The 55,535-nt window shown below is 37.0% G+C and overlaps 1 protein-coding gene across 7 annotated transcripts; it reads left to right on the top strand.

Annotated features, from left to right (window-relative positions):
* Positions 1-3,265: 3,265 nt before the first annotated feature.
* Positions 3,266-49,316, top strand: prox1 (prospero homeobox 1). 7 transcript variants are annotated; one of them, XM_030998295.1, is made up of 5 exons: positions 3,266-3,830; positions 17,164-18,789; positions 24,267-24,483; positions 29,899-30,204; positions 42,068-49,316. In XM_030998295.1, the coding sequence occupies exons 2-5, from the start codon at positions 17,318-17,320 to the stop codon at positions 42,248-42,250; spliced, it is 2,178 nt and encodes a 725-aa protein (XP_030854155.1). In that variant the 5' UTR covers positions 3,266-3,830; positions 17,164-17,317; the 3' UTR covers positions 42,251-49,316.
* Positions 49,317-55,535: the final 6,219 nt, after the last annotated feature.

The raw sequence follows: 55,535 nt of genomic DNA, 5'->3' as shown, positions 1-55,535 counted from the left end.
TTTACCGGTATTTACCACTTTTTACCGGGAAATACTGGGAAATATATTTTTCCACACACTTGTTCATAGGAATTGTCCAATTTTGAACATAATAACAATGGTGGTGCTCTGGTGTGTATTATTTATGTGTGTGGGTGTGTGTATGTTTATGTGTTTGTCTATGTCTGTTATTATGAAATGCTGGAAAAATACAGGAAAAAGATCCCAAATATACACCTAATCTTGCTATGATGTTTTTCATTAAAGGTAACCAAACCTTCATACTATTAGTTACTTTTATTGTAAAGTTTAAGATACTGTATTTGAATAAAATCAGTGAAAATTTGAACAAAATCGGGCAAGGGATAAGGAAGTTAAAGCATTTTGAAATGACTAGTCACTAGAGGGCGATATTCAATTTGATGACATCATTTGTTGACAACTCTCCATGCCTTTTGTACATCAAATTTCACAATTCTTTTGTTTTCTTTGTATTTATTTGTGCTCTTGATCCGACTTCATAACATGTGAAGCAGAATATCATTTTGCATGCAATACCTTGCTTTCAGGGGAGTAGATGATCTCAATCACAAGAAGAAGGAAAAACATGAAATTTGATGTCCAAAAGGCATGGAGAGTTGTCCACAAATGATGTCATCAAATTGAATATCGCCTTTTAGTGACTAATCATTTCAAAAAGCTTTAACTTCCTTAGTCCTTGCCCGATTTTGTTCAAATTTTCACTGATTTTATTAAAATATCTTAAACTTTACTATGAAAGTAACTTAGTATGAAGGTTTTGGTTCCCAGTTGCTAATTACCATATTCATGAATACCCATTAATTAGCATATGAACATTTGGGTGTGTACATGTATGCAGTGAGGGTTTTATAAATCTGTTTGTGTGTTTCTACTATGAGTGTTGTGTTGCTAATTATTTCAGAACAATATTTTCAGTTGTGAGGCTAAAAACAAGTAAAATTATTAATAAATAGAGAATTAAAATCATATTTCCCGTTTTCTACATATTTACCGGACGCACATCTTATTTACCGGACGGTAATTACCGCCACCGGTATTTACCGCCCAACCCTGCTATCTAGGCCTATCCTCATCCGACCAAAGTCACAAAATAGCTCGCTATTTTAACTAGCTGATCTCAAATTAGCCAGCTTATTTGCGTCCTCATCAGCCTGCAGTTGCAATTAGCAGGTTATTTGGTCGAGAAAACATCCTGAGAAATCTTGATCTTGTTTTAAAAAAGCCTGCTATTTCCCAAATAGCGGGCTAATTTGCGCCTGTCTTCATCTAGCTTGTGATGAGTGTATCGCTCTAGTGAAGACGCAATTTCAGGCTTTGGTAAAATATCCAGAGTCTGAAAATAGTGGGTTATTTTGCAACTTCGGTCCGATGAAAACAGGCCTATGTCACTTAGCAATGGCTAACTTAGAAGCTGGTATGGTAAAAAAAAAAAAGAAGAGCAGTGGAAATTTGAAAAGATGATGAAAGATATTTGGAGGAAAATAAACAATTAAAATACATCAAAAATCACTGCAATCAGTGCAGTGTAGAAGATCCGTAGTTTGAACATGTCAAATTCTGAAAAAAATTATTGAGAACAAATATTTCTGTTTTCACAGCAATATAAATTCCACAGAACTCACATCATTCTAAGATCTGTTTTATGCAGAAGGAACAAAGATGCAAGGCAAACAATGTACACGTACCTGCATCTTTATGATATGCAAACATGCTTGTTATCAAGGTCATCTTTCTCAAGAAAACTTGGCATTGTTCCTTGTTTTATTTGCATGTAGATTTGACTACGTTTGGTTAAGAATCAGGAAATAGACACGTTGACTGTACCTCTATATACCTTCACAAATCTGATGACATATGTCTGCATTTGTACTTGGAATATGTTTACCTTGAGAAATATTCCAGGATTATTTGTCAGCTTGTAAACGACAAAGAGTGAAAATGTGCCTGTTTTGTTCAGTAAATTTTGTAATTTTAATTCAGTATTTGTTGATAATCTTTATCTTTGATGTTGTAACATTTTCTTTAATATTTGTGACCAAAATATGAGTTGATACTGATTGAATAGATTTTTTTTTTAAACATTAAATTCATCAATACTGCGTTTAGGTCTAGGCCCATAGACTGCAAATAGGAACTATATCATTTCTTGCTTCTTACAAAATCTTTTACCAATAGGATACAAAGAGAGAATGAATGATTGTTTTTCATTCAGCAATTTCAATATACGGTAAATAGAAGTCCAAGATGTTTTCAGTTATTTTAGATCACAAAGGATGATGTTCTTAAACAGTGCGCTCGTTGTTTTGGATGGGTGGCAATTAGACGTGAAGTAAAAATCATTAAGTATTGATTTTGGTAAAGAGTGTCTCTGTCAAGGCATGTTGAACCAATTCCTCTTCAAGGTGATTAAAATGCAAAAGAGGCTGGATGGAACATCTGTGCCTTCATTTCTATTTGCTCTCACAAATCACTTAAAGATTTATTTTAGAAGTATTTGATTCATCCGTCCATGTCGTAAGAGTTTCTACCGAATCTTTCTGCAGAGATATAATACTGTACGTTAATTAGTGGCCTGTAATTTTTTTCATGAGACTATTTAGAAGATTAGAAAAATGTAAAACTTGATTTGATATTGCCTCTTCAATTTTTTTTCTTCTTTTTAATTATTTTTTGAACAATCAGATTTTGATATCTACTATATTGGGTTAATATATTTTGGTGAAACTCCACCTTTGAATAAAACTAAATTTTAAACAAATGTATTTAGTGGATTGAGCATGTACAATATTTTCCTGATTCTTGAAAAGTGAAGATCTAAACCATGAAATAATACAATAACGTATTAGAAAGTATGAACAGGAATTTTCAATTTGTACCCCAAAATCAAAATGATATTGTCAGACCAGCATACATGCCCACAATGTACTTGAATGTTGAAAAAAGCACAAAGAAATTTCTCAGTATTATATTTCTATGGTCTACCACGTAAAGACAAAACAGCTTGCATGCTAGAGTTATTGATTGGAATGACGCTGTAAGATTGTGTATTATTATCCTCTTCAAACAAAAGAAGGGGAATTATCAATATGGCACAAGTGTAAGGTGTGTGTTGGAGTGTCCTTAAGACTGCGCGCTGTGAATTGGGCCATATGGCCCCAAGGATCAATATTTTCCTTCTCTCACTCTAAAGGCTATGGATCCATAAGGTGGGGGAGGAGACAATGCATTAGGCAGATTGTAAGACCTCCAACCCATGGATGAATGCAGAGTGCTGGTAGAGATTTAGTTGGGGTTATCGATAGAGGAAGGATATCGATGCTTATGTAACAATCTGTGCTCTGTCTCGGCCTGCACCGGTACAGCTAGCTAGTACGGCACAGTGTCTTTGCAGTACTTGCTGTACGTGCCTGCTCAGTCAGTCTGCTTGAAGCACCAAGTCATGCAGATTGTATTACAGTCGGAAGTGGAAGTGTGAATGTTTTCTGGATAGATATCCTCCCAAGCAAGCGCCAGCTCGAAAGTCTATACCCTTTGGCTTCACGCATGCTTTAAGACACGTTGGTTAAGAAATCAACTGTCGGAAACTGCCGTTTTTGTTTTCTTCTGCCAAACGTGTGAGCTCCCCGAGTGAGAAGAAGTCCCCCTTCGCATGCGAGTTGCCCGAGTAGCTCGTGATTCCATGCTGACTGAAGATAATGACACCCATCTGTGTTTTGTCGTGAGAGATTTCTTGTTACCACCAGGCAGGAAGTCCACCCATTTAAGATTGAAGTTTTGAACAAATCTACAACTTCCTTGAGTCATTTGGGGTAAGTGAAACATGATGGATCTATTATAATTTTTTTCCCACGGTCGTAAAGTTATTATCTTAATCACACCTAGGTAGAAATTAAGCTTCTTTTAATAACCTCAAGTAAGTGATTTACCTAGTAATAAAGAGCTACCGAGGTATCATTTTTCATTACTAAAATATTGTTATAAATCTTCTATAGTTTTCTTTACCTTATGGTGAAGCAGTATAACTTTACTTTTCAAAGTGAAATTTCATGAATTTAAAGGAAATGAGTTGGTAGCTATAATGATGAATATCTTGATGATTAATAAATAGATACACTGATATTACATGAAGCTGATGTCAGTTGAAACGTGTGAATGTCTGGAAGATGGTATCTTTGAAACGATAAACCTTAAATAAACCCAAATTGTATTGCGGATGTTCACATTTCATTCTCCCATCTATATCAGTACTCAGCATCACCATATTAAGATGACAGAAACATTACTCCCATCATTTCCCCATATTTTCATCAGATAAACCCCTTAATCAGTGACATTTGAGCTCTAATTGACATCCGTTATTTAAGTTCCAAGTGAATATGTATTGCAGTCAGTCAATTTTAATTGCTTGTTTGTCTTATGCCTAATCTACATCATCAAGGCACAACACTCGCGATGAAGAGATGATAACTATTTGCTCAATTCACTTTCTAACTTCTGGTTTTTAAAGGTTTTTTGTGTGCCATTTACACTCCATAATCATATGAGACAAATTATGCATTTTGCAAAATGAAGTCCAAGACAATGTTGTCTTTTGCTACCTTTAATTGCTTTAAAAATCTACAGTTGTATGTATCTTGATAGTTGCTTTTTTCTTTGTATGCAGCTCAATATGTCATTTTTCTTATAAGTGTTGAATTTTCATTTGTCAATATTCATTGAAATGAGCCTGAAACTGAATATCTATATTACATGTATATACTAAACATACATATATATCAAGTATTCAGATCTATCAGCTATATCAGCTAACAGTTTTTACAATTATTCAACAATGTTTTAATACCCTTATTTATACTACTTAGGGTCTATGAGTGACCAGTTGACCACTTTTTAGCACTTTGATTAAATTATTTGTTTATTCAGTGATTATTTTTTAACAAAGTGTTCGTGGATCTGTTCTTTTATATTTCTACTGAGCGAAGATGGTGCAATGAAAACTCAGCTATTTCATTAAAATGATATGGTACAGGGCAGACTGCTGTAGCCAGAGATGTTATCATGCAATTGTAAATGAACAAAAACATCTCTAGGTTTGATAAATTACTCCTTTATTTGTTAAAGAAGCCAACACACGTTGATATAGCATGCTAATGAAGCGAGCAATCTAGAATGATTTTGTTTTCAGAAGGAGTGGGCTTGCAAATGCTGATATGATCACAGGGTGAAAGAAACGAGGGAAGAATGCAACTGATAAAAAGCGTGATAAATGAGACATCAAGTATTAGGATCTTTTGTGTTCTCTGAGAGTCTGACTGAGAATTTGATTATTCTTTGTGCCTGTGACGGCGTGAAGTATATTCTCTCTCATTCTTAGGGGTAATCATAGAAAGGATATTTCAGTATGACAATCAACTTGTAATTTTGCCATGCTCTTATACAATTTTCATACTTTCTCTCTCCTTCTCTCTCTCTTATTCTTGGGAGTAACAATGGGAAGGATATTTCAGTTTGAAAATGAACTTTTAATTTTGCAATTGTATGATATCCCAAGGAGATGTCTGGTTCTAACTTCTTTGCTATAAATGCATGATATTTCAGGAAGTGTCGTAAACTACAACTTCTATTGTGCAAGGTTTTTACAGCAGACATTTTTCAATGAATCCATCTTGAATCTTATGACATTCATTCCTTTTTTTTTTAAATATTCAACTTTATCTCTCTGTAATTTTCTTTATCGCCTTGTACATGTAGTTTCTTAATGAAATGTACACCATTTTATTTATTTGCTGTCCCTTTTCTTACTTCTATTTATTATGACATACATGACCAATGTAAATCCTCTCCTTAGCTCATGATTTTTTTTTTTATTAGCGCTAGTTTAGGAAATTGTTCGACATGGAAGTGGTTACCCACATTTGCACAGTCGCACAGTCACTGCTTCCATGTGGTATAGGTTGAATTGTGATTTCTTGGGCTTTAAGCTATTTAAGAATCAGACCTGAAAGATAATTTCTTGACAATAAGAGATGGTCCTCTCTTGCCCCTTACCTGTACCCCTTTCTTTCTTAAAAGGGGGATGGATCTTGAACAGATGTGTGGTGCTATGAGTCAAGATATTGAATCAGCTAGGAGGCCCGTTTTCATTAGCCCAAGTTTAAAAAATAGCCTGCTTACATTCTTCCGATCTACGGTATAGGGGAAATTAGCCTGATCACAACTTGCTGGAGTTAAATTTGCAGAGTAGACGCAACTAGTGGGATATATTGCATCCTTGTGCTTGGAATTTTAGCTTTAAGAGCCGTCCTCTGCAAACCTTTACTACTTTCATGAAATATAGTCTGTTATTTCGTCGATTAGCAGGGCTAATTTATGGGTGAATACGCACTCAATCTATGATATTCTTAGAAGCTTGAGCCTAATCCTAGAGCTTTTCAGGAATTGCTCAACTCTGGCTTATCTTGAGAAGAACTGTTTCGGTCTTATATCTCAAGCACAAGATCGCTCAGTCTAATGGAAATGCACCTCGGAGGTCCGAACAGAAGTCGCCCTGCGTCGTCTTGACTTTGTAATGGCAGGCTTTGGAGGAAGGCTCATTTCCTGGCTTCAGGCTTGAAGAATCACCGCAAGAATGTTGTGTTCCCACGAATCTTGAGACAACTGGACAGGATGCCGTTTCCTTTTGAGGCTCATCCAACACAGAATTATGGATCATTTCCTTTCTTGCTTTTATCATCTTTCGCACTCCTGACTCGTATTCTTTTATTATGTTCACATTCAAAGTGACTGTTGAATTATGTTCCATGCTGAGAATCAGCTGAATTGAAATTAATGAAGTTGCTGGTGTCATGGATAGATTACAGGTATTAGTCAGTTGAAATGAGTCAAAGCTTTAAATTGAGTTTGTCCATTAGACATACCGGTAACTATAAAGTTTGCCTATAATTCTAAAGCTTGTCAAGAAACCCTTGCATATACATTAATGAAACAACATTAGGCCATTTCCTCCCCTAAGCATTAGTGCTTCTGACCAATCCAAAAGATGAAAAATAATTCTTACAAAATATGGGGGGGGGGGGGGCGATAGAGTTGAGTTGAATGCTACAGAAAATAAATGATATAAATTATGGAGGAGTTTTATGTTGAAAAGTAATCTACTTATAATTTTTTTATCTTTCAGACATATACTCCTTTCATAGCTTTTTATTTCTCCCTGTTCTAAGATCCCTATAGCTCTTGACTTTCTATACAACCATGACAGTTATGGAGAGATAAAGTGGCAGCACTTCCTGGCAGATTAGTTAATCCATCTAATTTATAACACTGTTGCTGCTGCTCTTTTCTCATTATGTTAGACAAGCCGCACTCCCCCAACAACGACGGCGCTGGAGGAAAAAAATGGCAGTATATTCTTCTTGCTTGACTTGCCATGCAGACACCCTATGCATAGCGTCAAGTAATTACAGAATCTAGAAATTGATCTCACGATTGTTTGAGTTGCTGTGTAGGCTCTCTTGCACTCTCCTTGCAAATAATACATGAAGTCACTGGCCGGGGTTATTAGCCTAAGTGAATTGCATTAAAATTGATAGCTGAAGTACAAGGAGGTTCATGGTGATGATGAAACGCCCTTGCTCGTAAAGGGGATTGACTGACGTGTGCAGTTTGGTTTCCCAGGCTGAGAAATTGGGCTTTCGTTTCTCAAAATGTGTTTGGATATAATATGCTTGGTGTTGTGTACTACATACCAAACACTTGTTGCGATGACATTGTCACCCATGAACTAATATCTCACATAATGTATTGGATTTACCACTGAAATGGCACCAAAGGGTGAAACTATACCCCCTAAAGTTTGAATTTTACTAAATTTTGCTCACAAGTTATCTGATAATGCTTCATCATTGGCTATTCATTTTGAACTAGCCCATTCTATCGTAGGTCTTTTTTTCAGGAATATTTTGTTATATATGCCTTTTTTTATTTGTTTCCCATTATGTTTTAAAATAAAGTAGACTGATTCACTTTTGGCAATCCCATTAAGAATACTAATGTTGGTTAAATAAAATACTTGGAAAACCTTTCAATGCATAGATACCATCTATTCAGGTTACACAAATGAGTTCATGATTTATACCAATCCCCATACTGTTTGGGTATCAACAACAGAGGGCAATATATACAATCTGTGCCTTTTAGGTTGACATGTTCTTGTTTTCCCTTGCATCTAACCACTGATGATCCGGCCACGTATGCTCATTGTGATGCTTAGATATATCTTTCTATTCAACTGTTATCTAGTCGCACATCTCTGCAGCACAATAGGATAAACCATGGGAAACTAGAAACATGATGCAGTAGAATTGATTGATCAAATGCTGTCGTCAGTTCTCTTCCATTGGTGCATTCACAAGAAATATACTTTAAAAGGCTAACAGCTTTTTTGATATGTTGCAATGTGTCGTATTCATTTTTATGATACTTATTCAGATTCAGATTCAGATTAATTTAATTGGTGCATCAACATTCTAAGAAGCAATTTTGATGATTTAGAATTAATTTGCAATAGGAATTGTATGTTTTAGTTACAAATGACTTGCCTACATCAGTACCTGATATTTTGTGGTAGATACAAGACACAAGAAATGACACAAGAAATTTACTAATTTTTCTTTGACTTCTTATATCTGTTAAACTTTTCATCTAATAGTGACTGTTCTTCTTTCTTTTTCTTTTATTGATTCCATTTTATTTTTAAGATTTAAGTTTAGTACCCATTTTCATTTCATTCTCTAAGTGAACTAGAAGTTGAGTTTGGTTGTGGAGTCGATAATCTGGTTGTCTCATGGATGTCTGTAAGATTAATGTGGCCAACTGCCTGCTTCTTTCTCTGCATTTGTCAAGAGTAAAGACAGATTTGATACATGTGCACTCCTTTTTATCCCTGTCTGCCTCTCCTTAGTCCAAACCAGCCCAATTTCACGTTGATTCATTGCTTTTTAAGTGCAACTAGATGAATAATATCCCAAAGAATGGCCAAATGATCAGAGGCGAAAGCCAGAGAATAGAAGAGGAGCAGAGAAGACGAGAGAGAAGACGAGAGAAGCTAGGTGGACAACTGGGATGATAATAGAAGGGTGACAGAGATTGAATTATGACAGTGATATATTCTGGGAGGGGAGAGTAGACTGGAGCCGGGCAAGCCCTCGGGAAGTGTGCACGTGTGAATGGCAGTGGCCTGTATCTTTGTTACCCTTGCTTTGTATCATTTTTATTGTTTAATCTCCTCCAGCTGTTATCGTCCCATCACATCTCTGCCACGTCTTGTCTCTCCCTTCTTTTCTTTTCCGAGGACAGTCCCTCTTTTCTCCCGTCTCCCCTTATCTATTTCTTTTGGGATCTCCAGACGGTGGAGGCGGGTTAGGATGAGTAGTTGGCCCTGAATTCTGTGTCATTGAGATATGTAACTGGTCATCCAGGTGGCGTACCAAGTGTGGAGATATGAAATAGATCTTCCGTCTTTTGACTCACCAGCTGCTTAACATTGATCAGTCTTCCATAGAAACAGATCATGCTTTCTCTCTCCATATTATCATCTTGTTATATATTCACAGGGGTATTGTTTGAAACCCAGGGCGCCAGATTATTTCTCTACTTTTCAGTTTCTCTATTCATATTTCTTTTCAAGGGGGTAAGCATGACAAAATGGGTGGATTGTGATGGGGGTAAAGAGTTAGAAGAACCAGGGAAACGTGAATGCAAGAATGCAACTAACAAGGCACCCTGACCCCATCGGGTCAAGACTGGTGTCTGGCGACTTCTCATTGTGGAAACCCCTTTTCTTTTATTGTTGCGATGCCATAAAAGTCTTGTCCTGAATAGCACCCTGAAGGCTACCTACATGTAAAAGGCTGCGCTATTGTGACACCTGCCCCGATCCTTCTTCTTGTTCATCATTCCTTGAAGGCGTCCATCCCCCGGTTTCCACCAACCAAAATACCCACTCCACCCATTCATACATACAATGCCATTTCCTTAGACAATTCTATCTGGGGGTTCGCTCATGCAGAGGCAAAGTCGATACCTCTTTTATTCATTCCAAACCCTGTTTTCTTATTATATTTAATGCCACGTCTATAGTAGGTTTGAATTATAAAGCAAATATCATAATCCCTCTCTTTGGAAGCGCGGTATCCATAACCCTTGGTGGCCATTTCCCAGGTAACAATCGTTTCTACAAACAAACGCCAGCTACTGTAAGAAACTAAAGGTGATCTTGAGATACGGGTCTGACTTGAATAGCTTCTTAGTTTAGAATCATGAAACAGTAATCAAAGCTGCCACAGTATCATTTCTTAGCTCAAAGTTCAAGTCTTCCTTGTTTGCCAAAGCAAAGGAGAATATCTATCATGGAGTGGAAGAAAATGGGCAACAAGGTCATGTGACCATGCATGCATCAGCCAGCCACTTGTTACAAGATGAGGGCAATGCTTGTATGGAGTAGTACTGGACAACTCCCGCCCCTTTCCCCCTCCGGGCTTATCAGTATCCACAGCTCCCATGCCTCCACTAGCTCCGCCCCTTCATGGTATCTATAACAATACCTCAGACGGCACGCTCGGTTTCTTCCCATTGTTGTGAGGGTATTGGTTTTCCAGCTACTCCGTCTGTACTTCACTGTATATACCCAGGCTGCTCAGCCCAGGTATTAGAATCAAATTTCTCACGCAATCACCTAATTCCTGTTTTGCACACAAACAAACTCTATAAAGCCCTGCATGGTGTGTAACATATCAAGTTACCCGAAATATCATCACTGAGATCAAGGCTGCTGCATATCTATCGCATTGTGACTGATTTGCTGCTTTAGTACATTTCACTTCTATTCAGAGGTGGTTATCACTCAAGTTCCTGTTTCTATGAATTGGATGACTTAGCCTCGTAGACTTCCTGTTGATAGAGATTTTAGCCAACGAGGGATAGACCATTGCAAGGAGCTTCAAGTCAGCCGGTGAGTCTCTTTTTTTCCCCCTCCTAGCTGCTCTATCTAGCAACCATAAAGCCCATCCATGCCCCTCCCACAGCCAGGCTCGGGTGCCACAGGTTACTGGCGATGACGGCGGCGGCGGCGGCAGTGTATCGATTGCTGGTGAATTGTAAGCTCACTCTCGCACTCTCTCTCTCAACAGTCTAGGCAGCTAGCTTTGTCAGCTCCCGGTAGCTTCCCCGAGGACAGAGCTCTGAAGTTTGCTCTCCAATTGTTGCTACTCAGAAAGTGACTTGTATTTTAGTCTGTCACTCTTTCATTGGATAATCTGCTTTCTCCTTTCTTCCAGTATCTATCAATATAACAATAATAGCTAGCATTCAAACTTCAAAGTCTCTTTTGGTGAAATTGTTTTCATCTTGTGGATCAAATATATTTTTTTCAATTGACTGGAGTTGATGGGGTATGTATGAATGTCTTTTCTTTTTTGTTTTGTGTTCGTATATCATCCTTCCATAAAAATGTAAGGACAATTGTTATGATTAGATAGTACTGATATTTCATTTGTAATCCCAATCTTAAAGGAAAATTACAGATGATATGTGGAGCAGTTACACTGCCTATTAAGCAAAGATGGTATGCTAAACTTTATTTTACTACCAGTACTTAAATAATATATTCATCAATAAATCAGCACGATTAATGATGTCATGTGACTTCGGCAATGCCAGAAGTACCTAAATCTGATTCCTTGTCTGCTTTAGAAGAGGTCTGCGCTTTCATGTCTTTCTTGAGAAAGAGAACACCAGTCAAAGAATATGCTGGTCATTTTACCCTGTAATGCAAGATTACAAGTGGAGGTTTTTAAGAACATGATTTATAGATGTCAGTCTTTATGCTGCTATCTCTAAGATACAACCTTGTGCAGTGTTTTAATAGGTAAGGGTTCTGTGTTTTGATGTTTCCTGTAAAGTGGTAAAAGATACACCATACTTCCTTGAAACTTACATCCGCACCACCCCGTGATAAAGCTACCAGAGCCTTGAAGTGGATGCTCCACAAATCTATTGTCTGGATGCAAAGAAAACTGAAAACCAATCTTGTGTGAGACATTGATTCTACCAGTAACAATAGCTTAATTTTTAATTTCTGCCATTCTTCTGCAACTAGAAAAAGAAAAGGGTAAACCATAAAAATGAAATTAGTTTCTACATAATTCTTTATTGAAATAAGCATATATCATAGTTTGTAGATAGATACCTGCATTTTTCCAAGGCATCTCTTTGATTTATAATGTAGATATAATTGTTAGAAATCAGTTTACACCATTTATATACCATTTTAATGAAGAAAAAAAACATTTACTTTGATTTATTGCTTTCACAAAAACTTATATTTTACTGAACATCTTACCTTTCATGGCTTTTTTCCCTTTTTTAAAGGGAAACATTAAGTTATTGATTTTGTTGTCTTGTGAAAATATGATTGAGATAAATGAATTAGGAACTGGTACATGTTGGATGTGAGCTAGTATGTTAAATAAAAATAAATGAAATGATATCAATTATATTAGTGGTAACTCGATCCAACTCCTTTGAATTTGCTATTTATATATTATATCAATCATTTGAATAATTGCCAATGGTGACTGTCTTTTCTTATTTGAATTAATTGTAGATGCAGAAATAGGGATTTAGAATTACTTCTGTTCTCATTTGTGTTATTATGGGATTCATTATTATTCAGACTAATTTACTTTTCAATTATTCATATGTTTTCTGTAAACCAGACTTAAAAGATTGTGTGTTCTACATGTATGTCTCGTGCAATAAAAAAAAACTAAAATCCATCGTCACTCAGACATCTATTTCTGTCTCATATTCCCACCCTCTATATCCATAAAATGTCAAGTGATGATGTAAATCTCTTCTTTATATCAATGTACATAGATGAATGATGGATATTAAATGCAGACTTTACCTCAAAAAGGTCAACGCTAAGGTCTAGCTGCATTCAGATTGTATACCCATTATTACTTCTCAACAACTTGTCGAATATCTTGAGATCAATTTAAGGAACATGTGTTTGAGCTTCTTAGCTTCAACCTTTACTATTTGTTCAAACTCCCCTTTCTGGACCGAAGATTGATAAAAGTATGTTTGCAGGGAGAATTTATATATTGACTGTTGACAGAGTCATGCCTTCATCTTAGAAGAAACAGCTCTTTTTGCTTGGTAAATAAAGCACTCGCTCTTTGCTTGCTTGAGGTGACTTCTTGGGGGTGGAGTTTATTGAAACTGAAAGGAGCCAGCTCCAATATTTCACATGTTCATTCCTGGTATAGGCTGTTTCATTTCCTTTCTCTCTTTCCTCATGGCACATCCATTATGTAACAAGGCACATCTTGGGTTATCTGATCAGATGTTTCTTTTCCTTATAAGTCCTTCTTCCGGCAGCAGCAGTCACAGCCTTGGTAGTTCCTTCTTTGAAAAATCCTCTTGAGTTTTGTAAAGCCTAATCTCCTTCCTTGTTAGAGTCTAGGTCAGGAACTGCTGACAGGAGATAAGATAAGAGAAGTTGCAAGATGTGCATTTGAAGATCCAACTTGTATTTCCTTGTCTTCCTCGTTAATTCAGTACCTGAAGATTTCTTTTAAAACCCTTGGTCTATCACCTCTCCCAGCCCCCAAAGTCTTGTTGGATAAGATAAGCCAGCCCTCCCTGCTCTCTGATCCTCTCCTTGTTTCTCAAGGCAAGGGCTGTGTCTTTGTTTTGCTGATAGACAAATCCTGTCAAGGTCTGGCGTGGCGGCGAGCATTGTCAAGAAACTATATGTCCAGTTTGCCCCTTGACAACTTTAAGATGTTAAGCTTGCCCCCTTGGAAGACCCTCCCGGTGGCTGGAAGGATCTGATCTATATTGGGAATGGAGACTCAGGTGATCACAAATCATTATCTCCAGATCTCCTCAGACATGTGTTACTTTCATATCCTTCCAAGGCGATTCCACGTTTATATGGATTTTACAATGTATTCAACTGACTTTATTAGTTGTTTTCTTTAACTAAGACAACGGCTTGTTTGTTTTTAAATAAAGAGAGAAGTATCAAATGTAATAATAGTGTAAAGAGAGATTTTTACAGTAGTTTTGCACCATTTCACATAATTAATTGACTGAGAAGACACTAATGCACTATTCAAAGTAACAATTGGTAGGCTTTGATGCCTAAATATTATTATATTATATTATATATTATGATGTGTTTGCACAGTAAAATCAGAGGTGCCGGTGAATGACTTGATTTTTGTAAGACTGACATTATGTGAAATAATGGATTCAGCATCCATTCATGCATTTATTATGAGACATCCTAAATGACTCTAAAAATTGATTTTTCTATTGTTTGAATGTTTGTGTAATGATGGATGTCTTATTTTCGTTATGCATTTATAATGTTTGCAAGCAGCATATGCTTTTCAAGGGTAAACCAACACAAATATGAGTGTAATTATTTTTAACAAATTGCAGTGAATACTGTTCAAAAAAGTTATGAAAAGATAAAAAAAAAAAAAAAAAAACTTTGAGTCAAGAAAGGTGAAAAATTCAAGCTTCATTTTAGTTATTGAAATGGGAGATTTGAATAAAGGATGAAATTTATTGTTTCACTATAGTAAGCCTACCATTGAATTTGTTTACATCTGCTATGTTTTTATTTCTTTTTAAACCATATCCAGACAGTAACATACTTGTAAATATAATGTTAAAAAAATAATGTGACTATCAGTGTCAGGCATTGTTTTTGCCCTAATAGAACAACATAATCACAATTTTAGGTTTTTGATAACACCATGTTAAAATTAGTTCACTTCAAATCAAATGTTTATTTTTGACATAATTCCAGGTCATTTTCATGTCAAACTTCAGTTTTTTGGCACACTGTGTCCAAATAAATTTCAAGGTAAAAGTAGATCTGTAGGGTTACTAAAATCATTGTATTCATTCATATTTTTGGCAAGGATATCAAATGAAAGAGGTTTGTAGATAATCAATTTTGTATTTAGAGTGTTGGAAAGCAAACCTAAAGCTATTTTGATTATGTTCTTGGAAGGTAATTTTAAGGATAATCTAATCACAAAGTGAATTCCTTAAGAAAATATTGTCTGTTTAGGGGATTTATAAATCTGTGCAGGAAATGTCTCTTATCTTTATGTAGAATAAAACACAAAGTAAAAGAGCACAGTACTTTTACTGTGTTATTTCTCCTACATTAAAACAAAGTTTAGAAACAGGGAAACCAAAGGAAGTGCATGCTTAAAAGTTTTAAAAGGAATGTAGCTTGAATTAAATATATGAAGTGTTTGTTGCTTCAGAGAAACAGCAAAAGACTGCAATTCAATTCACACAAAATCAGAGGGGGAGATTATAGTGATTGAATGAATTCAGCAAGAAGCTGTGCAACAAAGAATGCAGTAAATAAAAGAAAATAAAGATTTGTTAACATTTTTTTTTATAGATATTGCCTTGAAAGCAGACATAAAGTATTCCTTTACAATGTACATGCTTATATTCTTTGAGAATAGAAATAATTAGATAAATTATTCATTTTCTTGATACTACTTGAGAAAGAAGGATAAGAAGAAAACAAGTTTTGTAAACTCTTAGAATGAAGCTGGACAAACATAAATATCCCTTCTGTATAAATAAATGGCCACACTTCCATCTTTTATGTTGTAAGGGTTTAATCACCACACAGATGGTCGGTCGGTCATCTCGGGCCAGGGCTACTGGTCAATGGGAAAGCTTTGAGATCACTATTGTTTGACAAGGGCATAAGAATTAGCGCACAAAAGAACCAAGCCTTCTTCCAGACATCCACAGTGTAATATAGGGTCATTAGATTTGTCCACTGGTTTTATTGATACCCTTAATAAATAGCAATACTCTTTGATGGAATAGTTCCATGTAAATACTTTTTTGTTGTTGTAATTCATGAAGGCCAGAGTCTAAGCACATGTCTAGAAAATGGTATTTACAAAGAAGGCATTGAAAAAGAAAAAGTGAATTTTGAAAAATTGTTTACTCTTTGAGAACATAAATTCATTTCAAGTACTTTTGTAGAGAACTTGTATCCTTAAAATAATATTGTGATTATTGAAGCAGTTCAGTATTGATCCATTTACTTTATAAAAACTCATGAACTTGGTATGCACTTTTTAAATTTGAAGCTACAGGATGCAAAACGAAGTGTTATGAAACCATTATTCGTGGTAAAAGAAAAAGAAAAAGAAAAGAAAAGAAAGAAAGAAGAAAGGTAACTATTGGTCCTTGCCAGATTGATCAATGTTTATGTTTATCCATTCTGATAAGGATACAGCCCTTTTCCTTAGCTTGTACTTTTACTAGATATCTACAAAAGGCAATAGGCTGCTTTGGAAAATTCCCAGACACAAAGTCGCCTATGATAACCGTCTTTGTTTCTCTAACTAAAGTAGTGATCCCGTGAAAAGAATAAGAAAGGAAAAAAAAACCACAATATCAACTAGTGACATCATGCTGAAGAGGAAACGTAATCTGCAATTGTATTTAGGAAGTAGCAACTCTGTAGCAAAATGAGTACTAAGCAGGGTCTTAATGTGTCCTTGCTGCTATGCTAGAAAGTACTTTAACCCCCAATGAGTTGTGCAGAGAAATCTGAAATAGTTCATTCAGGAGGGTTAAATGAGTATTATGCTAGATATCTTTTTGGTTTTGGTTGCCAGTAGTGGATGGTTAGCGAAGTCGGATATAGTAAAGTAGGCCTTATCTTGGTCTTCAGCGCCTCATTTCCCACAATCCAATCTCCTTGGTTGTGTACGGGATACCAGGGAAAGAGGAAGTAAGTATCATGGTTATGGTGAAAACAATTGGCTGAAGATCGCGAGCCAACGATCTTTCTGCGAGACTTGCTGGTGGCAGGCATAAAGAAGTAAGAAGCCATCTGGGTAAGACGTGTGTTACCGGGCTCTCACTTCCTCCCTGCCTGCATGCCCCTGAAAAAAAGTGCATCTGGTACTTAAATCTGCTCGTTGATTATGAATGCGTATACTTGCCTATCAGGTAGAATGCGGTATTGTTAGCCTATTTATAACCGGTGTTTTCTCTCTCTCTCTCCTCACACAGTGAGTGATTTGCGGCCGAGTGAAGTTCTAGCTGTCAGCTGACGGAATTTACTCACACCTCCCTTTCCAACTGCAGAGACGTTGGACCAGTCAAGAGCTTCAGTGTAGCATAGTTGTGCACAGTCAAGGAGACATTGACGTTGTTTGGCAAGCCAATGTCTAAGGTCGAGGATGCATCCAGTCGCCAAGTAAAGCGACATCGAGCTGATCAGGGTCTACCCAGGGGCAATCCTCACACAAAAGTCAACAGCTTTGCCAGCATCAACGGTGTGTTCCAGGAAAATGTCGAACACAACTCTGAAGTTTTGAGAAACTTGTTAAATTTGAATCGGAGCAGTCCTGCCAAGTCCGTCGGTTTGTGCAGCGATACAGAATCACAAGATTCATTTGCGCAGGACAGAGTGGCGGAGGATCGCAGCAGTTTGCTTTATTCGGAAGAAGATATTGCGGAGAGCGCAGATATTGAACCTAGTGGATATTGGCAAGATAGAAAGTTGGAGTGCGCCAAGGTACCCAGTGAGAGTGGAGATTCCACAGCCATGCCCACTGCAGAAACCGCAATGTGGGAAGAGTGTAACGGATCAACCAGTCCAATTCAAGAAACCATCACAGACAGTCTCAAAGCCAAGCGTGCCCGAGTAGAAAACATCATCACCAGCATGAGGCATTCACCACCAGCAGTCGGAGCCCAGGACCCTGTGGGGTTGGAAGACAGTCTGCGCAAACCAAAGCGCAAGCAATACCAACCACAACCCCAGCGCTGGGACTCCGGAGATGAAGACTCCCCAAGCAAACCTTCCCGCAAACAAGAAAAAACTAAGCTCAAAGGGATCCTATCGCATCTTCAAACGCAGCTGGACACACTTCAGGAGAAATACCTCAACATGTATGATATAGAAGATGATGGAAATCTATCGGACAACTCTGATGACATGGATGATTTAAATGAACCGATTGACACAGGTAGTGCAATTCAGAAATATGAGGTGAATGGGGTCAGTGGAAACAGCTCACCAGTTCGCCATCGCAATGATAGGAAACGGAGAGCAGATGGAAGTAGCGTTCTAATTGATCGCACAACAAGTTATATTGTGAGACAAACACTGAAAGAAGAGCTGCCACCTCTCCTGCTCAATGCAGTAGACTCTGTGATGAATAAACTAACGAAAAGCGGCAGCAGCAAAAATGCAAGTAACAACAACTCAACCCATACTAAGTCTGAAATCAATAGTAACCAGGCCAGAAATCCAGTACTAGCCCAGAATGCTGCTAGCCCTCCTGCCCCAGCAGCCCAGGAGTGCAAGCCAACACCTCCCCCTCCAACCCTCATCCACCCAAGCTTCTTCATGAGGCATTTCCCTACACCGCTGGAGCAGCAGCAGACAGAGGCAATGTCATTGGTGGTCCCTAGCAGAAAGAGGGTGAGGAGTAACGACCACCGGCATTTCCATGCCAGCGGTGGCTTCCACCCCGGGGATTTCCCCATGAAACCAGAGCCTCTTCTACCGGTGAGCTTACCCACCTCGGTAGCCATCCCCAACCCCAGTCTTCACCCTACTCTGGCTGCTAGCTTCATGACCCCCAACATGACTGATCCAAGGGACCATTTTGAAAGCCTCAGGTATATGTAAGAATAAATTCTTCTTTTTTCCAACATTTCATTATCACTAATTATTTATATATCATGATTTAATATGCAGGACAATATCGTAGGGGGAAATCACAGGGGCCAAAAAATTGATAAACCATGAATAAAAAATAATGATTGAACATGTAAAAAAATTGGAAGAAAAGAACTTTGAATGAAATCATTTGTTGCATTTGGAAGTCCCAATTACTGCATGCACATACAGCAGATGTAAATTGATTGCGCTATTTGAAATTTTAAGCTGTAGGGAGTTATAAATGAACAATATTGAATTTCATACTAGTACCGGTACAAGCCTCCATGATATTGATATGCATATTTCTCATACTTCAAAAAAAGGTAGGAAAAAAAAAGACTCTGAATATCATGTGAGTGAGTAATTAATTAATCGATGACAGTGTAAAAACATGCATTATGTATCGTCTTCAATATCAGTTCTTAAAATTCCCCTGTTACATGTACATCTTCCAAAAGTGCACATACCGTCAAAAGATGTTTACGATACATGAAGCAGCTCATAAAAGTGTAATCTTGTTGAAATGAAAATGCCACATAATTCTTGAAAAATTATAACCAGTCAATGTGATTTTTGATTCATTCTTCTGAATATCCTTTATATTGTCAATACTTAAAAAATTCCATGCATTATTCATTATTAACAAGTTCTTCCGCACTTATCTTTGACTAAGTATGATGGATATCACTCCGCCTCACCACCTGTTTATTTGCAATCCGCTACCGTTTCACAAGAGAAAAACAAGTCCAACCCTAAACAAGAAAACTCTCTTATTCCAGCCCGTCATCTTGTTCGTTAACGCTCTCAATACCGCCATGATTTATAGACCTGTCTCTTCCATATGTTTACTAATAATGATACAGATAATGGCCCAAAGGGTGATTAACTCAAACGTAGGATTTCAAGTATAAGACATGTATGGTTTAAAAGTAACATTTTTCTTCCCCCAAAAAGTTTTAATACACCTTCATTTTTAGTAGGGCTATATTATTACTAAGACAATTGTATTAATAATTAGTGTGTGTGTGTGTATGTAAGAAGGGTGACATGATGTATTTCAAAATGCAAGTATATTCAGTGATATTTATTTGTGTGATAATTGTTCAGGGAATTATAATTTTGGTATCAATAGACATCAATAGTTTTTAGCAAAACTGTTGATTCCATAAAAAAAAATTAAGATTAATATTCTATTTCCTTTCCTATGGACTGTAGACAATGTGAATTCTCAATTTTCTCATATACTTTAACGGTTATCATCAGCATTTACTCTGCATGTTTTTACTTCTCTACCGAAAAAAAAAAATGTTTTTTACAAATTGATTTTTGACAAATGGGCCTGTAGTAAGCATTTCATGATATTATTTAAGTCGTGGGCTTACATAAAGCAGTACTTATCCTTTAATTCACAACGATGCCAGCTGTTAAGCTATCAAAAATTGTAAATAGAGGAGATGCAACTTCATTTTAAATATTCTTTTCTGGCTCAATAGAAATAGGATATCATTCCTCATTATCACTCACTGCATGGGAATTTGGGAAGTGTGTTTATTCATCTATCCTTATTCATACCAACCCAAGTGTTTAATGATGATTTCTAGTCATTTATTTGAGGTATTTATCCTCTTATTTTGTCATAGGAGTAATCGTTGGGCTTGTTTGCTCGTTCTTTTCTGTAGAATGAGGTCTAGTCTTAAATACTTCCACAGTGGGAGGCATCAAGTCAAAGACGGATGATTGTAGAGATTGTTTCAATTTCCGTTATGATTCTTGAATATACAGAGTTTACAAAAGGAAGCGGGTTTTCTTTTTTATTTACCAATATCTTTGAAATTATGATAGATACTAGACTTGATTAAGCAATTTACCATTCATTCTGTCAATGACTTCATTCATTTTAGTAACATTTCACTATCCATTCAAAGTGTGAAATGTTAGCCAGCTGAAAAACATGACACAAGCTCTCCTGATGTAAAAAAAAAAAAAAAAAAAGAGAAGCATTATTAAAACAAAGCCTGATCTTCTCTGGTCATAAAAGATTGTACAAATGTGGCATAAAGGGTTGATACAAAAATATTTGCAAACTTCAAGTTCAGTGGGCAGAGTGATGATTCACTGAATTACGTTCTTGTGATTCTGTTTATTTGGATGTGCAGTATGTGTGACCCATCTCCTGTTTGGGCAAGAATTAGAAACCATCAAAATATGTGGTGAGGGCTTTTTTTACCTTTTCTTTCCCCTTAATGTTCCGGTTGATTTATCATCATGTGGAACAAAGAAAAAAGAGATATTTGGCAAATTCTTCTCCTTTATTGACTGAAGTGGACAAATATTTATTATCCCTATTAGAAGGAAAATAGAATCAATCATTCATGCATTCAATTTGCAGAAGATTAAAATTTCCTTTTAGTGCTGGCAGCCCAAATTTCCATGTAGAGAATTTCATTTTGAGGTTAATTGGTGCGTTATGTCATTAGTAGGCCTTTAAAAACAGCTTTGGGTGTTGAAACATCAAAATAAGATGAATAGGTGAATAATATCTCAGTTGAAGTACTATAAATCTTGTTTCACCAGACAGTAATCCTTTAATAGACCATTTCCAGTTCTTTTATCAAATTCATTCTTGTATTTCAATTGAAATCTCAGTCTGTTTTGGCTCCTAGAGATGATCAGAAAAGCATTTATCCAAAAATCATTTAAGTTCACCACATCCTGCATGCAGAAGGCCAACAGAATAAAATTGAAAAGAGCATATTTTGAGGTTTACAAGACGCATTCATTTCTTAATTGTCACGATGTCTCCTAATCCGAGAATCTTGCCAAGACTTTTCCGTGGATCAGCCAATCTTAGTGCAGACAGCTCAACTTTCATCGGAGCTTCTCATTTTTTTTCTGCTCTATTTTGAGCCCGCCTCGCAAACAGCGTCAATCATTTTGCAGTTGAATCACCGACTTACGCAGGATTTATCTCCGCCTGTCAAATACAAAAGGAATTCCCTGTGCAGTATTTCATTAGTATAGGAAGTACTTCATTGTATTTGTCAGTTAAGTTTACTTGTTGAGCTACTTGCTCCTACAAAAATGAAGAAAAAAGGATAAAAGATGGGGAGGAAAGTGACATCAATTATTCCTATCCTCAAAAACAGAGTATCTGCATGTCGCTATGACCCTAAAAAGTGCATTCTTGTAAATGAATCCAAGTCCCAACTAGTTGGCTTCTTATTTTCATTTTTTATGTGACTTGCCTGAAATGAGTGAGCAATTAAGTCATCAGAAATTACAGACTACCCCATCAGGTTCTGATTTAGTCATGATTGCCTGCATTACCAAGCAAGCATGCACCAACAATCTTGCAGGATAAAAAGATGCTTTGAGTCTCTCTTTAAACAATCTCCAGATCTGAAAATTGTCCTCATTAGTGCGCACGTTTGGGTTTTTAAGCTTAACCACTTTACCGGTACCTTGCTTTCTAGATTGTGTGGAAATCTGAGTAATTCCAATGAAGATAAAATGGAATTAATGTTTGCATCTTTAATCCTAAGAATTGCCCATAATCACTACCTTTCAATCTCAAGTAATTCTAATATCATGACGGTTGTCAGGAATCCCCAAACAGGAACAAAAAATGCTCTGCCATGACTTGGCTACTCTAAGTGTGATTAAAACAAAATTCCTTCCAAAATGCGAAGTTTCATCGCAGGCATTAGGGGAGAGAGATTAGGAGAAAGTATTACAAGCTTTCCTATATATGTACAGCTTGAGCATGTGTACCGATGTCTCATATTATCTCATGTTCCCACGCACTCCAAGATTACTTTGGATTAGGTCAAAATCTTACGTCTTAGTTCTGTGCTTTTCTCAAGTAGCAAAGATGATTTACAGTTTTTCAGACATACTCTCCCATATCTTATGTCATATCTGTCATCTAAAGTGCTATCCTAGATGGAAGAGAGAGAAATTCAGTGAGTCATATGTAAATTTCATGTTTTAAATATTAATGTTAGCGTTGCAAATGTATAGCTTATCTAGAAAGTACTTTTTGCAGTGGTGGAATAGAAGGCCAGATAAACTACCAGTATAGATTTCCTGTATAATGTGCACACATACATGTATTGATTTTTATGGGGGAATAGAAATAACATGAAACTGAAGTCTTGAAAATAAAAAATGACCTGACATAGATAGGGTGCGATGAACGGCATATGTTTGCAAAACATAGATCCAGTAATGCCATGACTTGTATAATGACACCTGAATGGATGGCATAATCACACCCCAGCGTCCTCGCCTTTCTTCTTGTTCTCTTTCTCCTTCTGCTTTTGGCTTTCAGCTCCTGCCCTGATTCTCACTATGTACAATGGTCTCTTATGTGTAGGTTGCATCCTTCCTGGCTTTTTTAAAGAAGATTAAGACAATTTGTCCCCTTACCATAGTCTTTCACCTGGTCCGCAAGCAAGCAAACATATCTCTTAGGATGCTCATACAGGATATCACAAGTTGGCGTGCGAAGAACCGCCGTAGGGGCTTTTCAGTCTGACGTTGCGAAAACATCTTCTCAGGAAATCTGTACAGAGTCCTGCTTTTTCTTTCACTTTCCTTTCTTCCGTTTGGGTTCTTTTTTGATGGATTTGATGTGTTAGAAAGAGAAGGGATCTATTATTGTTGTCCATGATCCCATCTGCAGCCGGCATTGTTTGGAAGATCATTCATTTGCAGGCAGACTCCCCATTTTGTCTCTTTTATGCGATGACATATTTATAACCCATCTTCAGCAATATGCTCACCTGTGTTAGTAGTTTATGAGTGATGTTCCTTATTTCCTTTTGAATTCATCTGGAAGTATATGGTTATATGAATATTTCATATCGTCCATCGGTAATAGCATTTCATGAGTTGAAAAACACTTGGCAGCGATATTTATCTTTTCCTTTCCCATCGCAATAAATCATACACAACCTGGAGTCAAGTACCATGGTATATAGTTCAAGGTAACGCAAGTATCTGGATGCAAGAAAGTTCTTTTGAAAGGTGACACTTTATCGCATCAGAATTGATCATCATTTCCTTGTTCATTGAACTTAAGAACGTACTGTTGGGTTCCCCCTTAGGTTTTCTTTCTTCCTTTTTCAAGACACAAGACATGCCATATGATACATGAATATGTATTTTGTACTTTCTTGATATGATTTCATATACCTGTATGCTTCGAATGCTTTCCCATCTCTCTCTCTCTCTATCTCTCTGTCTCTGTCTCTGTCTCTCTCTCTCTCTCTCTCTTTCTCTCTTGCTCCTCTCTCTCTTCTCTCTCTCTCCTCTCTTAATTAACTCCCATTTTCTCCTCTCTGTTTTCTACCTAAAGACATCATTGAACATGTAGATTTTCTACCAATAATCCTACTCAATAATTCTTTTATCCACCCGTTTTATCACCCCCTAACAGGTACCCAGGAAGTCCTCTCATCGCCAACTCCCATCTCTCGCCCCTGAACTACCTGAGTGACCACCGGTCCTCTCCTGGTGACCTCTCCCACATCTCTTCTGGGGAGAGTCCTGCCTACTCCATGGTCAAGCCAGAGGGACGAGACACCTCACCGCTTCACATGCACGACAGGCCCAGCTCGGCCGATCTCTCTGACTACTCGCCGGTCAACGGAACAATATCCTTTCCATATATATTTCATTTAAACATATAATAATTTTTCATGTTTTGATATAAAAAAAATTATCCAACTTACTCTTGTATAATGTATCCGTAATTTTGTTATTTTTTCTTGTTTGGGTTTTTTTTCTTCAAGTTCTAGTTAATGAAATGATAGCAAAGCGAACACAATTCCTATTTGTTTGAATTTGTGAAATATAAAGTTATTTCTTAATAAATATTGCAAACTTGTATAATTTGCTGTAAGGATGACAAAGAACCGCTGAATACCCCTTTCAATGATGATATTAGGATAAAGCAAAGCCACAAAATACGATATGAGTTTTTGTGATAATGACACCCCTCCAAAGAAAATGTTTTCATTGTTACTTTTTCATTTTCCTTTTATTCTTATGGTTCATGTAGTTCGTCTTCAGTTGACATCAAAAGTACAAACAAAATGTAAAGTCATTGTAAGAATTCTTTTATCAGGTTAGCATGTGACACATTTTATCCGGAAAAAGAAAAGAAAGTCCTTATCAGCCAAAAATCCTATTCCTATTCGGTTAGAAGATAATAGAAATAATCACCTGATGGTAATTACTGCCCCAAATTATTTCAAGCAGCCGTGATGAAGCTTAATGTCAACAGTTTCTACAAGAAATAAACACAATGCCAGTAAATCGGCCCCATCTGGTAATCATATTTGTTGCTTTCTCTATCATTTTCCCTCTTTTCTTCTTCTCTCTTCAATGAAAAATTTAATGCGTGCGGTCATTTTCTTATTGTGATTGCTCCTCCTTCCTTTCCCACGACTTGCGGGCCGAACGTAACCACCAAAAATAGAGTTTCTAGACAAGATTCTTGACGGTCAGCCATGCAGAGGAAGTCACTTGAGATCAATGTTTTGGATCTATTCTCTGGTAATGCTATCACTCAGGAAGTTGCGTGCCAAGCAAGCCAGTCAGAGTTTCTCTCAAGACTCTCTCCAAGTAAGCACTCGGAAACCAAACAGCAATATCATGTGATCTTCCTCGGCGGCGACATTGTCTCACTTGGAAATGAAAACTGGTATAATAATAATATCATCGCTTCTCTAGCTCACTCTACTCGATCTTGGCATGACTCGATTGTTTTCGCTTTTGACATTGTTGTGTGTGAACTGTGTTGATCACTGAATTAGACAATGCACTTTGTCTCAAGGTTTATTTTCAGTTCATGCATATACTTCCAAGATAATAAATTGAAGTCTCAAGGTTCATAACTTTAAAATAATTCCTAGAGTTGATGAATTGATGATAAATGTCACAATCTCTTGTATTATAGACTGGGTGCTTGTGGTTACATAAATAAATCAAAATGTTATGATACTGTGAAATAACAAATTATTCAATTGATATATCAAGCGATCTGTTAGCTTTTGTCATTTTTTTTTAAATTTTAGCTCATGACACTTGGATATCGGTTCTTTTTTTGCATCTTATCATTTCCTTTCTTTGTCTTTTTATGCCTGTTAACGTTTTAATGTAGTATTTTTAAAGATTTGTTTGCCTAAAACTTGATGTGTTATCCCATAGACCATATTTTTATGTTCCAAATTTCTACTCTAACTCTCTCTCTCTCTCTCTCTCTCTCTCTCTCTCTTTCTTTGTGTCATTTCATTTCCATCCCAGACTGAGCAGACAGGTCTCATTTGATCTCTTATTCTTGTCTGTCTCTCTTTCCCCTCCCTCCCTCCCATCTACCCGTACTCTCAAGTGTATGTGTTGCTCATTGGGTCTCACCATACTGAGCTGAAATTGACGAAATAAAGTTTGAATTGATTCATAAATCTTGGCTGATATGATGATGACTGTCAGAGGGGGCATTGTACTTTCTTGTCGGCATCGCCTCATATACTCTCCTTCAATGCCAGTCTTTGAATCCATTGAACTTGTCGCCATACCTCAAAAAAAAAAGAAATGAGGAGTCCTTTCTTATCTGGCCGCTGAGGATTTTTAGGTCTTTTGTCTGATTTGGGGCCAAAGTATTTCTCAATTATTGTTCATATGCACATCAAAGATTCAAAAGGCATTTTTGTCCCCCCGATTTCCTTGAGAATTCTTCTTGTTTTACGAGGCATGAAGGGTAATGTAGAGGCTTCAGTATGCCTGATCTACTGCTTATGCTTTAAGACTGCCCCAAGAAATGGCGAATGAAATAGGCGGAATGGCCTTTTTTGGTGCACCTTTCACAAGGCCTCCACTTATTATTTCCTTTCCTATTTTCCTTTTTTGTGCAACCGATTGAAAATAATTCGCTTTCATTCTATTGAGATTTCAAAGACGTACATTTCACGGTTGAGATCAACTCATCGTACAGTGTTTTCTTGGAAATTTGGAGGAAAAAAACATAACTCATATATCATCTCAGACTTTGTAAGAAACATGAGTAAAGAACTGGGCAAATTTTGAATCATTGAAAAGCTGAGAAAGGAAATAAAGAAAAAAATGAGAAGAAAAAAATAAAGGATTAAATAAATATTTTCCGGTTTCCCATCATAGGGTTGATGGTTCTGTGGTGATTCCAAATTTGTCATTCTTTTTATCTTTAGTGCTGTGGTCATTTGACAAGGATTTCCTGAGTTTATGTATCAAATTTGTTGTATTTGACCAAAAACCTTAAGATTCATCATCTGTTATACTTCTTCTGACCACGATTTCCTTTTCTCTATTCTCTCAATCCTCTCTTCTATATCTCTCCCAAAAAGATTGATTTTTATCAATGTTGCAAGAATATCATCAATCAAAGCTTTCCTTTTTAAATAGGGCATTAATCTTATTCAGTCCATCCTTGGCTAAAGATTTTAATTGTACTCCATTCTGTAAAGGAATATTTTGCCAAGAAGAATCAAACCTTTAAACCCAAGTAACTTATTGTAGATTTAGGTCCATGAAGAAAGAAGATAATAGTTAACCTCAGCTTTATAAGCAATTATAAGTAGATAATTCTTTCTTCTCAATGAAATAGAGAGGAAGTGGATATAATTGATCGTTTTCTGCCGATTTCTCAAAAGACAAGGCCCCTGTCTCCATGGCGAGATGCGATTCTCAATCTCATGCTTTGTCAACGTGAGAAAGACCTATATAAACGACTCCAGGTTTTGTCCTATTCTCTTTCAATGGTTACAAAATTGATTTGTTTTTGTGGTAACAAGGCCGTATTTTTCCCGAGCTATTATGCCACTTTCCTACCTTTTGCTTAGTTTCTTTCTCATAGAATAGAATTGTTCTTTTAGATGCTGGTTTTGACTTCCCACCGAGACCCTTTGTGAGGTGGATCTCCATCATAACTCCAGATCGATTAAAGTCTATATATCTCTATCTCATCGTCCTATTTTGTTTTTATCATAGAACGATTAATCTTTATGACTGGGTGAAGAATGAGCCCTGTGTGGTCATTCCTATTCAGACGTCGCTGATCTTTGGGGGTATTGGGCTCTCACTCCCACTACGTCCTTCTTCCACTTGAGTGCCGACGCCCATTCAAGATCAGCCCTCTGCCTTCATTTAGCTTATCTCGTCCCAGGTTCTTGCACTTTTGCCAGGGGTCCCTTTCAAGAAGCCGCTTCATCCGTAACAGACTCAAACCCTTATTGTTGCCTCTACCTTGCAGCCGAAGCACAGCTTGAGGATCAGCTTGTGACTTTGCTTTTGTGCCGCATGTTTTTCTAGATGAGACTTCGACATCGGCCGGTTCTACATGGCTACCCAGGCCTGGGTGTCCTCATTCAACCCTCTGCCACTAGCCTCCTCCTCCTCCTCCTCCACCTCTCTCTCGCCCCCAATACTCCCAGAAAAGGAAAATTTCCAGGATTCCATATTGAATATCCAATCATCTTTTTATTGTTTGCTCGTAGATTAGAAAGCCCCAAGACTATAAGAGAGAACAATCGACAGGAAGACCTGCCTTGTTTGTGATGTGGTGGGGTCCCCTGAGCTTCTCTAAATGTTTCACTTCTGACTTCATCAAATTGATGTCGGGGAGGATGCTCTTTTCTTCATTAAATGATCAAAAATGCAGGATATGTGAGAGGCCATGCATGACCCCTCTGATTAGGCTAATTGATAGCAAGCGTCGAAAAGTAACGACAAGTCTGTTCGGCCTGTGTGCTGCAAATCACCTCTCCTCCAGCTCCCACCATATCATTCCCGCTAAATTTCCATCATTATCATTACACTCTGATTAATTTCCTCTCATTCTATTTTTTTTCTGCTCTCTCTCTCTCTCTCTTTCCTCTCTTTCTCCTTGTCTTTCTGTCTCTCTATATTTAGCACAAAGACCATCATCTACAAAAGATCATGTCAGCGTTGTGTGCTGTGTAATCTTCTACGTGTCGTGGGAATGTATCTGTTCTTTTATGTTGTTCTTTATCTCCCTTTCATCTCCATGACTCTGTAAATCTCAAAGAACAGTCAACATGAGGCTTAACATTGTTTTGTAGTTCCTTCCCAAGTCTACCTGCCGCTCTCCGCCAGCCAAGTGCCTTAACTTGGTCTTACATTTTAAAGAAACTTTCGTGAATTGAAACTCCTCCAAAAGCAGAGTAAACCATGCATTCTTCCACACAAAGGGAAGCATAAAGCAAACATAAGAATCTTATTCATTGCCTTTGAGTTGGTATATAGCGTGAGATATTCTCTTTTTGCCCGAAGGCTGCTCAGCAGTGCAAGAAAAGGTGTAAACAAGTAATGTGTGGAGGAAACCAAGGATGAAAATGGCCTTGAATTTCTCGCCACCCAAACTGGCACAAATAGAAAAGCCTTCTTTTCATACCAATCCACCATGTCTTTTTGTAAGGAATAGTTTCTGCTTGGTCATGTTTTACTACATCTGCTCTGTGTTTTATCTATTAGGATGGTGGGTGTTTTTCTTATCTTTCATATTTTTGTCGGATTTGCAAAATATTTGTCTGTCCTGAGCAGGATTTTAACAATTTTTTGAAGGTTGGAATGTATGATAAATGGTTTCTCTTTTGTTTGGAATTATTTGCTTAATTCATTTAGGGGCCCTGGGAAAGGAATAAGATGAATTGCATGTACCGAATGCAAAGGGTTTGCTGAGAGATCTTACTGCTTCATTTCTTTTCTGGGTTTTTTTCAAGGCCGTGTCCCCAATTATATTCTTGATTTCATTTCATTTATATATTTTTAGACACATCTTATCATATCTTTATCAGCACTTGTAATCAAATATGTTTTTAAAACTTGATGGAAATGTAAACAATATTTGTATTACACATATGTATTGTAGTTCATTCTATCAAATGATAGAGAAGGGGTTAATTATAGTCTAGCATCTTTAATCCCAAGAATTGGCCATAATCACTGCCTTTCAATCTCAAGTAATTCTAATATGTACATATTATCATAAATTTACCTTAACTCCTTTGCACTCGATCACTTGCACCCTGACGCCGACCCACCTGCGTAAGGCCAAGCTCATGTTCTTCTTCACCCGCTACCCGAGCTCCGCCCTCTTACGCCAGCATTTCCCCGACGTCAAGTTCAACCGTCACAACACCTCGCAGATCATCAAGTGGTTCAGCAACTTCCGCGAGTTCTACTACATCCAGATGGAGAAGTTTGCCCGCCAGTCGGTCAGCGACAATGTCGAGACCGCCGAAGATCTCAAGGTGACCAGGGATTCGGAGCTCTACCGGTCCCTCAATCTCCACTACAACAAGAGCAATGAATTCACGGTAAGTCCTTTTTGGTGTGTGTTTTTGTGCGATTAAAAACGTCTTCAAATTTGAGGATGTTTCTGTCATTTCCATATCAAAGTCTTTTGCTCTTCAATAGCTTATGACTTTCTATGTTTGTGACAATCCATTTGTTTACATATTGCTGCAATCTCAGGAAACCTTGAGCAAATTTGGGGAAAATTTACCTGAAATTGAATGCATACTAAAAATGGTATATTGTTTTGTGCCTCTTCTTGTGCATTTTTGTTTTGATTATGTGTTGTTTGTTTCCCTGTTTATCGCTTTTTTTGGACAAATTGCACCTCTACAAATGAAGACACAAGGGTACTAGATAAATATGCGGAAACTGATTATACTTTAATGTTAGATTTATTGACAAAGAATTATGAAGACTAAGGTTTCATTTCTTTGCTTGTTTATTTGTTGTTTTGCTGTATTGACTTGAGATAAGAGTGTGGGTGTTTGCGGAATTTATTTTCACAAAAAACCATGAAAGCATAACCACTTCCTAGCTTGGGATGTTTCTATTATTACCAAGGGTGGAGAAAATTGTAGAAAATGGTACGATTGCATATAAGCTGGTCATTTGCATGTGGACATAAATATCCTGATAACTTTTTTGGGCATAAAGTTGATGTGCCTGTGATCAATTAATTTGGGTTATTTTGTCAAATTTTGTGCTCTCGTGCTTTCATCAACAAAATCAGTATTGAAAAATATCAATTATTTCTCAATGAAAACAAATCATGAAAGAAATCTTAATCATTCTTTCAAATTTCAACAGTATCATTTATTTACCACAACTTAAAACAAAGCCTATTTGAGTCTAGAAAACTTCAGGGTCATTTCTCAATATTGTCCTGTCCTCATACTGTTTGAACTGCTATGTTTATGGAAGGACATTCCTTAACCAGCAGAAAAGGAAAAATAGATTTTAATCAATAAAAGAGAATAAATCTTCCATGACCATTGTCAGCCACTGAAACTGTATTTGAAAAGACTTGAATATTTACTCTAACTTGTTGACATGCCCATTCAACCAAAAACAAGGTTAAGATTGGAGAGAAAGGATGTTTCCGTAATATATATTCTTACGTTTTCTCTTGTTTTTGTGTGTACTTTGAGGTTGATTCATCTATTGTTGGCTGATGTTTGCTAATAATGATCACAGGGTGTATCTGTTTAGTGACTCAGTGTATCTTTGCCAATTTAAAGCTCATCTTAACCGCATTGGTAGATCTTTGGGTGTTATGCTAAAAAATACACTATTTTTCATTTTAGTGAGGGGTCTTGTGATTGTTGCATGTTGTGCAAAATGAACAGTCTTATTTTTTCTTGCACATAAATCTCTGAATAATAATGTACCATCCAACTATATTTTGTCATATCCAAGGTTTTATTTATGGAGATGACCATGGCCATGAATGTTGAATAATAAAACATTGAATTTTGTATCACATATTATGTCAGTATCCTGGAAATGTCCCAAATCATATAGTCATATAGAAAAGAATTTATAAAGGTTGTCCTGTCGTTGACAAAACTTTATTTGATCCCTGTCTTGTCACCTGGATATTGTTTCAACATATCATAAAATCACACTGTCCTTTCCTGTCAAAAAAAAAATATAAAAGTCCATGAATAGAGAAATGTAAACATGTACTTGGTTTATTATCGCAATACTGGACCTATTTCAAAGAAGATTAAGACATTTTTTTAAGGACACCATAAAACAATACCACAATTGAATCAGGGAGATCTCAGATTGAATATACATGTAGACTGTGTATTTGATAGACAGAAGACAATAATATAATTGAATGTGGTAACCTATCAATCAATCAATCACTAGAAATTAGTTTTGAAAAGTCATGTAGTGTTTTTGTCTCCTGAGAGCCAAAGGACATTAAACTCATAATTATTTCAAACAGAATTGAACCTTTCTGACTACAAGCAAATAATTGTCCTTTTGTTGATGTGGCATTAAGAATATACTTGGTCAGCAGTAGTTATTCAGACCTAAAGTTTCACTAGTCATCTGGATCAATGTTGTAAGATTTAAAATCAGTCTTTCCATCTTCTTCAAAATTTAGACATTTGAATAGAATCTTTACATGTTTTTAAAGTCTGTAAAAGACAGAGCTTAAACAAGCCCTCTTGAGAAGTGATTCCAGCACAGTTCTTGACATTTTCTTGTAAGCACGTTGGTTTGCTGCCCTCTTTTTCCTCTGTGTAACGGTTTGTAAATCCTGAATTAGGAAAGGAAGGAAGATATTTCAGTGGGCATTTCCCACTGCGGGCAGGCAACAAGAGTGCATTGCACTGTGGTCAGCTGATCTGTTGAGGGTTAACGTGAATGGGCGAAAATATACTCAAAATATTTATTTTGTTGTTTGTGTGATGATGAAGGAAAAGGTTTCTTGTCTTTCAGTTTTGGCTGGGTATCAGTGTGAAGGACGTTCTGCTAAATACATTCATCCTCAAAATATTTCTTTATTCCTTGCACTTTTTTGTTGATCTGTCAATATAGATCTGTACCTTATATCTGTTTTATTTGTTTTATTATTTTTCCTTTTGTCTTTGTCTTATGCTTTCATACTTTCTATCTGTATTTATCTTTGTTTTTTCCTTTTTCAGTCCCCCCCCCACCCCCTCTCTCTCTCTCTCTCTCTCTCTCTCTCCCTTTATCGAGCCTATTTCCTCTGGTCTCTTTACCAATTTGTTGTTAGTGTGTTTTTGGTTTGTTTTAATTTTTGTTGTGGGGGGGGGGGGGGGTGTGGCTCAAATTCTGTCAAGTATGCCATTCATCATTAAAATATTCAAATTTCAGTCTCATACATAAAACAAGCTCTCTCTCTCTCTCTCTCTCTCTCTCTCTCTCTCTCTCCTCTGCTGTATCCACCTCCTTTTTTGTATAACTTTCTTATAATCTCAGACCATGCAAATGGCAATCAGCTCTTTCCGAAATGAAAATATTACCTCATGATCTAATCATGATCTATTTTTTTTTACCGATTCACTCTTGAAGAATACTTCCACCGAATCCTTTCTCGGTAGTTTGTCATTCACATAATCTGGGACACCCACTAAAGAATCATGAATGAATAAAAACTCCTCAGTCTGAAGTTAATGTCATCATTTTTACATGCCCCCCAAATTGATGGAGAGGAAACGAGAGAAAGAGAGAGGAAGGCTTGCACCCAGCTCAAAAAACAAAAGCTGGTTATCTTGAATCCCTTCCGAAAAAGTACAATGACATTTCATTCAAATGAATGTTATGATCAACACAATTACCCACCCCATTACTTTATTCTACTTTTCGACCAATAAGCAGCTCACTCATTTCGGCCATTTTCTTGACAGAGTGAGTTCATAAAGCAGGAATTTTTCTTAATCATTAGCTCCCAGTCTTTGTGAAAAATCATATATAGGTTGATTACACTATTGCTGGGGCGCTCATGTGAAGTTGGTGCACCTATCGGCAGTCAAGAAAAAAAAAATTCTAATTTTCTTCCCAAATTGCGTGTCATTTGCAAGGCCATTGCCTTCTGTACTATTCAGGAGGCAAAGAAAAAGAAACAAAAATAGCTTTTTCTTGCTCTCTTTATCTACCTTTCCTCTTTATCAGTGGAAGTGCGTGTTTTGTAGCAGGAGTAAGAAACAGAAATAACTAATAAGATGTATGTCAGTAAGAGGAAGATACCTATTTGGTTATAACTTGTCACTTTACTCCATCATTAAAACTAAGTTTCCTGAATCAATAATACATTGACCTTGCTCTTGCATTATCCTTTCCGAAAAGAAATTAGAAGATTCTAGTTCTCACTCTTCCTCCGTACTCAAAATAAACAATTGTTAATAAATTATTTGCCTCAAGGGAAGCTGTAATGAGAAATTCTAATTGACGACCTTTTTTGTTATCAGCGGGTATCACTTATCATATTGTTGCTTTCAGTTATAAGAGCTAGGGTATATTAAGACTGCTTCCTCTTGAATTTTGAATTAGAATTTGTTAGTTTAAATTAGAAAATTAATAGTACAAAAGCATGTTTATGTTTTTCTTGTTCCTTTTCAATTCCTCAAAAGATATTTTGTAGTGTGAATCATGTGATAATGTAAACATTTGAGCCACTTAAAGCTATTCATATAGGTGCAGTCATGTCTTTTCATTAATCCTATTAAAGTGTCCGATAATTTAATTTGATGTAAGGAGATAATGTTACCTTTGTCTTAAATGTTAATTTCCCATAATTCCCCTAAGTGGTTTGATGGAATATATGGAACAAAGGTTATTGTTACATGGACTAAGTGATCAAAGTTTGATTAAAACATGTTTAACATGGGCTAAATTTGATAACAATAATGATAGTAATAATAATTGGATTTATAAATAGCGCCTTTTCGAAAGGATACAATTTGTCCGTTATACCACTGTCTAACTCATTTGTTGATAACATAAAATCTAAGACCTACAGGAACTTGCCTCTGGTGAAGGATTTCTTTTAGAGAAAGAAAAAACTATAACTACAATATCAGTTTATTATCCTCTTTATTTTTATGTATGTCATGGTAGTAATATCATATTAAGAGATATCATTTGTTCAGAGCAGAAGGCATTAACTCTAAGTTCTGATTCATGAGTTAATGCCCTTCCTGCTCCTAACAGACGATTTCTAGAAGGAACTGGTCAGTGATAAAGGCTCTTGGCTCTTGCCAAGTTGGAAGCATTCTTCTTGTCACCTTGAACCATAAGACATGATATGGCAGAAGTGTCATATGAGGTGTGTTTCCATAATCCAAAAATGCTGGAAAGATTTAGGCGTCTCTTGAGCTTCTTCCTTTGATACTGCTCAAGTTTGAAATGGCTAGCATTTAAAAAAATTGTCCAAACTGGAGCTTGTTGGTCGTGTCACAAGGGTTCAAGGGCCCATATGATCCTTATGACAGGTAGGCAATGCGTCTTGCCTTTTCAAAGTGCATTGAGGACCATACCTGCCCCAGATTGTAGGATAAGAGGGAAGGACTAAATTTTATCTGAGATTCTTTCAGGTTAGGTGGAACCTCTTCTGAAAATATACATTTGGCATAAAACTGTAGATGCATTTGTCATGTTTTAGTGAATTGTGATCTCTTTTGGTAAATCTCTTTTGGACAATGAGAACACTCTTAAAGGTGGGCAGTTGCTTGTCTCAGAATCTTGAACAATCCTTGATAGGTCCTTGACAGATGGACACTTCTCATCAGACCAAGATAGCCCAAATTAACCATGGCAGTTGACTCAGAATTTCCATGGTCAGTAGAGGAACCAAAGAAAGTACAAAGAAAGGTGTCTTCACTATTTAAGCGGAAGTCTACCGCTCTACGAAAAATAAGGAGGAAAAGGATCTGTGAATTTGTGTATTTCCTTTTCTTCATTCTTACGTCCCTGCTTGGCTGCTTCCTTGTCTTGTGAAATAAAATGAAAAACACAATTTCATGGTAAATACATCAGGGTATCTTGATAAGAGTGTTCAAACTTCAACTCTGATTTGCCTGGTCATGATGATTAGAGGAATGTAAATTGAGGAAAATAAGACTGGCAGACATACAATTATTGCTTGGCATAGGTATCTGTTTTTGCAAAAAATCTTTTGAATTAGCAAAAGTATGTCACATTTCTTGTGGCTTGTGAGTGTTAGGTCTTATCCAAGTACAGTGAGGATATTTATCTAGGGTGAAATATTGATGTGATTGAACAAACTATCTAGTTCAGGTTGAAAGAGGAGCACATGCATCAGAAACGGTGGGATAAAAAAATTAGTTAAAAGCATTATTTTCAAGAAGGCTAAGTATTTGTAGGTTAAAATATGTTTTCATTTGTTATGGAACCATTTAAAATAAGGTATGAAAGCAAAGAGGAAAAAATATTAATGAGATAGGAAATCCTGAGTCTTTTATTGTCAGTAATGACCAGAGTGATGAATGTAAAGAAATGGAAGAAAGGAATTAGAGCAATTAATCGTCCCAATTATCGTCCTTGACAACACCGTATTCTCATCTTCTTGCATCACCTCCATCACCCGATTTCCTTGTCCACTCCCACAGTCGGCATCCTCTTAGGTCCTCACTGCCCATGCTCAGAATATCTCCCAGAAAGCATACTCACAGCTCTCCCCGGCCCACCACCCCACCCCGCAACACCACCAATCAACATTATCCCAGGTAATTGGAGGTGGCACAAACTTGCCGCAGGGTTGATTGCTGAGGACTTGGCCGGCCCCCAGACCCAGTTAAGGTGTTAGTGGCATTGTGTGTCTCATGGTGATCTTGATTCAATTTTCTGAAGTGTGGTGAACCAGCTGCTATTGTCACACCCCTCTCATCTCATATCCATATATTGGCCTCCGGACCCTTGGCCGTTTCGTCTCGTCCCGACGACGACTGTTCCGGGATCGTCTAGTCAGACCTCCCCATCACTCACCGATTCTTACACCTCCAAGGGGCTGGTTCACCGGTACTTTTCCTTATGAGAAAACCATCTCCGGGTTGACATGGGTGAGGGGTATTCATAACGACCATCCTCCAGCTCGATGGCTGCGATGACGGGTGCCCCCCAACAGCAGACCATCTTTCACTGGGCCTGGCAGACAATAAGACATGACAGATTACTCTTGAATCTAATTGCTGCGTCCAGCTCTCTTGCATAGCTCTTCCAACAAGCTGGGCGTGTAACAATTGAGAGCTTTGAACGTGTGACCTAGTCAAGGTTTTATTCGTTAATGGGGGTAATAAAAGAAACAAACACATGCTAAAGAATATGGAGATCGAATCTGCATCTGATGGGCCAAACACAAGGCTGGTTTCGAAATTGCGCCTTGTGGAATCTCTTTCTCTTTTGCTTTCTCATTTTCTTTCTCTCTCTCTCTCCCTCTCACTCTTCGCATCCATCCAGCCTTCATCTTGTACTTTTCTGTTTGTTCCCTCCACCCCTCGCACTCCCATTAACATTGAGAGGAAAGAAAGCGGGTCGGTAATTGATGTAACAGAAGGTTCAAAGGAAGCCAGGGTTCAAAGTACTTTCGAGTCATGAGCATAACCAATGTCTCAATCTTGATAAATGTTCACATAGATTCTACCATCTATCCATTCACAATATCAAGGGTACATGGTTATTGCAGGAGGGCTTGTTAAAACACTCAAAAAAGCGCCTGGCTATCGTTTCCTCCTGCATAGTTCATTTTATTCATCCCTGTAAAATTGCTGCTACTTTTGGCCTGTTATAGTTGTTTGCATAACAAGAAAAACCTGAGTCTATTTTAAGAAATTTTGCCAACATGCAAAAACCCTGCTTTTCTTAGGTTCATGCCCAAACCATTCTGTTTGTCAATTTGTCAGGGAAACCCATTCACATTGGTCTGATTAGTTTGGTAGGCATTAAGACCATGATCGCGATGTAAAACTTTCATGCACTGGTTCATATGAATGTTGATATGTCATCATAAATTACTTATAATAAAGACTGAAATCAACAAAGGGACAAATCCTTGAAACTTTGTTCAACAAGTGATCTGCGGGCGACGACGAATCAACAGGCGTGGTGATTAAGTGCTGAGGCTGGATTAATTCCCATATTATACAAGTCAACATTAAATCAATTTCATCCAGTTTGAAAGAAATTAGCTCTTCGCCAGCAGCTACTTGTGTTTCATTTGCAGCTCTCCATATCCACCTCCAAGTTTCTAAATGTCTGGCTAATTGGGAGTCGCGTCATAAAAAAGCAATTACCGCATCATACCATCCTGCCATTTAGAGGTTTCAAAAATATATTGCAATTTGATTGCACTTCTTGTGTCTAAAATCCTCAGCATTGGCGCCTAATATCAGGAAATCTTAGGTAGCGTGCAGGAGAAATTAAACAGCATCTATTAGATCCTTGCTGGGATACGCCAGGCCACAAATCTGAGTTTATTAATGAAAAATGGAGTGATTACGGAGAAAGTGGTGTTGGGCAGAGTGTGATCCGTGAGAGCTTAGGGAGAATTTCAAGGTACATAAAACCTTAATTGATTTGTTAGTCCTCAACTAAGCTTTGCCCTTCGTCTGTACTTTTTCTGCGGGGAATCTACAAGTGTATGCAACAGGTCTGTATTTTATACTGGGGTTGTTGCTAAGGAAACGATTGGCTTTTATTTAGATCCTTGGTTTTCCAATGAATACTGTTGCCACATAAGTGCATTATGGTTAGGAGACACGGCTAAAGCCGACTTAATGCTGCAAGATTACAAAGGGAAAGGAATATGCCACTTAGTCACTTTAAGCATTTTCCTTCAAGCCCGTTTGGTAGGAAATTATGGCATAAAAGGGGGAGGAAAATTACACTTTTGTATGCCAATAAGGGAAGCCTTGACGGCCGATTAGGAGATAAACAGTTGGGACAATGAATTGCAGAATTGCTGGCTCTGCTGGCTAGCTGCTGCGGTATTCAGGACGGAAGCAAGCATCGCACGGAATCAGACGGAGGTTAGGGGTGTTGTTTCGTTTAGCGCATCTTGAAGGAGCGAAAGGGCTGGTGTAATTGGATTACAATGGACATGAGTGGAGGTCTCTGTCAGTCACACCCCTAGGTCTTTCCATCCTTGTTTGTGTCATCCCCACAAATTAGAGCCTATTTGTAGGAGGCTCATTTGGTAGACTACTCATCCTTGCCCATCCTCTGTCAGGGACTTCCATTAGCATCTCAGGTTCATAGTACTTTTTCTCTCTCTTTCCCTCTCTCCCTCCCTCCCTGTCTCAGTCGTTCGGTCGGTCTCGGTCTTGTCTCCTGCATACCAGTATCTCTGGGCAGGGCCCCTTGGTTGCTCTGGGTCTCTCTTCTACCAGACTGCATCCTCATTCCTACTCCCCTGTCCTTTCACCTTCCATCACGCTAACCTTCACGGTATTCCTCCCCCCCCCCCCCCCCTCTCAGTCTCACTCACTCTCTCTCTCTCTCTCTCCTTCAGTGAAGCGAAGTGTTGCTGGTGACCGTGAACCACACAGTGCATTGCTACAGACCATTTCATTGTTTTGATTCCTTACTCCCTTGCTTGTCAACACTTCATTGACATTGTAGACATGGTGGTGAATAGATTAGGCAAGGCTTTTCTCCATCTCCCCCTTCTCTCTCCTATACCTCTTTATTGGTTACATATTCATACTTTAATTCCTTTATTTACCATTGCGTTGAGAGATCCAATGCCCTGGGAGGAAGCATGGCCTCAACACTTGTCTTCAATCAAAAGTGGGTGGTTCTCATAAAGCCACATTCTTCTCACCCCCTCTTTTTAAATCAATCCTACCAAGGATGGCATCAACATGGCTTAGCCTTAGGTATCTGGAATGGTGTATGAGGTGTAAAAACAAAACAAGCAAGCAAACAAACAAACAAACAACAACATCCTCACTAGCTGATTTTCAATTTTAAGTGTACAAGCATTATAAAAATAGCTCAATTGAAATATTTATGTTTTCTGATCAAATAGATACTAATTACTACTAGAAATTTAAAACTCTCCAATACTCTCTCTCTCTCTCTCTCTCTCTCTCTCTCTCTCTCTGTATTTCAATCATTATTTTCTCTATATCTGTTTTTTTCTTTATAGTCTGTATTTTTCTCATTCTTTCAGATCACGTTTAAATACATGTCTATTCTTCAATGGTTTAATACCATAATTTATTTGTTATTATCCCTTCATGTTATCAGCCTGGTATTTATGATATTGTATCAACTCTTGTTGAGGGCTGAACACACATCCCGTCAAGGTGTGGTTGACTTGATGACAGACGATGATACACGGTTGCCTTCTGCTCTTTTCTCATTTAATTCTAATATCTTGGCTTGGCAGAACAAGGTTAAGTTGATTTACCTCACTGACACCCATCGCTCACACATCCAGCAAAGTCTCAACACAGTGGACATTGAAAAAATGCCAGGAAATAAATTCAATGTAAATCTCTCGCTGTCCACGTCGGCGTCGTGTTGCCAATTTACCTCATCCTGTAAGATTGGGAGTTTTTTTTGCTCAGTTATTATATCAGCATTAGTAGAAAATATGAAGTACCCAATAACCGAAGCTCTGTTGACATAATGAAGTATCTATTGAAATGTAGGATTTTTGTTGCTGTCCAAGTTTATGGCGGTGTCGGTAATTAGAGGAGCACTGATTGCTAGGGTGATGAATGCTGCAATTGGAAAATAGATTAAAATGAAAGGTTTAAAATGCAATTATTTTCTTATGGCAGAGATGGAGATTTATTGAGAAGAATGCATAGAAAAAAGTGTTCCCCCCCCCCCAGTGAACCATAAATTGGTACCCTCCCCCCCCCCCCCCCCCCACCCCCTTCCTGGCCTATCTTGTACCTATTTATTTTTCTCCTTCTCTCTCCTCTTTTCTGTTCTACCTAATATTTCTCTTTATCTCTCTCTCTCTCTCTCTCTCTCTCTCTCTCTCTCTCTTTCTCTCGCTCTGCCTGTATCTGTCTCTCTCTCTCTGTCTCTCTCTCTGTCTCTCTCTCTCTCTTGCTCTGCTTGTATCTTTCTATATCTCTCTCTCACTGCTTCTTCTGATATCTGTCATGCATTTTGCTGCAACTCCTGCACTTCCCTCATGCGATTATTTTCAATTGAATCTAATTTTGTGTGCATGTATCGTGATGAGTGACAGAGTCATGAATCACCTGTCAAGTGTGACAGGAAAGTGACACTGGGAATTTGAGATAGAAGATGAAGAATGAATGGAAGACCAACCGGTAATTGAAATGAATGTCTACCTACCCCAACTGACAATTCATCTACAAGGAATAAAGTAAAACAAAAAAGTGCATGTTGACACTTTTGTAAATGAAGTTTGAAAAAAACATATAATATGATTCCAAATACTTTTGAGAAATCAACTTAATGAAGGGCGTTTTCAACACCACATTTATTGCTAATAGAAATCTTGTTCAGATTATGTAATATGTCATTGTCACGTTTGAATGGTTCAATAGGTGACACAGAGAACCATTTCAATTTTTTAAGGGCTTATTTGTCAAATTTCATTGCAATCTGATACATTTTTGGCTTTTATTTTGTTTTTACATGGTTGACAATGTTGATCCTTTGGGACTTTCTCAATGTTGATTACCTGTAATTATTTAATATTCATTTGGGGACACTTTTTTGGCATTTCAAACCCGTGGCTGATGAAAAGACATTTGTTCCTTGAGTGAAAGTTGTGTTTGTTTGGTCATTACAACTCACACCTGTTCCTAATCACTCAACATGTTATGATCTTTGATCATCAACTTGGCTTAGCCAATATCTCATAATGCTTATTTCAAGTCCATGATCTTGCCATATTTGCGAGATAGCTGATCTTTTCATGTTTGAGTCATTGCTCATCTTCACGGCTCGGCTCGGCTCGTACCTCAGGGTTTCTCTTGGGACATGAATGCTATGAGAGAGAGTCTAGCACTGATTAGTGAAAATGAGATTAATTATAATATCATGGTGAATAGAGAACTATTTCATAGGAAATTTCATATATATACTAAGGAAATGGAAGCAAATAGATACCACCTATTTTGTGTTTATCTTTGTAGGACAAATATAAACATGTCTTTGAAATGATCACACATACATTCAAATCAGTTTCTTCTGTAGTATGTATCAAGGGTTGTACTTGTAGGCACTCATGCCCCTGACTACGTTGTATTTATATACGAGGAAATATATGACGAAAATACTTTGTGCATCTTGTTTTACCAACCAGTAAATGTACTCTTTCTTGCCGTCTTAATTTCTCTTCCTGAAAATCTATAACAAGCATGTTTTTTATCTTTCTCCTCTGTGTTTCTACAGGTACCGGAGGGCTTCTTGCACGTATCCACCACAACATTGCGTGAGTTCTTCACGGCGATCAAGTCCGTTAAGGACAACGAGCCATCCTGGAAGAAGACTATCTACAAGGTGATCAGCAAGCTGGACGAACCTCTTCCACCATTCTTCAAGAACCCCAACTGCCTTGATCTACTGCCTTTCTGACTGACCGAAGCCAGACATAACTGGATAAAGTAAACTTAATATCTTTCTGAACGAGTCCCGGAATATCTGAAAAAAAGACAATCTTTTCAGAGGCCACCATGTGAGAGCAGAAATATCTGGGGGAATGTAAACTCATCTCTTTTTTAACATTATCATGCTTTAAGCAAGAGCATTGGGAGAAATAATCAATTCAAAATATTTGAATGATGAACTTTGGCAGATTGCCTCCACGGGCAAGCTGATTGTGTCAACTTATTCTCCTGGCAAATTAATCTTTTGTATTTGTACTTATTACCTTCCTACTACTATTTCTATATTCCATTTTGAAAAGTCTTCTCTATATTCTTACTGTGTATTTATCCTGTGTGGTTGTGTTAGATGAGTCGTCGGACTAGTTCTTTCTTATCGGAACATCACCTGTTTGTTCCGTAATGTACAATAAGAGATGAACTATACATTTCGGTCTGTTGCTTCCTGTAAATGTACAGCAATGTGAATAGAAACCATGTCTTTCATGTATCTTGGAGCCCTCGACAAGTTTTCGACTCTAGATATCTTTCATTACCACAAAGGTCTTTTGTAGTCGGTAATCGATTCCTACCCCCTACGCATTTTTAAAAAGCTGTGACTTATGAGTGCTCTTTCCAAACAAAGACCCAGATGGCTGGTGTCGTTTCAATTCAATTTGTCACCTTTTTTCTCACTATGTTATACCAAGTATGAAGTTATCAAGTATCTAATTAGGCTCTCCAGGAGTTTAATCAAAGTGATATAATAACAACCCCTCATGTTGTTGACTGATAATCATGAATGGATTTCCACCTCATGCTATCTCATGGTTCTTCTCTGATTTTACATCTCATCCAATAAGCAACTCGCTTCACCAATATAAATGTTATCACATTCATTGTTTGCTTCTAAGTCAACTTGCCATCCTCATAGAGCTGATGCTATCCTTTATATGATAATAAATACTGAACACAGGAGAAGAAGAATGAGATGCCAGTAATCATTTTATGCAGCTCTGCTGAATATGGTTATGAGGAGGGTTTGTTCGCTCATGATTTGTCATGAATTTCAAAAGATGGTATGGCGACGGGAAAGAAGCTGGGAGGCAAGTTGATTTATCCTCTACACCCCTACAGACCCACGGCAAAGAGCCTGGCCGTCGTGCCATAGGGGCTTGCAGTTGCATGCATTATGTGCACCGACAACCGCAAGAACCTATTGATGCCAACCACAGGCCTTAGTCGACAACGCATGCCCCCATTGTACATCTGCTATCATCTCTTTTGTTTGGGCATCCCCACCATTTATACCTCCTCTCAATCATAAAGCACAAGTTTATGAGCACCATGATTGATGATACAGTCTGACAATGCTTCTATGAATACCTCTTTCTCCTCTTGCTTCCTCAAACTCCACGCTTGCTATTTTCCCCTTCGCTGCTACGAGAATGAAACTATGTATACGAGAGCCTGCCTGCCGTGTTATGGGTCGATTTGACCCGAACCATTCATGGTTTATGTGATTGCAGAAGAATTGTGAATTTTGTGCCATATCTCTCTGAATTAATGTTCAGAAATAAATAGTTTAGTAGTTTTAGTGCCATTCAAAGCTCTGAGAGTTTCATGTGCCATTATTGAATGCAGTGCAGTGATGAATTGATATAAACAATGACTTCTTCTTGATTAGCTGATCCTTCTTTGAATATGCACGCTTTATTAAAGCTTTCTTCCTCATTCTGCCTATTATTTCATGTCCCAGACTGAAACAAAAAGCATTTGAAGGCAATTTCGGTTTTGATAAAAGGACAAAGCCCTAATCATATTTAAAAAGTTACTTTTGTACAGAGACTTGCAAGATTAAATTGTAAGTCTTATGTATCTGTTGAATTATATTAATCCATAATTAATTAATTGCAAACCATTTAAAACAATATCAGAGACTACGCAACCCTATTTTGCTGAATCCCCCCTCTCTCTCTTCAACACAACTCCTTGAGTGCCAAAGGAAATAGCATAAACAAATTAGATTGATGATGAAGCAATAGAGAATAACATGTCTAACAAAGCATGATTAATGAAGCCAATAATCTTCACACCTTGGCTGTGAACGAATCATATATACCACCGACCCTCTGCTCTTCATGTCAAGCATCACAATAGTCATCCATAATCCATCTTTACAGGGAAAGAAAGGAAAAGAAATTATAATAATAAACGACCCTGTCAGAGCAATTTACTCGGAGCCAAACGTGAGATGGAAGAAAATTTGTTTGACATTTATTTTAGCTGTTGACCATGCTCTTATGTCCCCACCTTGAAGCTCTTTAGAAGCAAGCATCAAGCCAAGCTTTCTGCATGAAGCCACTTCATCATGCTTTGCTTTGCTTTGCTCTGCTTTGATTTGCTTTGCTTAGTGTTGCCAATTTAAGCAGCCCAAACCCTGGCTTCGCTCCATGGAATCAGGCCCAGAATCCTCTACCGGCTTGCCCGATTAGTTAAGCCGAAGAGGAAGACTTATTTACGCTTTTCCAAGTTGCCACATCATAACACCTCGATTTTTGGAGAGTCAAGGTGTGAGCTTGATTGCTTTGCGTGCTGCTGCGGTCTTTTCCAGCAAAAACAAAGAAATTATTCCATGTTTCCTCTTTATCTCATCTCAATTATTTTGATGCATGGATGATTCAAACACCATCAACTCCATAATATCTAATGCCAAGTTTATAACAACTATTTGATAGAAAAATAGTCTAATTTTAGGCCTCTAAATGCATGATTAATGGGTCCATTGAGCTTGCCATTATGTGTGTTTACAACTCATTTGAATGATATGTCTTTGCCCCTCAGAAAATGAAATAATTATTCCAAAGCAATAGTAATTTTTTACCAGGAAGATGTACAATAATCAAAACAAATTAAGAAGATATGATATTCCAATAATTGTAATATTGTGCATTATTGTAATAAAAGATCATGTTGATCAGTTTGTTATTATAGCTAATATTGTGGTATATTTGATTAGAAATAGGGGATGAGATTCTTAAGTTGGAGAATTCTCTCTTGAATCCAGATATTTTCAAGAGGAAATTGACCAAGCTATCTCTACTAGTGAGGTGATTCCCACTGAATCATAAACAAGAAGAGCTGTTGTGTCACATGCTGCCCAATCTGTTGTCTTTTGTGCCAAAAAATAAGTGTCATAATTTTCTTGCTGGATGCCAAGAGAAAATGAAAACCAAGTTTGGGTTGGCTAGTTATAGAGTTTGTCGTCTTAGACAGATTATGTAAGGAAAACTTCAGGCAAGTGACGACATAAGAACTTCACAGACGTTTCCTCCTATTTTGTTGGATTAAATATCATCCCTTTAGATTTAGGGATTGGAATGTACGCAAAGAGACCCAGATATTATTGGCATTTAATTCTCAAGAAAGAGAGAAATGAGGGGGGGGGGGGAATTACTCCCAGACAGCCAAGTAATTGAAGGTTCAATGTATGCTGCAATATGAAATATTCTATGAACGTGTGATATGATGAAAGTAATGTATTATAAGTGTCACCCATCAATTAAGCATATTTTAAGTTGGTAGCGTGCTGCATCTTCGGAATGTTTGACTTGTGCAACAAAGAAAACCATAGGAAAACTCAAAGTCAGGGTAAATATTTTGTATGTGCTCTCCAGGATTTCTGTAGTGTTAGATTTCAATTGTGTGTACTTGGCTTTTTGGTATGTCTAGGAGGTGATGATGAATGTAGTTGTAGAAAGCAAAACTTTGCTTAGCGTAGACTTTAGTTGAGTTAATAGCAGCAGGATCAAGTAGACTGCGTACTGAGCAATTAGCACTCAAGTGAGTCTCCCACAGTATAGCTACCTGAGAGCTTTCGTCCGTCTGCACGTCTGAAGTGAAGTAGCTCCCAGTCAGGAACTTGCACTTCAGACTATCAGACTGCCTGTATATTCCCCCCTTATGCTATCAGTCTTGCTGGCAAACAATGCTTTCGATAAACAAAACTGCTGAAGAAAATTTAAAGACTGGTAGATTATTTGTGATGTGCTGTAAATATATCATTAGAACATGTGTGATTTTTTAATGGAAAAAGGGTACAAAGATATATATTTATCCTGATCCGTGTATGCATTCACTAGAAGTGCTTTTATTTTCAATGTTAAAGGGGCAGAATAAAGTGAAATCATAAATTGTATTTCAAATGATGAAAGTGTAATGTACGATCAGCAAAAACTGCCCTATTTGCTGGTGATATTTTGATAAAGTTGTTGTGAGTACTCTTAGCAGCTACCCGATTTGGCTATTGATACCATGCATGTTTATTTATGTGCTTTGTTATATAGAAAGTGTCATCAAACCCTTCATCATGATCATATAATTTGGTTGGCTGAAGTACTAAGTCATATTGACCATGTTGACTTCAGACCAGTCCTTAGTTTGACCGCAATCTGTAAATATTCATATGCGTACTTCCACTCAGGCAGGGTTTGCAATAAGAATTTTATTTGAGGGATTTTTTTTTTTTTTTTTCATTTTGGAAATTTGCAATCCTTAGTCATTATATTCACCCTTATATTATTCTTTCATCCGTATTTTGTTTTAATAGTTTATTCCCTAATACATTCTCTCTCTCTCTCTCTCTCTCTCTCTCTCTCTCTCTCTCTCTCTCTCTCTCTCTCTCTCTCTCTCTCTCTCTCTCTCTCTCTCTCTCTCTCCTAATGATCTGAGTGATTAAAATTAAGTAAAAGGGAATACCATCTATCTATTCATCATGCCATATCTATTAGAAGTTCTTCATGTATATTTGAAAGTAATATTTCAATGTTTTTTTATATACTTGTAGTGCCTGTGGTGTGGACTCTTTCCATAGCAGTGCCTCTTTTTATACTCCATTCTTCTAGCTATCAATAAAGAAAAAGAAAAAAAAATCAGTTATGAAGAAAAAAAGTTATGAAAAATCTAGATTTTGACATTCCAGTAGAATGTAGAAATAGATTCTTTAGCATAAACAAAAATATTTATAGTAGTCAGACTTTCTGTACGAGTGCCTCTATGCCTGTGTAGTGGGGAGTATAGAGCCATTCAGCTTGCTAGGAAATTGAAGTTCGGAGATAGCAAATTGAGTATTTCAGATTGTGTCATAGTTAACAGGTATTCATCTGCCTTTGCAAAGATGTAAAAGTACCCAAATTGAGTTTTGAATAGCTAATTTTGAAGTTTACCCCTGAAAAACCACCACATATTTTGATGTTTTGATATTTCTCACTTCGAACACTGATTGATAATATGTGAATTTCAAATGATACTATGGTTTGGAGATGCAGGGTTCTTGAATTAACTTTATCAATAAATCATTTTACCTGGTTTAATTGAGTCTGTTAACAGTACTATAGCTTTCAATCATACATATCCTGATGATATCTGATATTACATACTTCAAGCTTCATAAGTTATGAAGTGACTCTTGCCACTGTTTGTGCAAGATGCTAGATCATAAATCATATGATATGGGATTTTTCCTAGCAGCTTTGATCTTTCTTCCTTGTAACTCTCCTCCCCCCCCCCCCCCTTCAACATTGAATCTTGTATGTAAAATGATGTCTACCTCAAATGTTTAAGCTATTAATGATAGAGGTCGTTTGAACCACCATTGTTGTTTTTTGTAATTTCAATAAGATATTGGCTGAATAATGAAGAAACAATCAGGAATGGGGAAAAATTGTTAAAATGTGGCATTATAAGTGAACATTCTTTAAAATGTGTAGAGTGTCGTTTTTTTTAAAATCAAGAATGGTACACAGCTGATATCATCTCATGTAACTTGCCCATTCTATTTGAAATTTTACATTAAATCAATTCTTATAGAAATGGGATCTCTTTGATATCGGTCATATATGATCTTGTATAGAACCAGGCTGAAAGATTTAATGATGTGCCTCTTATGTGTGAAAATTTTTATGAGTACCTATTATTATTCTTGTGTGAAATTAGACTGTATATTTGTATTCTAAACGAGACTTAGTGAAGATATATAATGTAAAATGAGAAGGAAATAAGTAATTCTGTATTGAAGTGATCCTATTTTGGTGGGTAGGCCTATATTTTATGAGTGGTGCATTTTTGGGCACAACTTCCCATCCTGATATCTTAAATTTTCCTATATTTTGGTTAGTTTGCTGGCTTTCTTACCCAGTGATATTTAAGGGATTTGATTTATAGTTTTTTTGTTTTTGTTTAGATTTTAACACAGTGTGTAAGTGTCACAGTGACCATAAGCTATAGTGATTCTAACACTGTGATTTCTTGTATTGTAATTGTTGATATAAGGCAATGCATGAGGTGTTTTGAAGGAATTCAAATAATAAAAGAAAAATAAGTGCCATTCTGTTTTGACCAACTCTCCATGAAAAACTTGCCATAAGGAAATCGTTGCCAAAATACAGCAATCTTGTCACAAAATGTTACAAAGTAGCAAAGCTAATGTAACCACTAACTCAACTCTCCTGAGCAAGAAATTTATAAATCATTTGGAAATGTTTTATATTTGGTAAGGGTTGTCATGAAATATCAGTGCTTTTCATAGCAAAAGCAATATTATTTTTAGAAATTTATCAGTTCACAACTCGTATACTCTTACTCTCTCATTTATCGCCAGTAAGAAAAAAAGAAATACAGTTTTTATTGTAAGTGTGCTTGCTTGCTTGTTAACTGGATTGACATCATCAATTGTTTTTTGAGTATTTACATTATGACATTTGATACATGGATATTTATTGTAGTCAGACTATAAAATAATAATGTATTATCTAGAGTGTTATCGGGTCTAGGAATGACTTGATGTCATTTTGATTTGTTTTGTCAGGAATTTTAGGTACGATTCGTTTTTAGATACCCTACAGTGTGGTAGATGTGATATGTATATAATGATGTGAGACGAATCTCTTTGTATTGTTTTTTTTTTCTCTCTCTCTCTCTCTCTCTTTCTCTCTTTCTTTTGTTCATGGTGTATTTGGGCATCTAGGGATTCCGAAAATAAAATGGAAAGAAAATGTAAAGCAGTGTGGAGCTGACTTGTTTTATTTGAGTAAACTTGAGTGCTTGAGTGTAGGTCGTGACAGTGGTATTGTTTGTGATGGTGGAATTATTAATGAGAGGATGGATTGGTATACATGTAGATGTGTGAAGGCATGTTTACATTACAAAGCAGTGTTTGTGTATCTAGGAACATAGGTATAGTGATTGATAGTTCACTTGTCATAATGAACGGTGTTGATTTATGTATGTATTGATTGATTGATTGATTGAATGATAGATAGATTGTAAGTTGACATTCTGTTTAATTGGTTGATACATAAATTCATTCATATACATTACATAATTAACAAATTTTAATGGTTAGAATTAAGCGGCAACCAATTGTTTGAGGAGCCTATAATTATTACTTGGCATGCCAATTTGTTTAAAAATTAGAGTTATTCTGTACAATAATCATTGTGAACATGTTTTTTGTTTTGCTGTGAAGCATTGCTCTACAACTTATATTAAAGGGAACGAATGAAAAAGAATACGATAAGAGATACACAATTTAATGCGCTTGCTCGACTTCAAAGTTGTTTTAGTTACTTTGATGGAACTTGACAAAACCATGCATTTCTCCACAATGTAAAACGGACCAGTATCACTTCTGATTGTATCTTTTAGGTTGCTAATAAAAAGAGAGGAATCGAAAGTTCAAACATTCACAGGCCGCGCAAATTATCTTAATAATTGAATTCACACATTTTGTGGAAGAGCTATTTGTATACGATGCATATTCTCTCTGCTCCGACATAGATTTACAGATTCAATGCTATAGGTATAAAGTTGAACTTGATTGTGTTGATAAATTGCCTTGGAAGCCAATAAGACCTTTGTAATTGTTTTCCCAGTTCGCCATCCCTTGTGTAAGTTGTGATAAACTTCAAGCAAAGGGAAATGTAGGCGTTCTCGGTCCCATGCCGTCTGCCATTATTTGCGGGGTTGATAGATAATCAAGAATGATTCATACACATCACTAAGCAATACATATCCGCGTAGATATCATCTCATACAGGAAGAATACACTAATTCTATTGCTTCTTTATCTGTCATAAAAACCTTCTAATTATGGTCATATCTGTTTCAAGAAATTGCTATGGTTGAAACGCAACCCCACCAAGCCTTCCTTTGCCTTGTCTCCGATTAAAAAAAATAAATAAAATGCCCGACACTCGATTCTCTTCGCGTACTTTTCACGCGGGGACTGACAAAAACGGGAGAACGTACACAATTATCATATTTCATGATCAAGTTTCATCACCGAGTGATTTAAATTAATCCCTTAATCCGGCTATTCGTCTTATATGGGATTAACAACTTACAATCGGATGTAAACCAAGAATGACACAAAACAATCGCAGCTTATCTGACAGCGGTTTCTTTACACTTCGTTTTTTAATGAAGTACATGATTTGTGTGTCAACCGGAATATAAGGATCCATTCTTCTCTCAAATCGAGTAGCTAAAACTAACGAAGGAAAGAGAAAAAGGATAGAAAATACACCAAAAAAGAAAGAAAAGAGCTCATTTGGTATTTTAATTTAGAAAGATGAGAGGAAGGAAGGTTGGTTTCGGTCTTTTTAAGGTCTCCGAGTAATTGTTTACTGCCGGAATGTGTAATCTGTTGTTTATGAAACATGGCTTGGAAGGCCACACTACCAATAATTGCCAAGGCAGAGTCATTTTTGCTGCACGCGATCCGTAAACTTTAGGCAGACGACATGTAGGCGGTACTCCAACCGAACGGGAAGGTGCTTGTACTTCTTTCACGAATCTTTAACGTTAGTAATGACTTTGACAAAACTTTTATGACGTCACATTTTCTTACACAATCCTTGAGTTGCGCAATAGTTAGGAGAAAACTTGCTTTCCGGTTTCGGATTCGATCTTAATTACATATAATAATTTATTATATCATGTTTCCTTATTTTAATCTCATCAAGTAGCTGTAAAACTCGTGATCATCTCAATAATTGTCAATTCCGTCAATTGGAAAGGGTTTTACCTAACAGTTTTCAAAACTTACCTTTTTCCCCCAGTGATCTAGGTGATCTACTTCATGTGAGACTGTACATTCTGTTGTCCTCTTTTCATGTATTTGTATTTGTAAGCGCTATGGTACATATTGTTTTTAGCGCTCCTAAATATTCGATATTATTAGTATTATTAGTATTATTATTATCAAGGTTGTGTAGTAATTCCATCCACAACTTCTTTAAATCTTCTGAAAATATACATTCTGATAGCTGATTCGATTTTAAATTTGATACATATCCATGTCCGATTTACTAGTTTAATATCATCAAGTAGTTGCAAAAGTATTGAATATTATATTTAATCTTTTGATGGGATCTTTTTTTTTTTTGGTAACAGGATCAATTTGTGAGAAAGTTCCATCGCTTCTTCAAATATGTTGGCTATAGTCAAACCATACTCCGATGATAATCTCACGCGATTCCTAAAATAAATGATGAGAGAAAAAAAAGTGCATTCGCTCGAGCATGCTGTCCGTTTAACTTTCTTAATGATTCTATTCTGTCGTAACAAAACTGTTATCGCGTTCTTCCTTCCTTCTTACTTTTTATATGTTTTTAATCGGTCAGGTATGTTTCTCTCAACCCCTACGCTCATGTTAATCCAGTTACATCCGTCTGACACATTCCGCAGCCGTCAGAATTTGATCATGAAAAAAAAGAGAGAAAAAAGGGAAAATAAAAGGATAAATACGCCTTGAGTAATGCTATCGAGACTTGATCACGTCTTTGGCTGTATAATCTCATGATCGTCGGTGAGATTCCACGAGATTGAATCACTCAAGGCCTTGGCTCAATACGACAAAGACACAAAATGTGCAAACTCACGGGGAAACATCATACAAAATGTGATATGTGTTTTATTTTATTGATTAGCAATCTATAGCTGGATATATAAGTTGTAAGATTTGTTAATTCCAGTAAGAAATTCGTATGGGTTGAACTTGACCCTGAACACCTTATTGCTACGATGACACCGGGTTGATACTTTATTTGTGTCTCAATTTCTAAGGAAAGTGGGGAAAATCATGGTAAGATTCGAACTGTATCTTTCAATTTGATAGATAACTGAGGCACATTAAAACAAAAAGAAAATCAAATGACCGTTAAACTGAGATGTTGTACTCCATGGTAGAAAATGATGTAACCGTGAAGGGAGAAAACAAACACGTGTTCATAACAATCACATAGTTTAGTGCGGATTTCATTAATAATGAAATTTAAATCCTTTCTGTTAAAGGTAAAGACCAGTATTGGAAACGCCCCAATTTCAAAAAATGAAATGGAAGCTCTCATTACCAATCATGTGAAAGAATATGTTTTGACTAATACATGATGATAGAAAATTTGCCGGGAAACCGCCTACTAATTCATATATTTGGTAAATTTGTTTCTCTCATGGTCTGTGAGAGATATAGGGTAGTCCCATATACATCTTTCTGTGTATAGTGCTTGTAACTTTACGAAGAATGGGCCAAATTTCTTATCATTTTGATGATTCCAGAACCTTGCAGATGCTAGATGCTAGATGATCAACCTTTTCTGATCGATTCCACAACGTTTCTTTCACAATGCTATCGCATGACCATAACTGGTCTTTACCTTTAATAACCAGTGGAATAACTCGTAATGAAGCATGTCATGATTTGTTCTGTGAAAAACAAGCTCTTGGCATTGGTCATCATAATCTTTGGTTTTAAAGAACATCACGACGACTATTTTTCATCTCTATTCTCACTACTCTTTCACTGGTGGACTTCTTGTAATAGATTCATAGAGGCCCAGCCTGCTGTGTATAGCATGAAAAGAAAAAAAGAAAAATGTGCTTGAAAAGTTAGACTGAAATATCTTCTTACTATGTAAGAAAGCATTATCAGATTAATGATGACGATATTCAATAATAAATTATTGAAAAGCACGCAACCTTTAAATAAAAATTGAAGATATGAAGAAAATCAATATATACAATCCACGACGTTTGCACCATTTTGTTTCATATACACTTGTATGTTGTTCAAAAGCTTATTCTAAATATATGATTCATTATTTATTTACATTATTTAGAATTCGAAGTGCAATGCTATTGATTGCTTTCGGCCATCTTTTCATTGAAAAACTTCTCGATCCCTGAATTACAGCTTATCGTGGATTTTTAGTTTTCGACACTGATATATCACCGACGTATGTCTTTAATCAAACGGTGATAAATAATCATTTTGTAGTGTGTTTGTCAGCTTCATGAAATGTGCGAGAATACAAGGGGGATATAAGTGGTATAATGAATAACACGCCAGGCGAATTCATATCAACCCTCTGAAGAATGGCCCTCAAAGTACAACAGGAAATAAATAAGAGTCGTTGCATCAGGATTCGAGCAATAATTTGAGACTTATCAAGGATATCACAAATGGAAAATTAATTCAAATTATTCTGACGCTGGGGCACTTTTTTCGTATTTTAACCAAGTCTCTGGGAAATGAAAGGGATGAAGGAAATGGAAGGACAATACAAGCAATAGGTTTACGCCTCGGTGGGGTAAATTAGCTTGGGCTTGCGGTCTCCGAGAGATGCACCGGACCGCGACCACCGTTGTCTGTCTCCCTGCATCCCTTGGCTTGATGAAGAAAGCTATAGCTCTACAGGTAGCCATGGCAGCCAGCATCAGCTAAGCGAGGGGCTGAATTTGGGATGGATTGAATGGAAATACAGCCAGCCGCTGCCCTCTCTCTCTCTCTACCGGCACTTGTTGCCTGGCTAGCTCGTCGCCAGAAGCAGATGCACTTTCTCTGAAAAGTGAAATACAATGCATCGCTGATCACGAGTTGATCCGCCATAATTTTGTTACATCCAGTTAATATTTTGATATTGAGATCTATACGCAAAGGAAATTGATCGGATATGGTTGTATGCATTTTGGGCAGTGTATATTTTCATTTGTTGCACTCCCCATCAGTCTCTCCCTCTTTCTTTCCTCTCTCTCTCTCTCTCTCTCTCTCTCTCTCTCTCTCTCTTTCTTTCTCTAATCGCTCTTTCTTCCTTTTCTCACCATATTTCCTCTTCCACTCCCTCCCCTCCCTTATGTTGAAATATTAATCATATTTGTAACACTCGATAGCATCAAATATCCCATGCAAAACATTACCAGATGAATATTGGGTCCTAAAAAGTGCTGGCCTCACGTGCCGTACAAACACCATTGATAGTACAGTGCTATGTTTCTACTGTGTATGCAAGGTGTTACTTCAAAGATACTGGTATGTTCACTCCAAGGCAAACAAAAAATCCATTACACCATCAATCATTTTCGTTTTAATTCATGCCATTTACGTCCACTTAAAAAAATGAACGGTCTGAATCCCGTTTTCTGATTTACATATCCTATTAGCAGGGGCTTGCTTGATAATCATTATTGTCATTATCATTGTTCTCTCGGCCATGCAGGCTGTATTGGGCCACTCCTGGGATTCGAACTCGCACCTTTACAAAACAACATAGTCCAGTGGCATATCCAATAGACCACAAACCCTCTACTGAAATGAAGTCAGACTGGTGATTGGAGAGAAAATACTGTTTGATTTGGAGAGATACAGAGCGCAAGTGATTATACCAAAACAAATTTTCTCTCTCATTTTCAATCAAAACATTGCGTTGTGATGGGAAGGATTTAGAGATATACGGAGGAAGACGTAAACCAGTTATTAGTTTTGCACTTTTTGTCTGGTGTTAAAGTGTTAGTTTTACACAGTAATGGTATGAGGTAACTGTATAGATAGGGATTTTCTAGTTTCTACAATATCGTTTAATATTTAAGTTATTAATTGGTATGAAAGTAGAAATGTATGATTCCTTTTGGGGTATCACAATTAATGGAAGTGTAGACTACCATGATTCCATCACATGATTACAAACATATCCAATAAACTATTTAGGAAGTTCTGTTCGCACTGCTAAGAAGATGTGATAAAATAAAGCATAGTAATGATACATGTTGGCATTTGAACACGTTACGTCATATATACGACAATAATAATATTACCAAATAACAAAAATCGCAATGACTCAATATATATTTTTCAGATATCAATAGCTATACAATTTCATGTTTATTATACCTTCGAGTTTAGTACACTTCATGAGTAATGTATACGAACTGCACATGTATGT

Source organism: Strongylocentrotus purpuratus, unplaced genomic scaffold (genome assembly GCF_000002235.5).
Source record: "Strongylocentrotus purpuratus isolate Spur 01 unplaced genomic scaffold, Spur_5.0 spur5_scaffold_5, whole genome shotgun sequence".
Lineage (NCBI taxonomy): Eukaryota > Metazoa > Echinodermata > Echinoidea > Camarodonta > Strongylocentrotidae > Strongylocentrotus > Strongylocentrotus purpuratus.
The sequence above is the reverse complement of the archived record's forward strand: the minus strand, read 5'-3'. Positions and strand labels throughout refer to the sequence as shown.

Bases quoted from the DNA above. Each gene is read 5' to 3' on its own strand.
- prox1 (XM_030998295.1), top strand. From the start codon at position 17,318: ATGTCTAAGGTCGAGGATGCATCCAGTCGCCAAGTAAAGCGACATCGA. The intron at 18,790-24,266 runs GTAAGAATAAAT...ACCCCCTAACAG, and splicing joins TTTGAAAGCCTCAGGTATAT to GTACCCAGGAAGTCCTCTCA. The intron at 30,205-42,067 runs GTAAGTCCTTTT...GTGTTTCTACAG, and splicing joins ACAAGAGCAATGAATTCACG to GTACCGGAGGGCTTCTTGCA.